At 41.4% G+C, this 69,959-nt stretch overlaps 6 protein-coding genes across 17 annotated transcripts in view; 3 read left to right on the top strand and 3 right to left on the bottom strand.

Moving 5' to 3' along the window:
- Positions 1–9,064: 9,064 nt before the first annotated feature.
- zc3h12ab (zinc finger CCCH-type containing 12Ab) lies at positions 9,065–23,321 on the bottom strand. 3 transcript variants are annotated; one of them, XM_048229132.1, is made up of 6 exons: positions 23,071–23,321; positions 19,181–19,710; positions 17,279–17,418; positions 14,689–14,923; positions 11,005–11,105; positions 9,065–10,871 (listed from the first exon to the last, which is right to left on the bottom strand). In XM_048229132.1, the coding sequence occupies exons 2-6, from the start codon at positions 19,687–19,689 to the stop codon at positions 9,832–9,834; spliced, it is 2,025 nt and encodes a 674-aa protein (XP_048085089.1). In that variant the 5' UTR covers positions 19,690–19,710; positions 23,071–23,321; the 3' UTR covers positions 9,065–9,831. The 3 variants fall into 3 exon arrangements, with proteins under 3 accessions (XP_048085089.1, XP_048085090.1, XP_048085088.1); XM_048229133.1 differs by having other exon boundaries at positions 22,315–23,321; XM_048229131.1 differs by lacking the exon at positions 23,071–23,321 and having other exon boundaries at positions 19,181–19,855.
- A 97-nt stretch (positions 23,322–23,418) lies between these two features.
- oscp1a (organic solute carrier partner 1a) lies at positions 23,419–46,791 on the top strand. Of its 8 annotated transcripts, none has more exons than XM_048229136.1 (14): positions 23,419–23,502; positions 23,637–23,796; positions 24,403–24,436; positions 25,447–25,558; positions 26,687–26,763; positions 40,440–41,089; positions 41,516–41,683; positions 41,954–42,034; positions 42,314–42,417; positions 42,975–43,103; positions 43,304–43,367; positions 44,954–45,099; positions 45,601–45,658; positions 46,074–46,791. In XM_048229136.1, the coding sequence occupies exons 6-14, from the start codon at positions 40,907–40,909 to the stop codon at positions 46,191–46,193; spliced, it is 1,053 nt and encodes a 350-aa protein (XP_048085093.1). In that variant the 5' UTR covers positions 23,419–23,502; positions 23,637–23,796; positions 24,403–24,436; positions 25,447–25,558; positions 26,687–26,763; positions 40,440–40,906; the 3' UTR covers positions 46,194–46,791. The 8 variants fall into 8 exon arrangements, with proteins under 8 accessions (XP_048085093.1, XP_048085096.1, XP_048085092.1 ...); XM_048229139.1 differs by lacking the exon at positions 25,447–25,558 and having other exon boundaries at positions 40,440–40,472; positions 40,935–41,089; XM_048229135.1 differs by lacking the exon at positions 25,447–25,558.
- LOC125284964 (uncharacterized protein DDB_G0290685-like) lies at positions 27,215–33,603 on the bottom strand. Its single transcript, XM_048229130.1, has one exon. It carries the CDS (start codon positions 33,396–33,398, stop codon positions 27,393–27,395), a length of 6,006 nt encoding a protein of 2,001 aa, XP_048085087.1. The 5' UTR covers positions 33,399–33,603; the 3' UTR covers positions 27,215–27,392.
- A 1,315-nt stretch (positions 46,792–48,106) lies between the features above and the next one.
- On the top strand, positions 48,107–51,068 carry lsm10 (LSM10, U7 small nuclear RNA associated). Of its 3 annotated transcripts, none has more exons than XM_048229145.1 (2): positions 48,107–48,199; positions 50,239–51,068. In XM_048229145.1, the coding sequence occupies exon 2, from the start codon at positions 50,244–50,246 to the stop codon at positions 50,616–50,618; it is 375 nt and encodes a 124-aa protein (XP_048085102.1). In that variant the 5' UTR covers positions 48,107–48,199; positions 50,239–50,243; the 3' UTR covers positions 50,619–51,068. The 3 variants fall into 3 exon arrangements, with proteins under 3 accessions (XP_048085102.1, XP_048085101.1, XP_048085100.1); XM_048229144.1 differs by lacking the exon at positions 48,107–48,199 and adding an exon at positions 49,238–49,501 and having other exon boundaries at positions 50,222–51,068; XM_048229143.1 differs by lacking the exon at positions 48,107–48,199 and adding an exon at positions 49,239–49,501.
- Positions 51,069–55,580: 4,512 nt separating this feature from the next.
- eva1bb (eva-1 homolog Bb (C. elegans)) lies at positions 55,581–61,434 on the top strand. Its single transcript, XM_048228949.1, has 3 exons — positions 55,581–55,870; positions 59,247–59,393; positions 59,995–61,434. The coding sequence occupies exons 2-3, from the start codon at positions 59,318–59,320 to the stop codon at positions 60,423–60,425; spliced, it is 507 nt and encodes a 168-aa protein (XP_048084906.1). The 5' UTR covers positions 55,581–55,870; positions 59,247–59,317; the 3' UTR covers positions 60,426–61,434.
- A 213-nt stretch (positions 61,435–61,647) lies between these two features.
- thrap3b (thyroid hormone receptor associated protein 3b) overlaps positions 61,648–69,959 on the bottom strand; it is a 17,607-nt gene continuing 9,295 nt past the window's right edge. Inside the window, 12 exon segments of the mRNA XM_048230213.1 lie at positions 61,648–63,441; positions 63,658–63,810; positions 64,321–64,588; positions 65,005–65,174; positions 66,473–66,548; positions 66,799–66,910; positions 67,812–67,990; positions 68,324–68,911; positions 69,128–69,131; positions 69,303–69,442; positions 69,572–69,822; positions 69,824–69,959. The exon segment at positions 69,824–69,959 is cut by the window's right edge and continues 26 nt beyond it. Coding sequence (XP_048086170.1) covers positions 63,205–63,441; positions 63,658–63,810; positions 64,321–64,588; positions 65,005–65,174; positions 66,473–66,548; positions 66,799–66,910; positions 67,812–67,990; positions 68,324–68,911; positions 69,128–69,131; positions 69,303–69,442; positions 69,572–69,822; positions 69,824–69,959 — 2,314 coding nt within the window. The 3' untranslated portion in view covers positions 61,648–63,204.

Below are 69,959 nucleotides of genomic sequence, written 5' to 3' on the forward strand. Positions count from 1 at the left end.
TAGCTCTGTTAGTTGGATCTGGGTGATGCTGTTATTTGTGTAACGGGCCCTTTTTCTGTATTTCCTAGTGCCACAAGATGATTGGCAGCAAGAGACACCCAATGATGAAGGGATGTGCTCTCCTGAATGTAAGTTAATTAACACGCAGACACAGAACAGAGTCTGTAAAGCAACTTTGTAAGCAATTAAAGCTGTCACACACAGACACTCAGTGCGGTTACATGACCTGTCCAGTCTAGTCTAGTCATCTAGTCTGTTCTCCTGCAATCAGACTAGCTGTCTTAGTCTAAAACTACATACAGTCAAGTTAGTTTGACCCGAGAGCATGGTGGCTAGCTAGTAGGTATCTTTAGAGAGTGCAAAAAGGCTGCCCTCATTCATACGTCTTCTGACTGAATCCAATATGATCTGACACTGATTACCTGAAAGAATCATTAATCTTCGTTTTAACCATTTTAATCTTTGTGTTTCAAGTGTCCCATCTATCCCGAACAGACCTTCCACACAGGATCCCTCAAACTAGTAAGACATATTTTAATGTATGATGTGTTTTATGTGTCTATACGTTTTACTCTGTGTTATGGTAGGCTAGAGGTTGAGACATAGTAGTCATTAGAGTAGCTGGCTGCCTGTTTCGGTTTAATTTGGGTAGGAAGAAATGTCTCTCTTTCTATCTCAGTTGATGGCGGTTCTTTGGTGTAGGCTAGGCTGTGCAGAGTGCAAAAAGGCTGCCCTCATTCATACGGTCATTCTGACTGAATCCAATATGATCTGACACTGATTACCTGAAAGAATCATTAATCTTCATTTTAACCTTTTTAATTTTTGTGTTTCAAGTGTCCCCTCTATCGCGTCCAGACCTTCCACACAGGATCCCTCAAACTAGTAAGACATATTTTATTGTATGATGTGTTTTATGTGTCTATACTTTTTACTCTGTGTTATGGTAGGCTAGAGGCTGAGACAGAGTAGTCACTGCTGGCTGCCTGTTTCGGTTTTAATTTGGGTAGGAAGTCTCTCTGTCTCTCTCTCTCACACACAGTTTTATAAAAAAAAAAAACAAGACACATTTCATACATTGTATTTTTGTTAACACCTATATTATTTCTGTTTTCCAAGATTTCCCAAATCAGCTCCTGCTGGATGCACAGGTATTTTGGACAGGTTCTCTCTGCTGTTGTCAGTACAGTACTGTATTATGAGCATTGCTTGTTAATTGTTTTTTTTGTAAAATGTTGTATATTTCCTTCCTGTACTTTCCCCAGCTGTTGAAAGGCTCCTTTTGGAGCAGGTCGGAGAACTGCAGCTGAAAATGGATTACGTAATTAAATTACTCCAAAAAAATAATTCTGTTCCACACGACGACTTTAATTTGAACATGCTCCCACTACGTACACTGCAAGATCTGGAAACTTTTGATGCCAAACTTAGGACTGATAGCACCTTTAGGATTTCTGATAGCACCTTTTATCTCTAAAGCACACACGCCCTGATTTATCGTCAGATAAGACACCTATATATAAAGTATAGATCAGGGGTCTCAAACACTAATCCGGCCCTTGAGACTTTTTACAACGAAACTGATTAAAATAGACGATAGTTCCAAGTACGGTGACAAATCTCATTTGTACTCTGCTCCACGATGTGCTAGACATCCAGAGCTTCATTCAAACCCAAAAAGTTTTCAGGAAATACTTGACGCGAGAATACGCGAGAAACACAAAGACGTGCATTTGTAATGACGCGGAAGCGATGCAGGCCATAGTGTTGCATAAATTGAAGCAGAAATAGGCCTACACCAAATGTTGAAAAACGTTTACGTGTGATGAAGTCTTAGGTAGGCTATGTTATTCACCTATTTTAAATCTGAAGGAGAATATCCTTTTGGAGATTATGATCGATCGTCTATTGAATGGAGGTGCGTCTGCGGGTATAATGACGGTGTCCACTAAGCATACCATGCTTATTTTGACCCTCTGCCCAACATAGCTTGGAGGTTGCAGTGGTAATCATTGATGATAGTGTCCGTAATGGACGTGGTACAGACAGCAGGGCTAGTAGAAATAGGGCTCTAAACTACAAAGTCACCCGCAATATGATGCGAACTTCTGGGTACTCAGATTACCCGCGATAGGAACTGATTTGACCAGAATACTTTATTGTAGGCCTTGTGGTTTAGAAACCATATACATCTTAGGTGTTGGTATACATCTTAGGTGTTTTCCTGTTAATTTGTTATGTGGGTAATATGAAAAAAGGAAAGTAAACCTGCTCAAATATGTTCATCCAGTATTTACTGAAAGGTGCATAATTTGAGGTGCTTGCCATCCAGTGGCAAATTAGATGGGTAAATTTACCACCTTCATAAACTTTTGTTTTACTCAAAGATTTTTACATTTACAGTAGGGCTTTATCTCTGACCACTTGAAATTGAAAGTGCCACAAGTGCAATTTGTTAATCTCTGAAAAAAATCTCTGAAATTTTGATATAAAAATCCAATGGTGTTGCTTTCTTAACCCTGACGCCTATAGTTTGCCAGGTTTAAAAAAGTTATGAGAGGAAAATATTTTTATTTGGTATGAAACACACACATACCTGTTTTTATGCTTTTCATTTGTTTTATAATTTGTATTAATATTTATTTTATCACTATTTTATTTATAAGCTAAGGTTGCTAGCACAGGTGTCTAAAACTAGATAAAAACACTTGCACTTTCTGTTTGCAGTTTTGTGTGGTATTTGAAAAAAAGAACATTGCATTTTCAGAAATAGCCGGCCCTCCAATCAGATGACGTTGGCAGAATTGGCCCCCAGCTCATTTGAGTTTGAGACCCCTGGTATAGATACTCTTTTGATCCTGTGAGGGAAATTTGGTCTGTATTTATCCCATCCGTGATTAGTGAAACTCACAGAGCACACAGTGAACACACAGTGAGGTGAAGCACACACTAACCCACAGCAGTGAGCTGCCTGCTACAGTGGCACTTGGAAAGCAGTGAGAGGTTAGGTGCCTTGCTCGAGGGCACTTCAGCCATGGATGTGGGCATGGGAGAGCAGTGCTTCAAAGACAATGTAATACAGCAGGTTGTGAAATGAAATCAAATTTATCTTTTACTTTACAGATAACTAAACTGTCATTGTCTGGTGGCAAAACCTTGAAGGAAACAGTCTGGAGAATCTGTACAAAGATCTTTCATTAAGATCTATCAACCCAGCTCAACTGGTGCGGTAGGGGAGAGAAGACAGGCCTTAAATCCAGGCCTATTCATCAGGTACTCCTGAGTAAGTTCTACAATGTGTTGAAGCAACATTCTGTCACTATTCAACACATATGTGGTGTCTGTATTTATATCAGTTGTTCTTGATATTTATATACTGTCCTCACACTATTCTCTACCAAATGTCAAATGTTTTTGTTTTTTTTGTAAAATGCTCTGACTTTTCTGAATTGTACTTATAGAAACAATCAAACGAAGATATAGACTTTTGTGCTACTGTCTTTTTTTTTCCCCGTTGCTTTATTTTTTTGTTTGTTTAGGTGCTGTGTTAAAAAATCCTGCTCAACAAAATTCCACTGAGGCTGATGCCGAAACTGGCTGCGGCTGAGCAGGGACAGGAATGGGTGGCGGCAAAGGCGGGGCGAGCAAGCATCAATGAACTGTTCAACTTTGTAAATGTATTTGTTCAACTTTATGAAGCAGAATCACCACTGCTACTTGGAACATAACACATTTTTGTTGGCAGGAGAGAGAATGACAGCGATTAACAAATTGCACTTGTGGCTGGTTACCAATAAATAGGGCCCATACTATATATTTTTTTGCAAACAACAAAAACAGAAAGGATGGAGACAGCAAAGCTAGAGATGGGCAGGAACAAGGTCAATTGGTAGAAGTGCTTGTCAAAACGTAGGAGCTGGATGTGTGGATGAATACAATATGCTTTATGTTAAGCATGCACACTGTTTAAAGTTAGGCTACACGGTAAACTACAAGTAAACCAAATTTAAATTTAGCTTTTTTAGGGCTGGATAAAGTTGACCAAATGGATATAGGCTGTTAGGCGTTAGACTACTTTGTTGCTCCAACCCTTCCAACGTTAATGGGGACGAATGTTGACATTTTGCGTGAGAAACCCGGGAAATCTCCCTTATTTTCATTGTTAAATGTTGACAGAGCTATGGAACGAAAGAGAACGTTATATGGCGACAGAAATCAACAATCAAACAAGCCACTTTGATTTTTTGCCGTTTTCATTAATACAAAAGATGGGTGACCCCCAGACAAAAAAAAAGTTAGGTGACCCTCCCCTCAAAGAATAAAAAGACACGTTTATAAATAACGAACAGTCCCTAAGCAGTTTTTGCAGTGAAGGCACTCTGAATGTATAAAATGAAGGTCAGACGAAGCTTTGCTTAGACCAGGGGTCGGCAACCAGCGGCTCCGGAGCCGCACGCGGCTCTTTGATCCATCTGATGCGGCTCAGCTTTTGAAAATAATGATGAGTAGGCTAAGCCTATTTAATTAAAATGTATTTTATTTTAGTTCGTAGGCCTAGGTCTATCTGAGAAATTGATATAAGTTCCATCCTCACTTGACTGCACAACCGTAGCCTGCTTGTTACATTCGCGGTTCGTTGACATGTCAATATCAAACAAAATCACCATTTCAGTCAACGAGAACACTTGTCTTTAATTGTTATTGTTGATGTAGCCTATGCGCCTGCTGTAGGCTAGATAAGGAAAATGTCAAAAAGGAAACGTCAGCGGCCACAGCTTGCGAGCGAAGACTGATTCTGAAAACGCGAAATGAACTCCCGTTATATATCCAGACATCCCAAGTATCCCAAAATCTACATATTTTATTTTCACAATTTCTATCTATAGGCCTTCGTTATTTGTTGTACTGACATTATTGTATAGGCTAAAGTTTTTTTTTTTTTTGGGCGGGGGTGCTTCGTGATGCCTCCCTGAAATGACTTTTTGCAAGTTGGGATGTCTATATCGCACTGCAACGAGTTAGTATTGCTGTGTTAACCCTATTCCACTTGCATGTGTGAAAAATATAAAGACAAACCTGCGCTCACGTTTAAGGGCAATTCCACGCAAAACTGTCACATCCATAACGCCAACACAATGCCATGGTAGGCGTATTAGCCGGCTATAAAGGACACTGGGAAAATAGGGGGTGGTGTTTAGCCTACACGGGAAGCCTAAGGTCTATACTTCTGTCATTCCACTTTACATTTCAAGTTACTTGCACATTACTTTTAAAACTAGTAGAAAAGGTATTAAAAAATCCTCTGTTGAATGAAAGTAACTGGATAGATAGATAGATAGATACTTTATTGATCCCCAGGGGAAATTCAAGGTCACAGTAGCATACAGACAACACACACACACACACATTCACTAACAGCAGAACGTAATTAAAAGTATATAATATAAAAAAACACAACTAAGCAATAAGGACAGTAGAATATAAATATATACTAAAATACAAATTATACTAAATAACACAATTAAAAAAAAAAAAACAGTATCCACATAGTGGGTGATTAATCAAACAAGATGCGCTTGCAATGACTGAGGCAGGGACTGAGCCTGTTATTCTCTGTGCATAAGGTAAGGTAAGGTAAGCTCTGTGGGAATGAGATGGTGCAAATGAGTAAGTCAAACAGTGCAAGAATAAAGTCTATATATATCTATATATATATAACTATATTAAGGAAGGTATAAGTGTGGTCACAGTTCGGCTGTGGCATGGAGGGAGGGGTTGTGCATGTGCTAACATAGCACGCAAACAGTGAGGCAGAAGACAGTGGTAAAAAGTGGCTAGTGGACAGACAGTTCAAGACATGGAGGTGGTGAAGAGGCAGACAGACTATGCGGAGAAGTCTATTTCTCCTCTTCCCCTAAGTGAAGCATTGAACAGTTCAATGGCCCTGGGGACGAATGACTTCCTCAGTCTGTGTTGTGCAAGGCAGTGAGCGAAGTCTCCAACTGATCAAGCTCTTCTGCTTAACAATAGTGTTGTGGAGTGGATGACACTTAAATATCCAAACTTTTTCTTGTAAACGTCTTTATGTGGCTATTCTGAGATTAAACAAAAATAAATTTGGTAAAAGTGGCTCTCCAGGCAAAAAAGGTTGCCGACCCCTGGCCTAGAATCAGAGTGATACTACTGCACTTATGTGGGCATGTTTTGACAACTATGTAGTTGCTGTTGTTGTTTTTTTTTAAAGTCACAAAAAGAAAATTGTTTTTTTAAACTCCAGCATAAATGTGACAGCCTCTTACAATTTATGATTTATTGGTTTATAAGTTTGCACGCCAAAGAGAGATCAAGACTTGGAGGACAGTGAACAGAGGCTCTGTGCTCTGTTCATTTGCATATTGCTAGTCAGTAGAGCAGAGGTCAATTGTTCCATACATCTGTGACAACATTCCATTCAATACTAGCCTAGAAATAGACGCATCCTAGCGGCAGCAAATTACATTTACAATTACATTTGCTGCCAGGGCTAGTCTAGCATCTCCCCGTTGGCTTGTGAGCTCGAAAAATTAAACTTCTATCAGGCCAATCAAATTGTGTATAGTCGTTAGGTGGGCTTAACATAATGATTGATGGCATAGTTGCAGCGGTTTGGCTTGAATTCCCTGCTACTTGAAAACAAATAAGATAATGTTGCTGTTGGCGAACAGTGTGACACAAGTTAAGCTTTTATTAGTCAACTAGCTCCGCTGGTGGGAAACGCATGGGACTAGCGCTGTCCTATTGCGTGTAGAGGGAATTTGAAAGACAACCGATTATCCCGCACCTCGGACTGAGTACTGCGAACGGTGAGTGCGAGGACCCTACATTTTAATGTGGGTCTGGCTCGTCAGGCTAATTCAATACCTCAACAGCAGAGGGAAGTCAACTTTTAAATCAATGGCATTCCTCCATTTTCAACTCCACCGGTTGAGGTTATGCAATTTCTGGACCCCAGGTAGACTTTAATGCCTTCTATTTGGGATCTGAACAATAAGCAACAGAAGTTTGGAGCTAAGAATTCAGAATAGGACAGAAAGAGATTGATGGGCTAGTATGGATTCTTCTACTAATGCTTGTGCACTGAAGGAAAAATAAGAAATATGTCCTGAAGCAAAAAATAAATAATATGCACTAAAGCAAACATCAGCTTCCATGAGTACACTGTCAGGTATGCACTCTGCACCAGCTCCGCCCCTTTCTACTGCTGTCTGTCTGTGTTGTAGCTGGGTGGCTGGAAATTCGCAGGTGTGTGCAGAGTTAACCGATTGGCCGACTTGGCTTCATGGGGCAGGCGGACTCCCTCTCCGCTCCTCTCTCGGTGTTTCGCTTTGATTCATACCCCTAGACATACATTTGCACAACATTTTGCTTTTCTACTCATTATACTGACATTTCTCTATACTTTAAAGGTACTCTAAGCGATGGTGGGCAACGTCACTTCTGTTGACTTTCAAACAAAACAGAGAGCTAGCTCGCTACTTCCTCTCCCTCCCTCCCGTGCTGCTCCTGTGCAATTGAAACTCTCCTAAACGCGCATCTCGTCTGTGATTTGCTGGAACAGTTTGTTATGTTTTCATGGGCTAGGTTTGCCCAGGTTGGTTTTTTTTTTGCCGTTTTTTTGGAGCCTGGGCTGTCCACAGAGATTGCGTTTTTTTACAGTGTATTCAGGACAGACAGCAGCGGTTGCGGGATGTGTCATTTTTAGTCCCGCTCCCACCCGCATCTGTAACATGATGTCCCGCTCCCGCCCGCTAAAGCCCGCATGCAGGAGGGATAGCCTATTCAGCTTTTCTTTCTGTCTCACGAAAGGAGCACACAGACCTGAGAATGACTCCTGATGTCAGTTTCTTGGTTCTGAATGTAAGCTAACAACTGAAGTAGGCCTAGCCTTGTGCCCTCTTCCTCTGTCATGCTTTCGATTTTGAGTTTTGACAATGAGCAGCATGAACAAATTGAACCCACGTAAACAACAATATAGGCTATATAGGCCTGCTATCCGTCAGTTATGCTTAAACCCCGTTTTTAATGCTGCCTAACAGAACATCCAGCTAAACTATAGTTATGAACACTACTTTAATCGTTTCCATATTTAATTTTACGCACATATTTAATTTGCGGGAGTGCAGTGAATCATTTTTGTCCCGCACCCGCGAACGCACCTCTCTCATCCCGCCAGCTCCCGCAAAGAGCTTTCAAAAGTTGTCCCGCGCCGCACTCTTTTGCGTCGGGACCCGCGGGTCTACTGCGGGAGTGCAGACCTCTAACGTGTGGACCTCCCTTATGTTCTCATGTTTCGAGCCCGAGCCAAGCATTTGTAACAACACCAACAGATAGTCAAATAGTTGAATTGTCTATTTATTTAGTTTGTTCAACAATATCAAAGGGCACTGTTACAATAGTATCAAAGTAATACAACATAGAGTCTGTGCAGACAAAGTCAATAATAACAGTAGCCAACAGTGATATTTAAATCAATTTCCAGACATTACAACTGTGTAGTTTATTAAGTTAAAAGAAGAAAAAAAACAGCTGACATGTTAACAATTGTTTATTAAACTGCACCAAAGAGGCCAGGACCCGCAGGACAAATACTTGTCTACCTGTTCATGTTAATGACTGTTGACTCAACAAATAAACGTTTTCTGGTAGGCTACAAAGCGAACATATACCAGTTTTGTTTTCAAATTTCTTACGCAATAACAGTAGGAGGAAAGGTTCCTACAAAAAATAAAAGCATTGACGAAAACAAGTTTATGGACTAGTTTTAAAGGAGAACTTGGCAACTATTTCAACGTAATAAACCCGTTTAGAAATCATTTGGATGGTTAAATGACCTGTTCCGGTGAAAATGGTGACTTTCACCGCTGCGCCTAGCGTCCCCAGGCGGAAAACCAACCTTGCAACATTGAGACTACCGTCCCGGAAAGAGAAGTGAGGAACAATAAACTCGTTTTAAATCGTGTTTCTTACCTTGTAACATCCACATAGTTATGCCAAACGTATGCTAGCCGTTCGCTAGCTTGTGAACAAATCCATGTGCTTTATCATTACCTTTTCCCACAGTTTAAAATAGCATAATGCACAATTTCTCCAGCAGAGGGGGAAATCCTGCCAAGTTTCCCTTTAAAGGCAAGCTGAGGCTGAGAAATTCTGATCACATTGAATGCAGACCTTACTGCAAAATGTGTGAATGTGTTCAACCAAAACAAGGACCGAATACCAAACCCCTTAAGTTTAATGACACAATTTGTGTCAACAGGTCGTTGCTTTATCTGCATGTGTTTTTCAGAAGCAATGGTTCTACTATTAGACCAGTCAGTAAATGACGGATACATCTTGTGAAGTCTAAAGTCTTTTGCATGTGGAAACAAGAAATAGTTAATCACCATGCTGGAATATTTCTTGAGACCTCTTCATGATTAAAAAGAGAATAATTTTTGTCTCACGAAAGCTCTTTGAATGTATCAACGGATTAGAATAAAAATGACAATCTGAAACCATTACCATTCCAAATTCAGTTGAAGATTACTCCAAAATTAGTTTCCTATGAAAATATACCTTTAAAAGTGGCAAAGTGTTGCATAATGTTATCTGACTTCACTTATCCTCCCTTCCATCATTTGCACAGGCACAACTAAACCTGTTAACTGAAGACAAATCCTCCAAAAGTAATTTCTGACCCTGGCCTGACCACAGTTAGGGCATCGTTGCCACATGTCCGCCTTCCTTGCACGTGAAAAACTACTTCCAGAGAAAGTCACTCTTGACCATAAGGATGGCAACGTCATCCCCTACTCACAAGATCCCTTCCTGAGATTGTAGAGTCAGGATCTCTGCTGCCAATCTCTGGGGGTCAAGCAGTTGAGGGAACATGTCCATAGCACGGTCCACTAAATGACCATTAAAGATGGCCATCAGCTTCTTACGCACTTCCTCTCGGGTTCCCGATCCGGGGGGGTTAGAGCGTATTGGGGGGGCTATGGGGCTCCCCCAGGGATGGTGCTGAGTTGGCTCCCTGTGAACGGATTGGGTGTACCCCTGGGGGTACGGGGCAGACCACTGGCCATGATGGTGCACAAAAGAGTGCCCGGGCTGCTGAGAACCATAGGTAGCCATGTTGTGTTGTGGCAGGCTGGCAGTGTGCTGCTGGTTAGTATACGGAGGGTAGCAAGGCTGTGGGAAATAGGACATGTCCAAGCCGTGAGAGCCAACCGAGCCTGGGACGTGGTTGGGGTACCGCAGGTTAGCCTGGGGCTGGGTGGGGGCAGGAGGCATGGGGGGAGGTAGGTGGGGGAAACAGGGGCAGGACTGACTGCTGTTGCAGGGGGGAGGTGGGTAGTACTGCCCCCTGTTCTGAAGGGACCTGGCCTTCATGGGATCTCCAGGGTTGTGGTGCTCAGGGTGGCCCTCGTAGGAGCCCAGACCCGAGTCCAGACACTCATGGGAACCGCTGGCGAAAGAGTCCATACCGGCTGATGAAAGACTGTAGTTGGGGTGAATGTGGCTGTGGCGGTCTTTTTTCTGACACTGTTTTCTGCTTTTTTCTGTTTTCTGCTGAGGTCCCACCAACACCAGCATGTTCTCGCTGGCCTGGGCTCTCCACTGAGGGGCTGGTGCCCCTGGCGGGTCCAGGTGCAGTTTATTCTCCAGGATCTCCTCCAAAGGCGAGCTGTGGCCGGCTCTGACACTCGCTGGAGAGGAGTGTTTGTGAGGAGTTGCCGACGAGGCGGGCTGCTTGGCCTTCTCACGTAGCTCGTCTGCCAGGGCGCGGTTAGACTGCTTTGGCCTATCTGGGTGACTGAACTTACATTTGATTCCAAATGTACATTTCTTACCTAAAGTGTGAATGAAAGAAAGAGGCAAGAGGTTGTCAGACTTTTTTTGTGGGGAGAAAAAAAGGTGGCTAAATAAGGCATAACAAGGCAATGGTAGAAACCCTAACATTTCAAATGGAAGACGTGCCCTCACCATAAGGACATGGATGTCGCTTGATAACTCGTGGGGTTTTCCGTAGGAAGTTCTCTAGTGTTGGACCACGCCGTCCCAAAGGGTCATCCGGAACCATGAACCTGTAAGGACAATAACACAAGGTAAGTATTTCGATTAATACAGAAATAACTCAGTAAAATCTTTTGCTGACAATGGTAATAACACAGGTCTATTTGTTTGGAAAAAATCAAGGGGATGGTTTACATCAGGGGTCACCAAATGGCGGACTGCGGTCTGAGTCCGGACCCTGACGTGATCCTATCCGGACCATAATAGCATAATTTAGATTTTCACGTAAGATTTCAAAGCTGCGCTAAATGTTTCGTTGGTTAGGATAACAGCATTTACTTCAGAAGCTTCAGGAACCATCATTTTGCTTGATGCTACTCAGCCAGTGAAATCTGTGAATTCTGATAAAGTCGAGTCAGTGAGTAGGCTAAAGTAGCCTATTATGGGAAAGAGACTCACTGAAACGAGCGAGGAGACAGGACAAGAAATAATCAGATGGATATCTAAGTTAACGATAAGTAAGTTATTTTCAAATCATCGATTGCTCAAAGAGGAGAAAGCTAGACAGCGAGAACAGAGCTATATATAACGATACTGGGACAATAACACGCAAAACTGTCACGTCCGTAACGCCAACTAAATATGGATGTGACAGTTTTGCGCGGAATTGCCCTGGACCTCTTCTACATATTCTGAGACAGGCGATTTTTAAAACAAATTTGAACCAATTTGAAGCACCTCCACCAGACAAAGCATATATTTTGAGTAAGCATAGAGTAGGCTAGGCCCATTCAACAGTGAACTTAGACCACAGAATATTTTACGATTTAAGAAGGCAATATGATTGATCCACCACAATTGAGTTAAGCCTACATGCATTCACTGGCCAACAACGTGATGTTCCTGGGTTTCCAGGATTTAAACTTGCTGATTAATGGGTTCAAGGAACCAGCTGTGGAATATCCATCCTTGTCTCAGCTCAAATTTTATTTTAAGTTCACTTTAAGATCTTAAAAATAGGCATACATACATAGCCTAAACACACACGTTAAATATTTTGATGCTCTGGACCTTTGCTTGAGGAAATTTTCCGTAACTGGACCTCGCTGAAGATTAATTGAATACCCCTAGTTTACATAGTCTGTTGACTAGGGTATGAAAATATATATTTAAAATTATCATTAAAGGACCAGAATGTAGGAAATAATGGAAAATAAATTGTAACCATTCCAAAAATTATCACCATATGTCGTCAGAGAGTAAGGAAACACAATGAATTGAATGGCTTATTTGACAACATTACTATAACCCGTAAAACCCCGTAAAACCCATAAACAAAATGAGTTACGGGGCGGAATCTCTTGGAATTTTCGTTTATGTTTTGAACGATTTAATTCTAGAATAGCGTATTAATAATGGGGTTGATTAGCAAAGGCCAACTGTCAATAGCTGTCAGTTGTAGTCATCGACGAGTAGCCTACGAGAAGCTGGCAAATTTCCAAAATTAAAACAAGAAACCAATTAAGTGGACATCGGAGGAGCCTTCCTGAGATGGCGACATCTTCGGCAAACAAAGAATATCAAGTCTGACGCAGACATAGACATAGCCTAGGCTAAACATCTGCATCACTAACTTCAGCTAAATATGTTATGTTGGTTAGAGAGGTATTTTTTGTTTTCACTGTTTCCGTAATGTGTAGCTGGGTCATGGTTGGAGAAATGTTAAAGCAGCTGCAGGTCAACCAACGTTAGCTAAGTCTTCATTACATCTGGCAACCCAGAAGAGGCTTGCGTCTAGGTAGCCTTGAGAACGTTCACCAGTGTTTTGATTTTGACCTACAGAACGTTCGGTAACAATCCTACAAACCGCTCCTTTAATGGTAGATGGACAATTATGTGGGGACCAACCGGCAGGCCAACCAGCAACCAGTAGATGTGGCTAAGTGTGATGATGTCATTATGTACTTATAACAGTGTCAGAGTGGTAGAGCCGGACAAAACTAAAATCAAAGATCCTTTATAACAGGGGTCTCCAACAGGTAGCTCGCAAGCTACCAGTAGCTCCCCATCTGTTTCTAAGTAGCTCTCCAAAAGGTTTGAGGAAGATGTTCATAAATCTGATAACCTAATCACTTGGGAAACATGTCAAGATTCCTATGAACTCAAATTCACAGTCTACAAAGAGAAAAGGTAAAAGAGTTGAAAGGAACCTTTAAAATGCACACAAATCTTATTCAGCGGTTTTGGGTAGAGGTCAGCGATGTGAATACGTGGCATCATACTACTAACATAAAAGCTCTCGGCCATGTCCATTTTGTCAAAGTAGCTCTCGGAGGAAAAAAGGTTGGAGACCCCTGCTTTAGAACAACCATCTCTGGCTAAATCTTAGTAGCAACGCCAGCAAACATAAAAAAAGTTGAAGCCAGAGCAGGAGGAATGTGTAAATGTTTTAGTCATAGTAAAGACATTATATCCTTACTATCAAAGGGAATTGGAAAAATTCCAATATTATTAGGTTACGTTGGTATAAGACTGGTCCAATCGTTTCCGAATTAAACTGAGATCTACGCTCATTAACATGCAAGGGCTGGAAACAGTCCCTAATGGAACATGGAGCATGAATAGGGTCTGGTTATACCAGGATACAATTTCCCTTTTCCAGTAAAAAATAACCAATGCACTTATACAAAAAGCACAAAAAAATTGAGGATTTCATGTAACATGTATAAATAAATCACAAGCCACTTGATTGATTAATTGAAATTATTCATTGACGTTTCTGTACAAACGATGTTTCTTATAAAAATAAATAAATAAATAAAATGTCTGTATATTATCGGTCAAAAGGATAAACACAATAAAACCACAGTACGGAAAGGCTCAGTATCACATAATTATGTGAAAAGTTTCTTGTTATAACAATATCTTTTTCACGTTTTAACAATATATTTATCACATTATTACATGAAAATATCATGTTATTTCAAGATATGATATCATGAATTATTTTATAATTAATTAGGGGCAGCCGTGGCCCACTGGTTAGCACTCTGGACTTGTCACCGGAGGGTTGCCGGTTCGAGCCCCGACCAGTGGGCTGCGGCTGAAGTGCCCTTGAGCAAGGCACCTAACCCCTCACTGCTCCCCGCCGCGCCATTGTAGCAGGCAGCTCACTGCGCCGGGGATTAGTGTGTGCTTCACCTCACTGTGTGTACACTGTGTGCTGTTTGTGTTTCACTAATTCACCGATTGGGTTAAATGCAGAGACCAAATTTCCCTCACGGGATCAAAAAAGTATATATACTTATACTTACTTATACTTAATTATAATGTGAAAATATCATGTTATTTCAAGATATGATATTTTCACGTTTTTACAAGATATCATGAGAAGTGATTTGTCCCCACTTAGCAAATAATGACAAACTTCCAGTGAACTTCTGGTGACAAACCTGATTTGCCAACCTGCGTATGACATTGATGCAAATTTGCTGCAACATTGGCAAAAGTTAACCGCAACTGTTTGCCAGAAATTTAATTTGCATGTGAAAATACTGTATGGCCTTGCCGCAAATTGAAATCTTTGTAAGGGAAACCTGAAACCATTGTAAGGGAAAGCATTAATGTGGTTATAACACAACTGAGGTGACTAACCTGTCATTAACGAACGAGTACATGAGGAGTCTGCCCTCGATGAAGAGCTTCCACTCTGGTTTCTCACCCTGCAGGTCACGGTATGTGTCGTTGGAGACGATGATGCCATCAGACTCGTATGCCAGCTTGACAATGAAGCGATCATCGTAGCACACAACGCGTTTGCCCGCTACGCGCCGTGATGGCGTGAACACCAGGATCTTTCTCTTCTCCAGCTCCCGCAAAATATGCTGATCTGCAGAAAGGTGGAAATGGTGTCAATAAAACAGCAAAAACAAATAGACTGATTAAATAAACTGATGAATATGACAGTTCAACATTATATTGTAATTAAATGGTCTTGCTCATATATAATTTATGGCAGGAAAAAGACTGCCGCTTCAGCCTCAATTTGTGTGCACACAGGCCTGCAGTTTATGCTCTTTTTCTCAAGAGCAAGCCCCCAAAAGCAATTACAACAGAATGCTACAACAACTGATCAATAGTTCATATACATAAAAATATATAACATTCTGGAAACTCAGGCATATGTATGTTATCCACATACAGTAGAAGTCATTTTTGCATATGCTTTTATGCTTTGAGCTGAATGTGAATTGAGCTTGGCTTTGCTTATATACACCAACTGACCTGCCTGACTGACTGACAACTGATATAAAATAAATCCTAAAATCTACAAATATGTCAGTGGCAGATATATTTTTGTGAGAGTAAGATAGCTTTTGAAAGAAGCTCTCCCAATTAGGACAAACATGTCGGTTTAATAGAATCCTGAGATATCATTCATTGACCTTTAAGGAAACCATGGTCATAAGACATGTTCAGATTGCTGATAGCCTTCTTCGTGCTTAAAGCTCTTTGCCGGGTTGGGACTAGCCTATTTTCATTTATCAACTCAAGCAGATAATTTATATAGATGTATTCAGTTTAGCACTTTTTCCCCTGAACAAATTACACTAGAGGTGTCTGTCTGTTCCTTAAAGGTGTCTCTGTGTAACGACTGGGGCAACATAGCTAGTCTTAAAAATGCACTTTTTATTGATTAATAAGTTACTCTATCCCTTAACAATGGTTGTTTCATCACAGCTTCATTATCAGGGAGTGCACCCTTGATAAAGAGAATGGATTATCAGTAAGTGTGAGTACCGGTACTCTTGCAACCCAGATGCAAAATCACTTTATGTCTGGAACAAATTACCAAAGTACCCACAACTCAGATAACACAGCTGTGATGTGAACACTTACAGGATTACAGATGCACTATTCTGTGAAATGAACTGGTGTGACAGGAATGAGTGACACTAAAGTGATCACAGGTTCCCTTCAAATCTTGCTGTGCAGTGTTGATGTTGCTACCATGCAGGATTATAACCAGGTTATAACACTACCAAGTTCATTGGCTCAAAAGAGTTTTCACTTCAAGTCACTTGGATAAAAGTCACAAGTTGATAAAAGGAATGGAATCGATTCCCTTGTAAAATACTGTAGAAGCATTGAAGGCTTTTCTGTTAGAAAACTTCTCAAGCTACAAAAAATTGTGCATAAACATAACAGTATCCCTTATCCCTTCCGTCTGCAAAATCAATGAACAGAAACGTTTAGTACCTCCTCTCCTAACACCTCTGACCACCCTAACACACCTACCGAGCACTTACCATTTACTTCTCTTCTATCTCTATCTCCTTCGACACAAGTATATATACTCTTTTGATCCTGTGAGGGAAATTTGATCTCTGCATTTATCCCAATCCATGAATTAATAAAACACTCAGCACACAGTGAATACACAGTGAGGTGAAGCACTCACTAATCCGGACGCAGTGAGCTGCCTGCTACAGCGGCGCACAGGGAGCAGTGAGGGGTTAGGTGCCTTGCTCAAAGGCACTTCATCCGTGGATGTAGGCATTGGAGAGCTGTGCTCAACCACTACCCCCGCCCACATTTTTCCTACTGGTCAGGGATCGAACCGACAAACCCTTCGGTTACAAGCCCAAAGCCCTTCCCAGTAGACCACGGCTGCCCCACGACTTTCACTACCCATACAGAAATGTTCAGGTTTCTGCCGAACAATTGACGCAAATATGCAGCGTCATATTTTCACATGCAAATTCGTTTTCTGGCAAACAGTTGCAGTAAACCTTTGGCAATGTGTTTGCAAAATTTGAACATTTGCAGCAATGTTATATGCAAATTAGGTTTGTCACCAGAAGTTCACTGGAAGTTTGTTCTCTAAGTTTGTTCTTGTTCTCTAGTGGACAACATTGCCAAACTTCCGGCAATATTTCTAGTGAACTAATTTGTTGCCATAAATCACCCACAAGTTTACTGCAAATCTACTGCAAACATTTAATTATAAGTGTAGAACTTAAACGTCTGCCCTATCATCCTCTGGTAGTTGTACTTATTGTTGTCATATTAATCAGGTCTCCTCTGCAATGTAACTTGAATGCTATTCTTCATTTTTGTAAGTCACTTTGGATAAAAGCATCTGCTGGACACAAAAAATGTAAATATAAACATAAACTCCCTGTTTACATTAACGTTTTCAAAAGTAAAATCTACAAAAGTGTCTTTTGCACAAGAAACTCACCAGTGATGGGTACGTCGGGTCTGGGCTGCTCTCTTCTCCACAGGGGGACAAACACGGTGATATCAGTGTGACCTCTGTCCAGAAAGAAGTTCACAGCCAGCTGGATTCCCAGACAGGAGAACACTTCCTTGTTGCCATGACTGTAAAGAGAGACGAAGACAGGAACAAAAAGTGATGCTTCCCTCTTGAACGTCTGTCATCTTACCAAACACAATGTTAATCATCACAATACACTAATAAGAGAATATACCTACACACTTGGTAAAAAAATATTTCTCTCTCCAGTTGCAGCTGCTACTGCTTTTGCACCTTTTGCTGTAGCATTTGAGATCATTGGAAAAAAATATTGACATAAAAAGCCCAGTTACAGTGTGCACACATAAAAAGATTTTATCAAGTTGTATCAAGTATCATGACCTTCAAACAACTGCCAAATAACTGTCAATCAATATCCCTGGAAAGAATACTCTGATTTGCATGTTCTAAAATTTTCATACTGAGTCAAGAAGGCACACCTTCCATAAAAGTAGGGCATGATCAGGTTTGTGTCAGACTGCAAAGGTTAGTGTAAGCCAAAGGCGGAAAAAGAAAAAAAAACAACCGCCAAACCCCCTCAACACTCTAAGAATATGTCACTATATGAATCTCTTTTGCAAAAGGAGCATCTAAAAACAAGGGTCACCAAAAACCCCGGAAACAATCATAATGTGTAGACGCAGGCGGTGAGGGGATGCAGGGGATTTATCCCTTGGAACTTTGACAGCAATCATCCCCCTCAGTTTTAATTAGTTAAAAAATAGCCTCTATTCTAAATGAAAATTAACCGCATCGCATGTAAAGAGATGACAATTTTTGCTCTGCCAGATAACATTTGGTCCCTCTCTGAAAAGAGTAAAAGTTACTCTTTTGATAAAGGTGTTTTTCCAGAGTCAAGTTGGGGTTATATTTCCCAGAATGCCACTGTCCATAGTATTCTTCACATTATCACATTTTAATCTTGACTGAAATTTAATCTTAAAAATACAATATGTAATTGAAATTTAAGGCTATGCATACTATACCTGTCAAGCTATTGTGTGATTTACGTTGATGCCACACACCATCAAGCAGATTACTATCCACAACACACTTGGTTAAGATTGAAGTCTCAGTTGTTGCAGTCTCAGATGTAATTGACCATATGTCATGATGGACAGTGCTGATATGTTGCTTTTAGGGCTCATGTTTCACAATTACTACCATTCTAAAATCCTGTTCATGTCATTTAAGTTCAAATCTAAACTAAAAAACTAAAATCAGGTAGGCTATGCATGAGGTTTACAGAGGTTTACATACCACGGAAGAGTAGTAGGGCCACATGAAGAGAAAATATTTTTGAAAATTCAGAGAAAAAATCTCAGAATGTTTGAGATTAAAGCCACAAAATGTTTTTTGCAAAATTCTGATTTTAGTCTCAGAAATTATTTCCGACTTTGTTTCTCGAAAATGTCTGACTTTTATTTCTACAATTTTGACTTTTTTTCTCAGAAATTCTGACTTTAATCTAGAAATATTTTTTTCTCTGAATTTTCAAAATATTTTGTCTTCATGTGGCCCTACTGGGGTGGGACCAAATGTTTTCTGGCAGAGTAAAATTTTACCCAGGCAAATTTCCTGTTTTAACACATTGAATCATTCATTTATACTTCTCCTGATTCAATTATTCCACTCACATTCATTTTAAGAAACAATCAATGATATTATCTTAATAGTCAGGAAAGTTTAAAATGGGATGGTGGTCCGAAGTCTGGACATCTGATATTGCTATCTGGGCTTTTGCCCCTTCCAACACATACACTCTTAGCCTACACATACACACACACACACACACACTTTGAAAATGTCTCGCGCATGTGTACCCACCTCATGGCAACATTACTCCCATCGATAATGATCGGTTTCAAAGCATCACCATCCATCCACTCATCCTGCTGCGTGGAAGCGCAGGCAACTGGTACACGGGGTAAACTGCCAGGCGGTTTGTGTGAAGGAACGCGAGGAACCAAGCCAGAACAGTTTCTCTCCTCCTGCTCTACGCCCGCCAGCACGAGCTCCCCCAGGACGGTGTTCGTGTCCGAGTTGAGTCCCAGTTTAAGGCGCGCCGCGTGCACCTGCGATGCGGAAAAACCAAGTTTGCGGAACAAGTCCAGCTGCATCTGGGACTCCTCATGGTCCGAGGTTATCTCTGGTTCAAGGCTAGAACTGGCGCTGTCGGATTTCATTCCTTCAGAGGCAGGACAGGGGTCCATCAGTGGAAGCGGGGTCGCCAGCATCCATGTGTCTGAATCACTGTTGTCTGAAGTTTCGTTGACCGTACGGTGGTTGCTGGACCACAGAAAAGCTTTTGTATTACTTTGGTATGGGGCCAGCATGAGTGAGTCTTTTGGAAACACCTTTGGAAACATGATTTTCACTTTAGACACAACAATACCTCACCGCTTAGGCTATGAATAACACTTCAACAAATATATAGGAACTGACATATTACCAACCGTCACGTATGTCCTCTTACGTCTATGTGTCACTTAATATTTATTTCTATACAAACCAAGACGGCAGATTCCTAAAGAAACGCAAGCACCCACACTAAATTAGCTATGTACCAAATTATCTAAATTAGCTATGTACCAAAAATTACATTTTATCATGACTCGAAGAGCTGTAAACAGTGTTGTAAGGCTGCGTGTACAAATCCGCTTGGAGCTCCAGTGGAATTGTGAATTGCTGACGAGAATTCTCGGGCTAACCGTTTATGTGCCTGAGAAAGGTTGGGAATAAGCACCCACCAGCCCAGCACTAAACTCCGAGCGTGGTAAACAAAATCGGATATTTCAGGCGGTGAAACCCCCGGTAAGAACCAAACTAGATTTTGTTCAAATCTACACACCTATGGCTACTGAAAAATGTAAGGTTAATTTAGCAAATGTTATTTTGAAGTATTAAAAAACATTGTTGTTTTAGAATTTTCGAACGAAATGGTTGGTAATTAGCATGTTTACGATATAGGATAGGCTTCATTTGTCATCTAGACTAGGCTAGGCTACTGACAACACACTCAGGAATTAACAAGGAATAACATACCAATACCAAATCGTCAATTTGTAATTGTAGCTGTAGCCTAATAGATAGGCTAGTCTTTCTCACCAAAACTTGATGGGACCCCACGCCGGTTTTACCAGATATGCAGTGTTGCGAGAGAAAGTCTTGAGAGAAAAATAAGCAACCGGGTCTCTGAAAACAAGCCCAAAACAAGCGACCCAAACCACCCCCCCACCAAAAAAAAAAAAAGAGTACGAGCCTCAGGTTATGTATGCATTATCATCCGACTAACCGTAGTTTCATTTAGAAGAGCAACTGGCAGTCAGCTTTGCGCATCCAGTATCACGCTGTCCTAGAGTGAGTTAATTTGCCAGCAATGTTAGCCTATGTAAGTTAATTTACTTTCTTTAACTTTCAAAATAGCCTACGAGCGCATCCGGTTGACTTATTCTAAGCTATTCTTTGAAGGTTTTGTGAGGTCTTTACTGTACATCTGAGCTAACCCCATCGCTCTGACTTGGCAAAGAGAAACTTCTGAATTCTACACAGATCCTATGCAGCATAAGGAAAGCATGGGTAAAGGCAAGGGAGAGTCAGCAGATACAAAGAAAGCCCAAAAGAAGCTACCGCACAAAAAAAACAAGCCCAAAAAACCGCAACCTGCAACTACTAATATTTTCAAGCGACTTTGCAAAAACACAAGCCCAAAGTCGCTTATAACAAGCGGACTTGGCAACTATGCAGATATGGTTTCTGAGATTCTGAGTTTAAATGGGTGGGGTCGGGTGGAGTTTAGCGTGAATATTTATTTACGCCTGGAGAGCATTTAATGAAGCGTGACTCAAATGGAACTGAAAATGTTGGTAAAGAAGCTAGAAGACTAGGCCTAAAGCAATTTTAATACGTTTTTGAATGTTTAAATGGGTTATTGTGGAAAAACGTGAGAATTTCGACGACCACTGGTGGTCGAGTAAGTGTAGGCCTACGATTATGCAATTTGGCGTCTATGTTTTGATCTTGTGTAGCCTAGACAGGCTAGCCTACAGCCTATCAAATTGTCATTACTTTCATTTAGCCCTGTTTAAATGGGCTATTTAGCACTTAAAGTCGGTATGTCAGTGGGACATCATGGTAGATGTCTTTAAAGTGTCAGTACATCATCTGTTTTTTTTTTGTGCGTGATGTCCAATGAGTTTCGAGGTTTGGTCATGCATGCTTGCCTACACAAACATGTTTGACAAACTTGTGCTGCATTACAATGCCCAGCTACCTCTGTTGCCAAAATAGATCATTAAGGCATGCTTTATTGGACATTCTGATATCTTGGAGTCTTGTGAAATAATAAAACTTGTTTTATACAATAATGTTGTTATTGTATCATTAGGGAAGCAGGGCATCAATATGGGCCATGCACTTACAGTATATTGGTTATGTTTATCCATAAAGGTTATAACTACATTAAGTCAATATGCTTTATTAGGCCTACCTTACAAACACTGTCTAGCTTTACATGGATGATGCCTATTTACAGAAGTCCTTCAGATACACAAGATGAATGGGTTAATGTTATTAGCCCTTAAAGGTGTAGGTTTTTGAACATTCTAAGTTCCGCAACAATTGAAGGTTCTAAAATTCTATGTTGAATTCAATGAACCCAGATATTCTTTAGAATGTTCATTTCTCAACATTCCTTTAAGTAAGTACTCCTTTAAGGGTTAAGGGTTAAGCTAATGTATGGTCATATAGAATCTTTATATTCAAAAGGTAATGGTTACAAATGCAATTAAGTAGTAGGCCTACTTTACAAGAACCTATGTGCTCAATGAGGATGATGGGGGGACTATAACGTAAAGTTCATCAGATTGAGGTGAATGACTATATGGGCTAGGTATAATCTGGCCCTTCAAACCCCAAATAAGTCATGTGTAATGCATAAAGGACCCCTGAAGAGTTTTTACCTTAAAATAACGTTTCCAACATCATTTTGAAAGCCCATAAACTCTTAATAGAGTTAATGGCATTTTGAGCAGGTCTTATCGCTTTGAAAGTTTACTGTTCAGGTAGGAACAGAGAAACAGACAGAATGTTGCTTTCTTATTGTAGTGTATCATATTATCAAGATGACAAGTTAGGCTACTTGTTGCCTGCTGTGATGAAAATATGTTCACCAGCACCAAAACACACCACTTCACTCGTGTATTTGATGCCAGACAGGCTCATAATCATGCTGTTCTATGCCTATGAATTTACATTTTCGTCCAAATCTGCTGTTATGTTCTATTCCCTAAGAATATTAGGCTAACTTGGCCAGACTCCCTCTTTTATCCGAATAGTCTGTAAAATGTTTTTTTTTTTTTTTTTTGCACATGTCCGTCTCATTCATCATAGCCGACATTTGGCGAATCTATAGCCAACCTTATAAGTCCTTACGAGCGCTTGCCATGATTCAATTTGGTCAAAAGTTCATTGCGCAGTAGGGATAGCCTATGACATGCCATCCGGTTCATCCAAAACTATTACGAAAAAATAGAATCTAAATTCGGGACTCTAGTGTCATCTGACTAACAAAAACATAAAAACATACAGTCTAACGTTACGCCTACATGTCGCAGTGGTCTTGGGAAACGGTCAGAAACAGAAGTCTCAGTTGAAGCCATCGCTAAAACGACGAAACTTTTCGTCAAATCCAAGTAATTGTTCCTGACTCTACTCACCTTTAATGTAACAGTCTTCGTCCTCCCCACCTAAGTGACTGGTCAGACAAAGAAGTTTCTCGACCATGAAAAATTGTATAATAACACCTATGTAATCCCGACAAAGTAAGATGACAACACCCAGGTACACGTTGCCACACCTGTATACGGGAAGTAGGCCTATATCTATACACACCTACTTCAGGTCCTCAAAAGACTAACGGCAGGCAAACACACCTCACCTTGTTTATTAGCCTACTTTTAGAATTAAACAACTATTTCATGTTTTTAGTTCAATCAAAACAAAAGGATACGAGCCAACGACTACAGGAACAAGATAGCAGTGATGATGCCTTCACATGGACTGAGGTTTTCGAGAGCGGATGAAGCAGTAGTCACTGAAATATGAGGAAGCCAGTCATTTGGGAATCCCCATAATTTCTGCATGTGTAGGTGAGAATTTTCTTTTCCACAGACACAGACATAGGCACACTGATGCCCCCTGGTGTATGCATGTGTCTCTCCTGTTGGATTGATACATGCTCTGGCATAGAGGGCCCCTTGTCCACCCTTCTGTCTGTGTGCAGGATTGAGGGGAAAAACCTATAAACCCAGTTTCCATGAAAACTGGTGGAAAGGTGTAACATGGTCGAAGGAGGAACCTCTCAAACCATTCTGAAGCAGATTCCACACTCCCAACTGCGCAATTGTGATAAAAATGGATGATCACCTTTACAGAAATTTCAGGTTTGTGGCAAAGTTGCTCCACATTTTTCACATGCAAATTAGGTTTCTGGCAAACAGTTGCGGATAACTTTTGGTAATGTTGCAGCAAATTTGCAGCAATGCAAATTAGGTTTGTCACCAGAAGTTCACTGGAAGTTTACCATTATCGGCTAAGTGATGGCAAATCACTGGCGAACACATTTGCCACTAGCAAACTTCTCATTGTTGCCAGAATTTTGCTGGAAGTTTGCCTGTAGCAGCCAACACTGACACACTTCTGTCAATATTTTCTAGTGAACTCATTTGTTTCCCACAAATCACCCACAAGTTTGCTGCAAATCTGCCGCAAACATTTAATTTTTGTAAGGGCAACCAATCAGTTGAGGCTATAGTTAAACTCTGATTAGCCAGCACTGAAAAGGGAAGTCAACTTCCCACCAGTCAAATCATTGCATTTTATCAATGTCAATCTTGTTTTGTGTTGAGTTCATTAGCAGTGAAATTATGCACTGACACTTAAAGACCCACCCCTGCGGTTTATTAAACCCATTAAACTCTCTCTTTCTCTCTCTGTTCCTCTAAAGCAAACTCTCAAACTTGTTCTGTCATTCCCCACTTTTTCTCCAGTTTTCAAGCCCCACCTACATCACCCAGCAAAATGGTAACGTTAAAATATTTTTTTCGCATTTCGGTGCATGTTAAATTTCCCGTCTCAGTCCCCTGGATCTGATGGTGCTTTAATTTTAATTTAATTTATATGTAGGCCTGTTTATGACGCCTATTTGTATGTGTGGCTGTTTTGTTTTCAATGTATGAAGTCAAATGTAAAATTCCATGACTTTTCCCTGACTTTCCCTGTCAAAAAACCTGAATTTCCATGACATACTATATAATGAATATACACTAGTACCAATGATTTCAGAGCACCTACGCAGTGTTCAAGAATCTTTGACTTTTTTTAGAGCGTGAGATGAATAAATGGGCATTGAATAAGCACAGTTGGCACACTCAAGCAAGCAGTAAAGCTAATAACTAGATATACACCAATTCTGCATTAAAATATATTTGTATTAATGTATTTTGGCAATTTAAACTGCTACAACAAAATTCCATGACTTGTCCCAAAAATGGTAAAATTCCCTGACTTTCCATCTCTGGAATAGACTTTGTAAAATTCCATGATATTCCAGAAATTCAATGACCCGTGGGAACCCTGTACAAAAAAGACACATTTCCTCCTGTTTGTGGCGCCCCACCTGTCATGTCCCCATTCCCCACTATTGGGGCCCATCCCACAATTTGAGAACCACTGCTCTAAAGTATTTGCTTAGAAAATTTTCAGGGGGAAAAAACCCTCATATCACACCCTTATAATAGCTTAAATGCAGTGATGGGCAAGCTACTTAGAAAATGTAGTGAGCTAAGCTACCAGTTACTCTATGCTAAATAAAGCTTAACTACACAAAAGCTACCTCAAGACAAAATGTAGCAATCTAAGTTACATACATTTTGCAAAAGTAGTTTATTACATCAGTAGCTACTTCACATGAAAAATCACATGAACCAATAAAGTAAACCACCAAGTCAGTGCTATTCCATTGACCTAGCCAACTTAACTCAGTCATAACAGATACAGTAGGCTAACAAGTTCACCTTGATTTACACATGTAGGCTATCTCTTGGAGCCCATACAGTGTGCAGACCATCTCCTCTCTGTGACACATTTTGTCTGGCACCTGTTACAACATATTTTGGATGTGCGCACCCGTCTCTACAAACACATGTAGGTTATAACATATGTACTGTTCATAAATGATAGCCAAAATAAAATCAATTTGAGAAAAAAAGGCTCCACACAATAGCGAAGGCAGGTAGGGCCTACTGAGAGTGTGCATAATGTAGCCCAATTTAGATTTGGGCATTTCTTAAAGCAACACCAAAGAGTTTTTTGTACCTTAAAATAATCTTTCCAAAATCGTTTCAGTGGTACATCAACTCGTAACAGGGTGAACGGCACTTCTGCATTCGCTTCGCGGCCTTCTATTGGCTATAACCGCACTATGCAAGTTTGCCAGATCGGGTAGCGGATGAGACATAAGAAACTACAAATTTGACTTGCTTCTGATGTTACAATACATCATACTTTCATAAAATCATGCAACATACTCTACATTGTCTGTGAACATCATTGTTTCCAAAGTCGGTGCTGGATAAACAAATAGCTTGTGTGCGACAGAGGATAGGTGCTTTGGTGTTGCTTTAAGTTTGCAGGATAAACTACAAGCTAACTTTTTGCTCTAACTCAAGCTCTTAACTATATTCGAAGTACAGTAGCAAAGGCATACACAATGTAGCAATGTTGGAGCTACATTTAAAAGTACAATTGCCCAGTCAGTTTACCTTTACCATGTGCAAGTTACAAATACAAATGTTTTTATACACATTGCTCAATAAAACCACGCAGTATACTCAATTCTGATTGGTTATTTTAAGTGTCAAGGAGGCAAAGAAGTTTTCATCATTCTTTGCCTCCATTGATGGCTGAGTAGATCTCACATAGTAGCCTAAACCTGCCTACTACAAAGCTTGAGCAATGTTGCTGGGGAATGTTCCTCATTATTGTGGTTCTGGCTTGTACCCGTTTATATTGGGCAGCAATTTATTTTCTGGAGAATGTATTCATCAGTAAGCAAATCGTCATGATCATCCAATCTGAATAAATGGAACTGGTTATGTGGTTGCCCAGTAACATTGTTTAAAAAGTTGCCCCCGTTTCATCACTTTAAGACACAGTACACTGTAACAGAACAAAATTACTACATTTTCTTTGAATAAATACATAGAGAATATGAAATATTGAATTGTAGTTTAATGTCATCACATTGGCTACAATTGCTCTCTCTAAATTTAGAGGAAGCCACGCCTCCCTTGCCTCCTTATAAGGAGGCACTACTTGACTGAAAGTCTGAAGTAAATTGGATGAGTATGGTAAGTTATGCAAGTGGACATGCTCACACAGACTGACAGACAGATAAAACTAAGTATAAATCCTTCCCATTCATATCATGGGCAAGATAGAGTTGTCCTACAAGAACCATTTAATCAATTTCTCTTTCAACCCATTGTAGTAATTTATTTGGATATATTTAACAATAAATTTGAGTAACAAACTTGTTATCAACCTGATGTCATTGTTGGATTTTAACTATCATGTATTATTACATTTCCTTCACTAGTTTAAGAAATGGTTACATTGAACACACCTTTATGACAAGGTCAAGAAGTAGCCTACTAACTATTTTCCATTTTAAGAAATACTAACTATATTTCATTTTAATTATTTTTCAGACAAACGTGTCTGCCAAATACCGTAACCATAATCTATTAATATATATCATAATCAAATGGCTGAAACAGAAATTAATTGAGTAAATGAAATCTTAATAATTATTTTGCATTGTGCCTGACCTTGGGTGTCATTCAACCATTCAGGGTGGATGATAACACTTTCAGTGGGTGGTCTTGGTGGGATGTTCTTGGTGTCATTAAGGTTGGAATATTAGAACTATTGCACCTTTTCAGAAATCATGCCTGTCCTTGTGCATCTGTGCACCTCCTTATACATCTGTCTTTTCATTTTTTGATGATGACTTTGTTGCTCCTTTTAAATTAAAAGCAATAATTTTCTTGATGATCTGTTGATCTGGAAAATCCATAGCAATCACTCCAAGACAAGATGGACTATTTGAGTCATGTAAAAGCATCTCTAGATGGTGATCTATCACTGTGTTGAATTTCTTTGCTACTTTTTCCGGCATATCAAATATATTTGTAGAGCTGGTATCTGTGATAACCAAGTTACCAACACAATACTTTCCAGCTTGGCTGAGGTTTTCTGGTAGTTGTTCTTCCTTTGGTTTTCCATTATGAAAACTAAATGTGACGCCACTGGCAATCCCTAGATGAAAGGTTGAGCTTTGAAGCAAGACTATCTTGCCCCTTACCTGAGAAACTGAAGGTATGTTTGGTTCCTTCCACACATTTATGTCTTCACTAAACAGGTTGTTTACTAGGTGAACAGCATTTGTGTCAGGAGTAAGTCGTAAAAGCAAGGTTTCTAACTTCTGATAACTTAAAAATACTTTAAAAGTATTCAGAACATCTATGAACTTGACATATTTGAAGATATTTCCGATCTTGACATAAAGGGTGGTTTTATCAATAATCCCTGTCTTCAACTCCATATCAAAGAATCTCACACCAGCACTAAGCTGAGTTTGTAAATCAAGTTCCTGGCACCTGTAAAGGAGTAGCCCATCATAAGTGAGACTTTCATGTGTGCCTGGGATTGTAATGGAGTAGAGCCTCTTGTCATCAGCTAAGGATGCCATCCAGTTTATAGGATTCAGTGTTGGTGCTATCACTTTTTCAGGATTTTCATTATTATTTTGGTCTCCTTGTCCTTCTTCAGGCTTTGGTTCTTTATTCTCATCTAGTTGTTGTCCTTCTTCAACCCCATGTTCTTTTCTCTCATCTGGCTGTTGTCCCTCTTCAGTTTCTGGTTCGTTATTCTCATCGGGTTGTTGTCCTTCGTCGTCTTGTTCTTTTCTCTCATCTAGTTGTTGGCCTTCACTCTCTAGCTCTTTTCCCTCTTCTGTTTGTCCTTCTTCGGTCTCTGGTTCTTCATGGGGTTGTTGTCCTTCTTCAGTGTCCAGTTCTTTATTCTCATCTGTTTCTTGTGCTTCACCATCTGGTTCTTTATTCTCATCTGGTTCTTGTCCTTCTTCAAAGTCCGGTTCTTTATTCTCATCTGGTTCTTGTCCTTCTTCAGTGTCCGGTTCTTTATTCTCATCTGTTTCTTGTGCTTCTCTGTCCGCTTCTTTATTCTCAACTGGTTCGTGTCCTTCTTCAGAGTCTGGTTCTTTATTCTCATCTGGTTCTTGTTCTTGTCCTTCTTCAGTGTCCGGTTCTTTATTCTCATCTGGTTCTTGTCCTTTTTCAGAGTCCGGTTCTATATTCTCATCTGGTTCTTGTCCTTCTTCAGCATTTGGTTCTTTATTCTCACCTGTTTCTTGTGCTTCATCGTCTGGTTCTTTATTCTCATCTGTTTTTTGTGCTTCACTGTCTGGTTCTTTATTCGCATCTTGGTCTTGTTCTTCTTCAGAGTCCAGTTCTTTATTCTCATCTGGTTCTTGTCCTACTCCAGGTTCCGGTTCTATATTCTCATCTGGTTGTTGTCCTTCTTCAGCGTCTGGTTCTTTATTCTCATCTGTTTCTTGTGCTTCACCGTCTGGTTCTTTATTCTCTTCTTTGTCTTGTCCTTCTTCAGAGTCTGGTTCTTTATTCTCATCTGGTTGTTGTCCTTCTTCAGTGTCCGGTTCTTTATTATCATCTGTTTCTTGTGCTTCTCCGTCCGGTTCTTTATTCTCATCTGGTTCTTGTCCTTCTTCAGAGTCTGGTTCTTTATTCTCATCTGGTTCTTGTTCTTCTTCAGCATCCGGTTCTTTATTCTCATTTTGTTCTTGTCCTTCTTCAGAGCCTGGTTCTTTATTCTCCTCTGGTTCTTGTCTTTCTTCAGAGTCCAGTTCTTTATTCTCATCTGTTTCTTGTGCTTTACCATCCAGTTCTTTATTCTCATCTGGTTCTTGTCCTTCTTCAGCATCCGGTTCTTTATTCTCATCTTGTTCTTGTCCTTTTTCAGAGTCCGGTTCTTTATTCTCATCTGTTCCTTCTACTTCTGTGTCCGGTTCTTTATTCTCAACTGGTTCGTGTCCTTCTTCAGAGTCCAGTTCTTTATTCTCATCTGGTTCTTGTTCTTGTCCTTCTTCAGTGTCCGGTTCTTTATTCTCATCTGGTTCTTGTCCTTTTTCAGAGTCCGGTTCTATATTCTCATCTGGTTCTTGTCCTTCTTCAGCATTTGGTTCTTTATTCTCACCTGTTTCTTGTGCTTCATCGTCTGGTTCTTTATTCTCATCTGTTTTTTGTGCTTCACTGTCTGGTTCTTTATTCGCATCTTGGTCTTGTTCTTCTTCAGAGTCCAGTTCTTTATTCTCATCTGGTTCTTGTCCTACTCCAGGTTCCGGTTCTATATTCTCATCTGGTTGTTGTCCTTCTTCAGCGTCCGGTTCTTTATTCTCATCTGTTCCTTCTACTTCTGTGTCCGGTTCTTTATTCTCAACTGGTTCTTGTCCTTCTTCTGTGTCTGGTTCTTTATTCTCATCTGGTTGTTGTCCTTCTTCAGTGTCCGGTTCTTTATTATCATCTGTTTCTTGTGCTTCTCCGTCCGGTTCTTTATTCTCATCTGGTTCTTGTCCTTCTTCAGAGTCTGGTTCTTTATTCTCATCTGGTTCTTGTTCTTCTTCAGCATCCGGTTCTTTATTCTCATTTTGTTCTTGTCCTTCTTCAGAGCCTGGTTCTTTATTCTCCTCTGGTTCTTGTCTTTCTTCAGAGTCCAGTTCTTTATTCTCATCTGTTTCTTGTGCTTTACCATCCAGTTCTTTATTCTCATCTGGTTCTTGTCCTTCTTCAGCATCCAGTTCTTTATTCTCATCTTGTTCTTGTCCTTTTTCAGAGTCCGGTTCTTTATTCTCATCTGTTCCTTCTACTTCTGTGTCCGGTTCTTTATTCTCAACTGGTTCTTGTCCTTCTTTAGAGTCTGGTTCTTTATTCTCATCTGGTTCTTGTCCTTCTTCTGTGTCTGGTTCTTTATTCTCATCTGGTTCTTGTCCTTCTTCAGAGTCCGGTTCTATATTCTCATCTGGTTGTTGTCCTTCTTCAGTGTCCGGTTCTTTATTATCATCTGTTTCTTGTGCTTCTCTGTCCGGTTCTTTATTCTCATCTGGTTCTTGTCCTTCTTTAGAGTCCGGTTCTTTATTCTCATCTGGTTCTTGTTCTTCTTCAGCATCCGGTTCTATATTCTCATCTGTTTCTTGTGCTTCTCCGTCCGGTTCTTTATTCTCAACTGGTTGTTGTCCTTCTTCAGTGTCCGGTTCTTTATTCTCATCTGGTTCTTGTCCTTCTTCAGAGTCTGGTTCTATATTCTCATCTGGTTGTTGTCCTACTCCAGGTTCCGGTTCTTTATTCTCATCTGGTTCTTGTGTTTCACCGTCCGGTTCTTTATTCTCAACTGGTTCTTGTCCTTCTTCAGAGTCTGGTTCTTTATTCTCATCTGGTTCTTGTTCTTCTTCAGCATCCGGTTCTTTATTCTCATTTTGTTCTTGTCCTTCTTCAGAGCCTGGTTCTTTATTCTCCTCTGGTTCTTGTCTTTCTTCAGAGTCCAGTTCTTTATTCTCATCTGTTCCTTCTACTTCTGTGTCCGGTTCTTTATTCTCAACTGGTTCTTGTCCTTCTTTAGAGTCTGGCTCTTTATTCTCATCTGGTTCTTGTCCTTCTTCTGTGTCTGGTTCTTTATTCTCATCTGGTTCTTGTCCTTCTTCAGAGTCCGGTTCTATATTCTCATCTGGTTGTTGTCCTTCTTCAGTGTCCAGTTCTTTATTATCATCTGTTTCTTGTGCTTCTCCGTCCGGTGCTTTATTCTCATCTGGTTCTTGTCCTTCTTCAGAGTCCGGTTCTTTATTCTCATCTGGTTCTTGTGCTTCTCCGTCCGGTTCTTTATTTTCAACTGGTTCTTGTCCTTCTTCAGAGTCCAGTTCTTTATTCTCATCTGGTTCTTGTCCTTCTTCAGTGTCCGGTTCTTTATTCTCATCTGGTTCTTGTCCTTCTTCAGTGTCCGGTTCTTTATTCTCATCTGGTTGTTGTCCTTCTTCAGCATTCGGTTCTATATTCTCATCTGTTTCTTGTGCTTCTCCGTCCGGTTCTTTATTTTCAACTGGTTCTTGTCCTTCTTCAGAGTCCAGTTCTATATTCTCATCTGTTTCTTGTGCTTCTCCGTCCGGTTCTTTATTTTCAACTGGTTCTTGTCCTTCTTCAGAGTCCAGTTCTTTATTCTCATCTGGTTCTTGTCCTTCTTCAGTGTCCGGTTCTTTATTCTCATCTGGTTCTTGTCCTTCTTCAGTGTCCGGTTCTTTATTCTCATCTGGTTGTTGTCCTTCTTCAGCATTCGGTTCTTTATTCTCATCTGTTTCTTGTGCTTCACTGTCTGGTTCTTTATTCGCATCTTGGTCTTGTCCTTCTTCAGAGTCCAGTTCTATATTCTCATCTGGTTCTTGTCCTACTCCAGGTTCCGGTTCTTTATTCTCATCTGGTTCTCGTGTTTCACCGTCCGGTTCTTTATTCTCAACCGGTTCTTGTCCTTCTTCAGAGTCCAGTTCTTTATTCTCATCTGGTTCTTGTCCTTCTTCACCGTCTGGTTCTTTATTCTCATCTGTTTCTTGTGCTTCACTGTCTGGTTCTTTATTCTCAACTGGTTCTTGTCCTTCTTCAGAGTCCGGTTCTTTATTCTCATCTGGTTCTTGTCCTTCTTCAGCATTCGGTTCTTTATTCTCATCTGTTTCTTGTGCTTCACCGTCTGGTTCTTTATTCTCATCTGTTCCTTCTACTTCTGTGTCCGGTTCTTTATTCTCAACTGGTTCTTGTCCTTCTTTAGAGTCTGGTTCTTTATTCTCATCTGGTTCTTGTCCTTCTTCTGTGTCTGGTTCTTTATTCTCATTTGGTTCTTGTCCTTCTTCAGAGTCTGGTTCTTTATTCTCATCTTGTTCTTGTCCTTCTTCAGCATCTGGTTCTTTATTCTCAACTTGTTCATGTCCTTCTTCAGAGTCCGGTTCTTTATTCTCATCTGGTTCTTGTCCTTCTTCAGCATCTGGTTCTTTATTCTCATCTTTTTCTTGTGCTTCACCGTCTGGTTCTTTATTCTCATCTTGCTCTTGTCCTTCTTCAGAGTCCAGTTCTTTATTCTTAACTGGTTCTTGTCCTTCAGAGTCCGGTTCTTTATTGTCATCTGGTTGTTGTCCTTCTTCAGCATCCGGTTCTTCATTCTCATCTTGTTCTTGTCCTTCTTCAGAGTCTGGTTCTTTATTCTCCTCTGGCTCTTGTCCTTCTTCAGAGTCCAGTTCTTTATTCTCATCTGGTTCTTGTCGTTCTTCTGTGTCCGGTTCTTTATTCTCATCTGTATCTTGTGCTTCACCATCTGGTTCTTTATTCTCAACTTGTTCATGTCCTTCTTCACCGTCTGGTTCTTTATTCTCATCTGGTTGTTGTGCTTCACTGTCTGGTTCTTTATTCTCCTCTGGCTCTTGTCCTTCTTCAGAGTCCAGTTCTTTATTCTCATCTGGTTCTTGTCGTTCTTCTGTGTCCGGTTCTTTATTCTCATCTGTATCTTGTGCTTCACCGTCTGGTTCTTTATTCTCATCTGGTTCTTTTCCTTCTTCAGAGTCTGGTTCTTTATTCTCCTCTGGTTCTTGTCCTTCTTCAGAATCCAGTTCTTTATTGTCATCTGGTTGTTGTCCTTCAGTGTCTGGATCTTTTTTCTCATCTGGTTGTTGTCCTCCTTCATTCTCTTCTTTATTCTCATTTGGTTGATGTCCTTCTCCAGGGTCTGGTTCTTTCTCATCTGGTTCCTGTTTTTCATCAGCCTCCTGTTCTTTACCGTCATCAGATGGTTCTTCGTCTTCAGTGTCTGGTTGTTTATCTTTATCAGGTTTATCATATTCTTCCACTTCATTCATAGATGTTACTGCCGTACCCTCTTCTTTTTCTTGTTCTTCTTCTGTTTGAGTATCTTGCTCAGTATATTCTGCCTCATCACTTTCAGCTATTCCTGTATTTTTGCAATTAAGATCAATGAGGGCTTTGATGAGTTCAGGCCCAGGAAAGTCCACTGCAACAATCCCCAAACAAACTGGATTGTATGTGTCTAAGAGCTTATCCAGCAGCCGGAACAGCAGTTTATTCATTTCTGCAGCTTCTTGTTCAGGAATTTGAAATCTATTCATAATTGTTATTTCTGTGTATACGAAATGATTGGGGCAAAACCTTTCAGCTTTTTTAAGGTTCTCTGGTAGTTGCTCCTCTTTTGGCTTACCTTCATTGAAGGTGAACGTGACTCCACTTGCAATACCCAGATTAAACATTGAGCTTTGTACTAAGACAATTTTCTCCCTGACCTGTCCCATTGAAGGGATATTTGGCACTTTCCATACATCTGGATCTTGATTGAAAAGGTCTATTACCATGTGAACAGCAGACATCTCAGGTGTAACTCGCAGAAGCACTGTCTCTGACCTGTGGACACTTAGAAATTCCTTCAAAGTCTCCAAGACATCTGTAAATTCTATTAAATGGACACCTCCAGTTTTGACATACAGGGTTCCTTTTTTGATCAAGCCCTTCTTAACTTGTACATCAAAATATCTCACACCAGCTATAAGCTGGTTTTCTAAGCTCCATGCCTGGTGCTGGTACCAGATGATTCCTCTTTCAGTCAGGCTTTCGTGAGTTCCTGGGATGGTCATAGACGATAAGCTTAGGTTATTAGGAAGGGCAGCCATCCAGTCTGTCCGTATAATTAAAGGATCAAGCTCAGAGCGCTTATTGAAAGGTAGAGCATCACAGTTGAAAATGGATACCCTATGAGTGAAAACGAAAATGGTCCTTTTTAATAAATATGATATACAGACTTACATGCATGCATTTGCAGAGAGCCAGCATTGGAATTCATGCAGAAAAAAACATAATGTAACAGAATTGTATTGCAGGAGTTACATCATAAAAATGTATTTTCCTGGCTGTTTTGTCAATACTTATAAAGTCTAATGTACTATGTAAACACAATATATCCCCATAGTTGCCACGCTTGTAGCAGCCAATAACATTATAACAGACAATATTGTAATAACTGCCAAGCATAATAATTTTGGCCATTTTTAATGTAATTAAGTCCCACTTGCCAATAATGTAATAAAATGTCTGAACCAATAATGTAATAACTTTTTTTCCAATAATGTGATAAGTTATTACGTACTGAATGTACTAATAAAATATACTAATACCACTCTATTTATTGGATATGTCACACTTTCATGGTACACTTACACTTACATTTGTCTCTTTTAAATACCTGGGGGTTTAAGACCTGACCATACACTTACAAACACAATCTCCCTCTTCCTTAGGACTGTATTTATTAGGGCCCAAACAACGCAGGTACTTTAAATTTCGCTCCTGTGTACAGGGGGTCGTAACAATGTCAAATTAGGTATACCTGATGTCAAGATGTTTCTGATTTTAAATTGTGACAGGAATGTTGAGAAATGAACGTTCTAAAGAATATCTGGGTTCATTGAATTCAACATAGAATTTTAGAACCTTCAATTGTTGCGGAACTTAGAACGTTCAAAAACCTAGTCCTTTAAGGGTTAAGAGAAGAGAATGACTGCTCCATTAGCGTTCCAACAGTGGTCTCAGCAGACATATAAAAGAGTTATTTAGTAAAGACCACCAATGGATTCTGGATTCTGCTCAGTCTTGTAGCCTCTGGGCAAAGTTAAGGACATCTACTGGAAGAAGTAATGAGAGAATGTATGTAGGTGTGTTTGTGTGTGTGTGTGGTCAGGTCAGCTCATATTTTGAAAGACCCAATAGTAAGACTAAGTGCCAGGGGAAGTCTGACACTTTATATCCAACTAGGCATACCATAGCGGCACATGGTATGACCATCGCACAATGATGCAACCTGCTGCACACAGCAAAAAAGCACACTTCTCAAGTTCTCTCACGTTTTGAATGACAAATTAAATTGATATGGCATTAAGGATATTGCCCTGAGCTGGTTTTCAAATTACTTAAAAAACAGAGAACAATATGTATCAGTTAATGGTTATAATTCTACCAAGTCCAGAATTATTCATGGGGTGCCACAGGGATCTATTCTGGGCCCGTTATTGTTTCTGATCTATATAAATGACCTAGCCATGACCTGTGAACAGCTTCTTCCTGTATTATTTGCTGATGATACTAATCTTATAGCAACTCATAATGATTTTTTTTTTGATTGACAGTGTAAATGATGAATTATCTGTTATTTCTAAATGGTTTCAACTTAATAAGTTAACGTTAAATGTGAAGAAATGTAACTTTGTGATCTTTTGCAGTACAAATAAGTCGTACCCCAAAGAGTTAGCTCTTTGGGGTACGAAGAAGGATGTATTTGCCGTTTTGCCGACCGGATACGGATATGGTCGTAGCGCTGGCCTATTGCATGCCTAGGCAGTTTGAAAGACAATTCTCTGCCCGCCCCTTGGATTAAGCGAGGTGAATGGTTCGATACCAGACTATACATTTCAATTATATAGGATGGCACGCCAGGCTAGCAAATACATCCTTCTTCGAAAGGAATAACTTAAGTGCATTGTGTTGCTCAACTTTCAAAGAAAAGCACAAGTCCAACTCCAAAGTTGACGCCAACGCCGATTCAAACAACCGCTCTTCGTTCGCCATAGCCACCTTCCCTGTTGTTCACCGTCGTAGGACTGTTGTCATCCTTTTAAGCCCGCCTTAAGACTCTCTAACAAAATAAAGCGCTGTGATTGGATGACGTCCACGGCATCAGCCAATAGAAATTCCTATGGTTTGCTACTAGACGTACAGGCTGAGCAAATTAATTTGCCGCCGCTAAGTTGCATCTAGATTTCTAGGCTACCCGAAAACGCCATCGCTGTCTAAATGAAAGGCACATCTATAAAATATTTTGTTGTTTTCACCTGCGAGCATTGTTGTGTAAACAGAGCCTGACTTCGAAGCTGTTAATTTAAGGTACAAAATGTGCATAGTGCTGCTTTAAATGTTCTCCTTGATAACTCAAACAGTGTTTAACAATGCAAAATAACAACACAGTCTGAACAGTTTGAACATCAGCTTCAAGCGTGTTTTTGTGTGTGTGTTTGTATGAGTGTGGGCCTGTGTGTATATGTGTATGTCTGTAATAACAATATACCTCTCTCTCTTTCTCTCTATTGCTCTCTGTGTGTGTGTGTGTGTGTGTGTGTGTGTGTGTGTGTGTGTGTGTGTGTGCGTGTGCGTGCATGCGTGCGTGCATGTGTGCGTGTTTTTATGTGCCAGTGTATGTGTGTGTGTGTCTGTGCCTGTGTGTGTGTGTGTGTATGTGTGTATGAGCATCTGTATGCATGTGTCTGTGTGAGTGTGTATGTAGGTTAATGTGTGTGCATGCATATTTGTGCCAATGTGTGTGTGTGTGTGTGTGTGTGTGTGGTGTAGACGTGGTCCCTAGGGAACAATAGCTTACTTTCCTCATCAGATAGTGGGACCTACATGCCCACCAAGTTTCTAGCTAGCATTTAGTTAAAAAAATGAACCCAATCTCTAACATTTCTATGTTCTGGTGTTTGTGTGGTCAGGTCTTAAAGCAGGTATTTAATTAAAAAATACAATAGTAAAGGTGTGCCGTGTAAGTGTGACACTTTATCAAATAAACTTTATCTTTATCTTTAACTTTATCAAATAAATAGAATGATATTAGTATATTATTATGACCGCCGCGCAGCGAAGAAGCGTTAAAAATTAAAAAGCAAAACATTAGGTGTTTTCATCACAATATCTCTGGCTGACATGGTCAAAACTGCACGAAATTGAAAGTGTAGGATCATTATGACACCCTCCGAATGCATGCCAAGTTTTGTGAATTTTCGTTCATGGGGGGCCTTACAATAAAATAATTTATGTGTACATTTAGTGACCGTACACCAACAAGGATTCCCGGGACACTGAAAGACCAGGGTACACGAAACTTGGTGGGCATGTAACCCCACGTGGATAGCATGGAACCATCGTTTTTCGTTTTGATCTGTAGCCCCCCCCCCGCTGTACTGGACCCCCCGAAAGGAGGGTAGGGCAGACACAGTTTTCTGTGAATATCTTGAGAACCGTAGGGCCTAGGATGACCAATTTTTTCCGTATATTTGCCTCCAGGGGTCATTTTAACCACATGTGCATAAACAGATACACACGCACACATATACATTCACAGTAATCATACGTATGACACATACTCACACAGTAGACATATGTACGCATGCATGCACATGCACAAACACACATACCAGGCAAACACACAAGCACGCACACACACACACACACACCCACACACATAAACGTGTACACGCACACATGCACACAATTCAAGAATTTCTCAGAATTATGAACAGGCAAGATGGGGGTGGGGTTGTATAAAATTAATTTTACCTGTGAAATCTATGAACTAATCATGTTTTGGTACTTGTTGTGTAGCAGATACCAGTGAGAATTGAGTGTGGATAATGCAATTTAGTGAGACAGTTAGAATCATATAGGCCTTTCAGCGTGATTTATTTTTGTGGAAAAAATGTGCTGGACTGGGCGGCGGTCATATTTTGTACCGCTCTGCAGTACATCTAGTTATTTACACAAACGTATTACATTATCGGTAAAAAGTTATTATATTATTGGTTCAGACATTTTATTACTTTATTGGCCGCCATTATGTTATTGGCTGCTTGACACGCTGCACTGTTCTGACGCTTCTTGTTAACACACATGGAAAAGCTCAAATATGTAAATTTGCACTGATACCTACATGAATAAAATAAAGGACCACTTGTAGAATGCCATTGCACTTGTTTCCTTAAATGTGTCCAAAGCTGGAAGTCTGTGCAACAATAAAACATATGATTATTATAGCTGTTATAATAAATGTATATTAATAATGCATGTATGTAGGTACTGTACATAGGCCTATGTATACAGATATGTATAAGGGTTTACTTTAGGCAACCCAATCATAGTCTGGAATAATTTTCCATCAGTAATATAATTTGTTTCAATGAATCTATACATTTGGATACAGAACAAGTGTCTGAAGTAGTCATCAACAACATTAACACACTTAAATGAATCATTCATCACATTATGGATATCTGTTTCATATTATGTCATGATGAAATGACAATCAATGTAAACTTACAGTTTTCAGTTTTCACCAACTGTAGTAAATATTTGCAGAGTTCACTCTTACAAACCTACAATTGAACAATTAATAATGCATTTAGTGACAAACCAGCTGTCAATAGAGACTACTTATGTAACCTATTGCACACTCCTTGGAAAGTAGTGGCTTGTCTTTTTATCAATCAGCTAGCAACGATATATTCCAAAAGTAAATGTTAACTTGTTACTTCCTTGTTAATTGTCACTTGTTTATTTGATATGCGGTCACATATCTAACATATGGCATAAGGCTTCCTATTTCATATTTTTCTTGACAATATGGCAATTCAACATGGTGACCAAGATTTCAATGTCCAATCAATGTGCTAGATCCAAATTGATCATTTAAGTGTAAATCAAATAAAATATTAAGTTTAAATCTAATAAAATACTCACTTGATAACTTGTAGTCATCTCTTGTATGACTCTCATTAAGAGGAGATAGTTTAATGCTCCGTGCTCACATCACTCTCTGTGCTCATGTCCCTCTCTCCGTTCACACTCTTTCCATTCACACACACACACACATACACACACACTAAATTATTCTTATGAAGTGGCAGTTGAAACATTTGCATTGAGAGTTATATCATCTTAATCAACCCAGTCGGAAGGTCCAGCAATGTTGACCTATGAAAATACCATAGTGAAGGCTAACCTCAATTGCTAGGCTTGTGAAGAGAATAATGTTTTCACCTGTAAATAGTCTAGACTACTGACAATAAATTGTAGTCTGATTGGCATTTCTGTTCTTTCATACGCTCAGCCAGACATTTAAGTTGTATAATTAAAGCAAATGAGGTCAACGTGTGTGGGCTGAGGAGCCTTCCATGCCCAACAGACCTCGAGACTCGGTAACAGGCTTTAGACATGTGAGAAGGCGATTCAGTGCGATGCTTATTCTTGCTGCTCAGCAGATAACGGTCTTAACAGGACTACCGGTGGCGATGGGCACTTCGAGAGCAGCACAGTGTTGCGCTTCTCTTCGCAAGACTCTATAAAACTCAGGTTCTGGTTGAAATGGCACCATGTTAACGGATAATCTTAGTTAATTGCAAAACCTTTCATTTTATCACGCCAACTTGAAATTCTACAGGTCGCTAAAATGTCTTTAAAGACGTTGCCATTGCTGGTTATGAACCTCGGAGGGGAAATGCTTTACGTTTTGGATCAACGTCTTCAAGCTCCGAATATCCCAGAGGATAAATCGCAAAAGGGTAAAGACATAGGATTTTGTTTTGAGAATTATGCCACTTTGAAGTAAAATCGACGTTCTAGATGGCCGGTTCAGTTAATCCCTGAAAGTACTACATGTAGCATGTTTGTAAGTGTAGCGTCCCTTCTTGAACCTCACGACATCCCAATTTCTCACTCAGGAAATATCTTGGAAGTAGGTAATTGGTGACGGAGTCATAGCATCAATTAAACTCAAAATCAGTGTTTGCTCGTGAATAACGGTAGGTGGCCAACTGAAATACCCCGCACACGCTCAGAGCAGTAGATAATCCCAGTTGCTCAGTGCGTCTAGCTGCTGCAGAGCTGCTAAGAGAAGTGATCAAGTGACGTGGCTGTAGTGTCGTTTGGAGTTCCCACAGCGTCCTTGGTTTGCGTCAGAGCGCAGGCTAGGCCTATCAGAAAGATAGCATTCACACTCGTTTTAATTCAGTGTCTCACCCCAATATATTTGCATTGAATGAATTATGTTTATTCAATCTTTGCTTATTTTGCAGCGGGTATTTGGTCAGAGGATGACAGAAAAAGAGGTACATAGGTCGTCCCACTGTCCATGTAGCTTGTTACCATCTTGATAGTTTGTGAGAATCCCATGGTGTTATACCCAGATGAACAGTGTATTAGATAAGCGAATGTATTTTACATTAGAGGATAGTCCTGCAGAAATGTAATTTCCCCAAATCAAAAGCATCCCAGATTATTATCCCAGTTAGTGTATTCTAGTGTTTCAAATCCTTTAACTGTCAAATGTAATAGTAAATATGTAGCTTAGTTGAAATTAGAACTATGTAATTATATTACGGATGTCCTCTCTGTCGTTTATGTAGATACGGTATTAGCAGATTTCTCTATGCCAGTTGACACCATTGAAACTACTGAGTTGCAGTATTCTGTTCATGTAGTTCACTTCATAATTAACTATTTAGGTTTGCCAAAAAGCTATCATTAACACACCTACTGAGACATGTTGTCATTATTGGCTCTGCCTGCAGTGATGAGTGATATCATTAGTACCATGTTCAACAAGCCCTTTATGGAGGAACTGTTGAGGCCCCAGGATATTTACTCTCATAGGGCAATGAGGACTCTTTTGACACGCATAGCGCACGCATCAATCATGAGGCTCAACCCTGCCAGCATGGATAAGGTATGTATGTCTGTCCGATACCTCTACATCTGCTCTATCAGTAATATCACAACTTTGAGGTCAAATGTCTATGACGTCTAATGACAGACACAGGTATACAGACAGAAAGAAGAGACCTATAAAATTATATTTTTGTTGCACGAATATCAAGTGTCAAATGCAAGATAGTTGACAGTGTTTTATATAAGATTGTGCATGCATGCTTACATGATTTTGTCATTTTGAAGCAACCAAAGGAGAAGTTTACTACAACCTACTCGTTTGAACCCAACTATATAGTACATGTAAAGTCTATGGTTTTGTACTATATGCTGTAAACTTAGTCCAAAAGTTAACCCTCTTTTGCACCTATTGTCCATTACAAAACATTCACTGCTGCAAACTAATAATTTTACTGTTTCTTCACTGTTTATTTAACCCATTCAGTTGTATGACCTGATGATCATGGCATTCAAATATCAAGTGCAACTCTGTCCAAGGCCCCGTGATTTACTGCTAGTGACACTTAATCACATTGACACTATTAAGAGTTTTGTAAGACACAACCCCAGGCTCTCCAACCAGATAGATGAGGCGCAACGACAATTAATTGAGGTACTTGTGAAATCTGTCAAATCTCTGTCATTTCACTATGAGCTCACACATATAGACTTGCCGATAAGACTGAAACAACCTAATAATATGGTTCAGGATGTCTTTTTCTCTATTCAAGGTTGAAATGGAGGACTTTAAAGAGATAACAATATTGTACCGCCATGTCGTAATTATATAAAATTACTGTCGAAGGGCTAAAATGTCATGTCTACTGTAGAGGAGTATTATGTCATTACAAATTTGATTCAAGTTTCATGCTCCTCTTTGTAGATGTATAAACCTTTGACTGATGGGGAGTTTCATCTTATCAGACAAACCCTACTAATCTTTCTGCAAGACATGCATGTTAGGGTAAGTTTTATGTCATATGGCCAAACGATTTTTTTGGTTTATGGACAATGTTTAACTGAGACATTGAGACACTGAGAAAGTGACTGTCAGCAGGTACATCTCTGCACAGATAATGACAAGAATATACTGTAAGCACTGTGAAGTTGTGTTTTTGTATATTGCATATCTGTATTGCATTCTGATTCTGAAGCTCAGAAAAAAAAGTAATTTTGAGGTCAGATACTGTTAATCAAGACTGCTTATACACCTACATTTCCACATGTTTTGATCTGCTTTAAGGTGTCAGTGTTTCTCAGAGAGAAGCTGCAGAATGCCAATGGCCACTTTGTGCTGAGCACCTCCGGGCCTGTACCTCAAGGCTCAGATGTTCCCGGCCTAATCAGGTAATCTCAGATTGGCTTGGGGGAAGGAAGTGACTGAGTTTATGAAGCTGGCATATATCTGACACAGTAAACTCTCTGGCGTCACGGTAACAAGTGCACGGCGTTCTCGATCTGCAGATTAGTCAATGGCCAATGTATTATTCAACATTTAACCTTTATAGGGAAGGTTTTACTTTTTGAGCAATGTTGATAGGCAACCCCATAACCAGTTCCATGTATGTAGGAATAATCATGCAAAAACAAATAAATTCAAATAGTAAAATTAAGTCAAAGTCAATCAATAGGAATGTGTCAAAACCACAATGGTCAGGAACATTGGGCAACAACATTGCGTCAGAAAAAAAGGGACCGCACTTTGCATATATGTGTTTTATATAAAACACATATATGCAAAGTGCGGTCCCTTTTTTTCTGAGTTAACATTTAAGTTTGGCCAAGCACTCTCAAACTGAGTGAAGCCTGCTCCTACCATATACTTTATCAACAACATTGCTTAACAAAGTTGCTTTGTCTTTTATCAGCTTCACAGTCATGTAATAGCTTTTTTCTCTGCACAGGTTATTTAACAATCAGGGTAAAGAGGTGAAACGATGTGAGTTCCCCAGTGGTGGGACCTACACCAGCCCTGTACGTGAGGGCTCCTTCGATATGGCTGGGGACCGAGTCACTCGACTGGGCACCAACATGTACATAAATGCTCATTTTCAACTTTGTTTCTATCTGACATCAATGTTTATTGTTTGAAGAGTATTCTATTGGGCCATTTAAAATACCTTAACACCTTGAGATATTTGTTGGACGTTTGAAAAATGCCTGTTGTGTGTAATGTGACTCAAGAACCCTTTTTTATTTGTTTGTTTGTTGTGATACTATTCATTATGAGCAGGTACAGTGAGTCAGCAGAAAATACACAGACCTCAGGATCTCCCAAATTCAAGCAGAACTCCCAGGTACATAGACAGTTTTCTGGAGTCACTAACCACTCCCTGACCTAATCTATCCAATTCAATTGAATTGGTCTATAGCAGGGCTTTTTCACTACTAACTGTGACCCAGGGTTCACCATTCTGAGTAACAGGAAAACCTGTTGTAGGGTGGGAGGTTTAAAAAATTGTGATTCCTGCAGTGAAACTACATTACTGAATGCATGGTCAGGGACCACCTGCAATGCACAGACCACCAGGGGCATACAGACCACTAGTTGAAAACCCCTGGAGTATCAAAGGTCTTCACAGAGTTCAAGGCCTAGTCACTGTCGAAACACTAACCTGTCCAACCTGTTGCATGGATTGGAGTGTGTATAAGGTGTATACTACACTATATTCCATTTAAGCAGTGGTGGAGGAAGTACTGAAACTCAGTACCACAATGCCAACCCTACTTAAGTAAAAGTAAAAAGTACCTGCTTTTAAATGTACTTAAAGTATTAAAAGTAAAAGTACTTGCATAATGATTTATTATCTTAATATCTATAGGCTTATTAAAATAAAAATAAATCAGTAGCCTATGAGCTGTGGCATTTTAATATAGCTAGTTTTAGGTTATACTAGATAGTTTTAAGCTGATGTAATTGTGCTTACCATCCATGGCCCCGTTTACATTCTGACTTACAATTCTGGAGACTATTCTGGTTATCTACTAGGGTGATTTTCTGAGTTAAATATCATTCAGCAAAACACAAGAGTCTGAAGTTTAACGGGGTAGACAAGGGAAACGTCTGGTGGATCGTAATGCCAATTCTGCTGGTCCAGATTGAACAGAAAAGTTGTTGAGAAATGTGTCTTTATGATAAAGTCCAGTTTCACTTGCGCAGACGCGCATAGACATTGAATGAGCGCTCACATTACTACCCCCCAATTGTAGGCTATGCCTCTTTATTTGATCACACAATTAAGAAATATTTTAATCTGGAACATGTAGGTTTTTTTTCAGACAGCAGTTCAATAATAGTCTACCATTCATTTGTGCCCCAAATGATCAGACGTGTGATAGGGCATAGCCTGTAACTTCGCTGCTCCGCGGACTAGCAATCTCATCGGAGAGGAGGCCCTAACACTGCAGATAATAGACAGAGAAAGGCAAGCGTATGCTCAGGGCACAGAACACAGTTGCAAGTCCAGTGTAGCCATGGGTCTGGTGAATATAGCCTACCGAATACAGATGGCTACAAACTCACGCTTTGCCTGGTCTAGACTAGAAGCCTATGTTTAAAAGATTTAGAAGCGGGGCAAGTAGCACTCTATCTTTGGTAGCAACCCAGCCCCCTGGTAAAACAAACGTGTTTGTCAAAGAGAGAAAAAAAAATGATCATAAAATGTAACGTAAAAAGGAACAATGGTGTTGTAGAAATGTAGCGGAGTAAAAGTACAGATAATTGCTGCAAAATGTAACGAAGTAAAAGTCAAAAGTATGCACTATAGATTCTACTTAAGTAAAGTACAAATATATTTAAGTACAGCAACAAAGTATTTGTACTTGGTTACATTCCACCACTGCATTTAAGAAATGTCTATCCATTTATCTATTTATCTATCAGGCTGACACAACCCCCAACCCTTTGGCTAAAGAAGAACTGAACCTGCTGGCTAAGCTGATGGGAGGTATGGAGGTACAGGACAGTCCCAGTGGGAACTCAGCCTTCCGCGTCAACCTCTTCACCACAGACCAGGAGGAAGAGGAGGCGTGAGTGGCGTGATCAGTAGATGGTTGGGAGTAATGTTACCAGAATTTCAGTGTCCAAGCTTGTGGTGACATTATGTCACTGTGTGTGTGTGTGTGTGTGTGTGTGTGTGTGTGTGTGTGTGTGTGTGTAAACCATTCAGACACTTCAAAAGTTAGATTTGCATTTACAACTCATGGCGCTGGGCATTTTATCTTAGGTGACTCATGAGTAAGGTACAATGCAATCAAACAGCTGTTAAATAATATACTAGAAAGAAAAGCTTCTTAAAGCCATGTTTCAGTTTTACCACATACAAATGCCACATAGATGCAGATGAAGTGCATAAACATTTCAGAAAAATTCAGGATTCACAAATTCAGTGTGATTACCCATGCATTAGCCTTCATAGATATTCAGTGTGAACATAAGGCTATTATTCAGAATTAATATTTTATCCTGCCATTTTACCCAGTTTCATCCACTTATAATAAGAGTTGTTCAATCTGTGGAATCTTCTTTAGGGGAACCGCAAGTGAGACACACGGAATGTTCAGTGTCATAAATATCCAAGCAACAAAGGTAAATACTTCACTGACACCTTAAGTTCAGTTATTTTATTTACCGTTGGAACAGTACCTGGCTTTGTGAAGTACTAAATCATCAGTGAAATGTTTGACAGCTGATATAAGTTGCAAACAAAACCATGTACTCATCATCGCAGTATATGAAAACTGCATGTGAGGGAAACTAGAATCGCAAAGCTTCTTCCAATGAAGAACTCAACAATGTTTGTTTTACTTGGTGGGAAGCCAGATACTTTGCATACAATTTGCTAATCCAACAATGCCCTCAGGTCATGCCCTAAGGCATCAGTTTAACTTCCTGAAAATCTGCCTTAAGAACCCTTTAAGCCCCTTACCCACCTGACCTCACTGCTACAGCAAGGACCAAATCATTCAGTAAACCACTTTATTTTCTTGATGTTTTCTCTGAGGATCACCGTGCCAATTCTGAACTGGCCAGGATTGCTGGTGAGTTCACCGATCATGAGGAGAATTCGGACGCTCCCAGCAGCAAAGGGGACCACCTGCTGTCACTGATGGATGACCTGTGAAGATGAGCTACGAAACGAGAAAGACCTTATAAGACAAACAGGAATGGTGCTACGCATTAACTCTGAATTTAAACTACAAGAACTGACGCTTGTGGTTTGGTCACGTTTCATGTTTAGTCTTGTCACATGGCTCTGCAGGTAGAAAAAGAAAGAGCAGACGCCAACTGGCACTGCTGGAAAGAGGAGAGGAATACTCTAGCCAGTAGGACTCATTGGAGGCATTCTGTGGAGGCGGTGCGTGCCACGAGGCACGAGGAGTTCATGTAGTCACACGTTTGTGTGTGTGGTAATTTTTTTCATTAAAATTGTGTTGGAGGTCACATAGCGTCCCTAGCGTTTTTGCTGTTAGTGCTCTGGTTTCTGTGGTTTTGAGATAAACAATATGCTTTATTTACTTTTAATTATTATTATTATTATTTGCAATCTGTCTATTGAAGTGCAATACAACATAATGGAACTAAATTGTCTGGACATAATGTGATGGCATGATAAGTGTTAAATGCAGACACTGAATTTCTGAAATTTCCATATAATGTAATATTTACAAAGCACAAAAAAATGATATTCATGTCCACTAATAAACATATGTTTTAAGTTATTAGTTTTTTACAACTGTTTACACACATTTTCAAAACTCTGTGTCTATTTTTCAAAACTCTACACACAAACCCCACAATTCCTCACACAAAATGCAAAATGCCTCAAATCTCCAGCAAAATGACACACAACATTAAAAATGTCATAAACACATCTCTAAAGCAAACATTCGCCCCACATTATAAACACTTTTGTTATAATACAACATTTTGTAAACATAATGTACACACTGTTGCTCAAAACCTAAAGCTCTTCTGTCTTTCATCTTCGATGTATATTTCCATACAAGAGTGAAAGTCATCTACAGAGAGCAGGGCAGTTGGGCATGTATATTCATACGATAGACCCTTTCAGGCCCCAGCCGTGGCGCAACGGGCTGGGCCGGCGACCCCGGCCTTCGATTCCCGCCCCTTTGTCCTCGCCCCTTTGACTCTCTCCCACTCACTTCCTGTCACTCTCATAGACAGTAAAAGAAATGGACGAACAGACTCCGTCGTTTTCAATGGGAGGGCACTGAGTCAAATAGGACGATTTTTCAGTTGGTCCCCCCAGTACTGCGCAGACTCACACTTAACTTCGTGACGTTAGCCATCGAACTGAGTCTTGTAACTCGTATGATAGATACACAGAAATTCTTCTCACACTTCCTTCGCCTTCAAAGTCATCAAAGTTAAACATTTATTTATGTATTATTATTAATATCATCCTCACCAAGTCGTGTTAATGTTGAAGCTACCACACATGATCATCTTCAAAAACAGTCATGCTAAAACAAAACAAAAAAGTTATGGCCTTGAAGCTAATCTTCTTTCCACTTTTTCCGAATTCCACGGTCAATCCATCGAAAACCATTGAAATGATTAGTGCCGCTTTTTTTAAAAATTAGGTTTACTTTTTTTATTATTATAAGCCTCTGTGTAATGCTTTACCTTAACATAGGGTCGTGTATGCTAGGTTTTGCTTATGAGTTACCGTCATAGACAGTTAGGTGGACTGAGCTTCTTATCCAAACAATACGGTTATCTCCCTACGGCGCGAAAGAGAGATTACGTCAAAGCTAGCTTCCCTCCAACCGAACAAGCTAACCATTCTTCTTACGGGTAACCAACGTTACGGACGAGGTAGTGGAGTCTGTTTTGCCTTTGTAGTGTTTATGTGGATTACACAGAAGCTACAATATCGGCACAGGATATATGTTATATGAAGTTATGGTATTTCAAAGAAATCCTAGAATGAATGGACTTCTATGGGAGTTAGCAGAGAGATGGTCCCTCCAGCCTACGTCGATTCTTCTACTTCCGGGAATTCGCCTGCCCCCTTGGTCACTCTCCACTATCCTGTCGCATTAAAGGCATAAAAAAAAGCCCCTCCCCAAAAAAGGATCGACCCTTTCAACTGCAGAAACAAAGGTGCGTTCCTAAGGCATTTTCGGAGGCACACTTAACAACATTGAGCTACTGGTAACTTGGAGACAGAAGACAAGTTTTACATAAAGTCAACTTTTTGTAGAACATTACATTACATATTAAAGTCCAATTCATTTTCATTTCGAAGTATCGGTTCTGAACAAGTATTGGTTCTGAACTGGAAATGAACTGAATCTGGAAATCCTCTAGGAACAGATTGAAAGGGTACCCTTACAAAAATGAAATGTTTTGCGGCAGATCTGCAGCAAACTTGTGGGTGATGTGTAGGAGACAAATGAGTTCACTATAAAATATCGCCAGAAGTTTGCCAGTGTTGACTGCTAGAGGCAAAGTTCTGGCAACAATAAGAAGTACAGCAAAGTTCTAGCAACAATAAGACGTTTGCCACTAGTGTTCGCCAGTGGTTTGCCACCACACTTAGCCAATAATGGCAAACTTCCAGTGAACTTCTGGTGACAAACCTACCTGCATAATGACATTGCTGCAAATTTGTTGCATCTTCGCCAGAAACCTAATTTGCATGTGAAAATATTACACTTTGCCAGAAACCTGACATTTCTGTAAGGGTAGGTATTAGATAGGCCTACCTTTATATAGAGTATACAGTATATATAGAGAGAGTATCTACCTTTATATAGAGTATATCTATTCATAAGGCAATGATCTGATGGTGTTTAGTAAAGTAATGAGTGTTTGTACATAGAAGACTGAGTGTGAATAAGTGGTGTATAAGTGTGGCATTTTGCAAAATGTGTTTTAGGAAATTGAAAACTGAGTCAAACACTGATAATTAGTGTATGGTTTTGCAGATTTGGTGTGGAGTTATGGTGTTTTAAAGACATGTTTAGAAAATTGTGTGACAAGCGAAACATTTGTGTGTAAGCAGTTGAAAAAAAAAAAAAAAAAAAACTATTACCTCTGCTGATGTTTTTACTGCAGTGTTTATATCCTTTAGTCACTAGAGGGAGTAGTTATCCTGATAGTTTTCTGGTTTGATGACGTCTTAAAAAGGAAATTACGTAATCATCATCATAAACCACCGGCGCCAGTCTACGCAAAGCTTTCCTCACTAAAGTTAAAGTTTCTTACTGTCTATATTTCTGGTCTACGTTAGTGGCTAGATCTCTGAGCGGCACCCACTAGCATAAGGATACACAGGATCTAAAAGAAAGATTAAAGAGGACCCCAAACTGTGAACGTTTGATTACTGGTCTCTGGAATCTTAATAGTCTGAAAGGTTTGCTTGCTTGAGACTTGCCTCCAGCGTTTGCAACAGCGGCACAGGTACTGACGTTTGTGGTAGCTGTTTTCTTCGCTCTTCAGAGTTTTTAAGTTTAGACTTTATCCAGTGCAGCGGAGATCTGTCTGAATGTGATGTTTGCTGGACTTAACACAATGCATTAAGTCAGAGAAGTTCCGTAAATGGGCTCTGACGAGGTTCAGCATGCATCACATTCAGACAGATCTACGCAGCTTATTTGAGCAGACGTGAGTGTAATGTCTCCACATACAAAATCGGCCTTTATAAGAACTTGTAATGTCGTCCCTACCTTACCGAAGCTTCTGCTTAAGAACACCACTTTGGAAAATTAGGAGTGCACTAGCTCACTCAATGTCAACCAGACTAATAGGCCTATAACATAGATAACGCTAACGTTACGAGTAGCAGGCCAGTCAAACCGAGGAAAGCCTGTCGTATACATCTCCTCTCCTTTTGGTGAAAAATGGCATGTAGCTTTCTCATACTAGATTGTATTCTCCCTCCTCTTCAATGCAGTTAGTGTTTACAAGTTGGTATGCCTATGTCTTCCCATAATAGCCTATCATATCACCTTTATGATATGAATGGTGTAGTGAGATGAACGTTACTGTCAGTTCAGTGTCTGCAAGATCGTCATGCCTGCGTTTAAAACTTGCACTCATTAAGATATTCTGGATATGTATTTTTGGAAAACAATATGATCTATGTTTCTATATTCCCTGATATATCTGTGTTCTCATTAGTGTACTGTATCCGGCAGGGCCTATGGAGGTGTCGCACTCAATCAGGGAGCGCACAATCGCAGAGAACAGTCTGGTTGTCCTACTGCAGGGTCTGCAAGGCCAGGTGACCACAGTGGACCTGCGGGACGAGAGCAAAGCCAGAGGCCGCGTGGTCAACGTGGATGCTTTCATGAACGTGCGTCTGGAAGAGGTGCTCTACCAGGACCGCAAGGGACGTCTCACTAAGCTGGCGGACCTGTTCATCACTGGACGCAACGTTCGCTATGTACACATTCCGGATCACATGGACATCGTGGAGACCATCAAAACCCAGTTGGCCAGGATTCACAGAGTTCGAGATTTCTCTGGGAAACAGGCCGGCAGGAAGGAGTACTCAACCAAGAAAGGGAAAAAATGACACCCTTTTTTAAAAGGCAGTCATCAGATAAAACAGTGCCTTTTGAACAGGTCCTGGCATACTGACGATAAAACTTGAGCCTTGGAGAGTTAAAAAAAAAAAAAACCTTTGGAAGAATGGGTCCCAGGCCCTCATGTCATGGTTCTTACTTAGGCCCCTTTATGTCAAGCCTCAGTCTTCAACAAATTGTTTCAGATTCAGTGTGGCCTTTGCGCACCCCTGAGTCTGACTTTATGTAGCCACATGGATGGTTTGTTGTTGTTTTTTGATTTAAAGTATTGTGTTCAGATTTAAAGTATTTTCAGATTTAAAGTATTGTGTTTTCAGATTTAAAGTATTGTGTACGTGTCACTCGTTTTTTGCTCTAAACAAGATGTTATGTGTGGAGTTAGAGATAATACATTACGTTTAGGATCTTTTTGGTTTTGTTTGTTTTCTTGGCTAGTCAAGGGTATAAGGCCCTAACGATTAGGTTATGAATAGTCACAATCGCAATATAATGCAGATCCTTCTGCTAAAGAAGAACTAAATACGCATGGTGTCAGATTGGTTATGGAGGTGATACTTTCATTGTTCAGATGAAGACTCACAACAAATAAAACTCTTGCAAGAATAAGAATATAATGAATTAATTACATAATCACCCTTTGAAGTTATTTGTGTTGGTGAAAGTGAAAGGCCGTTTTATTCTGTGTGGTAACACTATACACTCTTTCTTCCCCCTTACCTCACTTGTGAGGTATACCATCACCAGTCATCAGCCATCCGTGTTTGGCCCTCATCTCACCTGAAGTCCCATCCCTACGACTGCCCTTTCATTGCCTCTTACTGTCCCCCCTGCCCGGATTCCTGGCCTGTACAGCCTAGCGACCCACCACTTTCCCTATGACAACTCTGCCCGGATTCCTCGCCCGTACAGGCTAGAGACCCACCACTTGCCCTATGACAACTCGACCCACCACTTTCCCTATGACAACTCTGCCCGGATTCCTGGCCTGTACAGCCTAGCGACCCACCACTTTCCCTATGACAACTCTGCCCGGATTCCTGGCCTGTACAGCCTAGCGACCCACCACTTTCCCTATGACAACTCTGCCCGGATTCCTGGCCTGTACAGCCTAGCGACCCACCACTTTCCCTATGACAACTCTGCCCGGATTCCTGGCCTGTACAGCCTAGCGACCCACCACTTTCCCTATGACAACTCTGCCCGGATTCCTGGCCTGTACAGCCTAGCGACCCACCACTTTCCCTATGACAACTCTGCCCGGATTCCTGGCCTGTACAGCCTAGCGACCCACCACTTTCCCTATGACAACTCTGCCCGGATTCCTGGCCTGTACAGCCTAGCGACCCACCACTTTCCCTATGACAACTCTGCCCGGATTCCTGGCCTGTACAGCCTAGCGACCCACCACTTTCCCTATGACAACTCTGCCCGGATTCCTGGCCTGTACAGCCTAGCGACCCACCACTTTCCCTATGACAACTCTGCCCGGATTCCTGGCCTGTACAGCCTAGCGACCCACCACTTTCCCTATGACAACTCTGCCCGGATTCCTGGCCTGTACAGCCTAGCGACCCACCACTTTCCCTATGACAACTCTGCCCGGATTCCTGGCCTGTACAGCCTAGCGACCCACCACTTTCCCTATGACAACTCTGCCCGGATTCCTGGCCTGTACAGCCTAGCGACCCACCACTTTCCCTATGACAACTCTGCCCGGATTCCTGGCCTGTACAGCCTAGCGACCCACCACTTTCCCTATGACAACTCTGCCCGGATTCCTGGCCTGTACAGCCTAGCGACCCACCACTTTCCCTATGACAACTCTGCCCGGATTCCTGGCCTGTACAGCCTAGCGACCCACCACTTTCCCTATGACAACTCTGCCCGGATTCCTGGCCTGTACAGCCTAGCGACCCACCACTTTCCCTATGACAGCCTAATTATTAAATAGTGCATTGAGAAGTGTATATTGTTTTTAACGGAGAAGCCAGAATTGTTGTCTGAGATTTTTTCTTCTCCATTCATCTAGCAGATCTTCACATTGCTGATGCCTTTAACATTAGAGCTTAACTATAATATAAGAGTGAGGAAAGGCCAGTCCAGTCATCGCTGACGCGGGCATAACTGACACTGTCGTATTGAAGCTCGTATCAGGGTCTCGTGCTTGTCTAGTGTATCAACTCCAAGATAACTTGTTTTTCACAATTCTTGAAAGTGGCTTCATGTTCTTGGTTTGCCTTTTAGTTCAACAAACAAACTATCTGTCTTTCCTCTGAATGCTGTTATACTGTATGGGAGTTTAGCTAACATTACATAAAAACAAGCCCTTATTGTCATGTACACTGTGCATCAACAGAGGGGATCTTGTGTATACACTAACTATTAGCCATAGTAGTAATGGTTAAAAATGAGAAAAGAGCATATGCTGTAAAATAAGTCAAGGGTGGAGCACCATTTGTCGATCATCATATGACTAGTTCAATAATATTAGTTACATAATGTCGATGTGTGAAGTGTCAATAGCAGCTCTTGGTAGCAACAAGGTACAGTGTGAATGCAAGTTAAGACTACTAAAAAGTCTGGTTGATTCTGATTTGTGTTCAAACTGTGTTTTCCAAAAATATGTATTTGATATTGATATTGTATTGAGGCAATCATCTACAAAACACCTTTTGACAGAGGGGCATGTGTCAATTATCAACATGAATTATCAACAAACAGAATGCATTAATTATCAGAAACACATGCAGTTGGTGACGTATATACAATATAAAGAGGATGTTTTGAATGTAGTTTGAGGGTGAGATTTAGTGCCTCATGCTTTGACATTCAATGACAGTATGACAGATCACATGAAAATTGCCCTGCCCCTATTAAATTGGATTTCATTGTTGTTTGCACTGGCTGAAGTACCCAGGGGCGTTTTGACGCTGGCACTTGGCTCTCATGCTGGTCCTTAATGTTACACCACTAAGGGGAATTGTTGCTAACAATTCATCATAGTGGCTTGGAACGTCAACATAAACAAGACATGATTTCCAGGGTCTTGATGTGACTTTTCAAACAACAAAACAAACTTTATCATGCCCCCCCTCCCCTGGATGCTGTTATTCTCACTGATTAGTGGATACTTAATTGAGAAAGCTGTCTCTAACTGGTGAAGTTTAAATGAGCAAGCATGAAGAGTGAGGCCTCTTTTCCTACATTTGGGTTCTAATGTTTACATTACTGTACTCTGTGTTTGTGAATAAAAAGAGTATGTATGTGTTGAAGAATTCAAGGAATTTGTATAAGGGGAGGGTGTTATCAGAAACAGTCTCGGCTGATGGAACACATGCACGGAACATAAATGGAAACCATTTCTGGCCTCGGAACTGTGTTGATCAACTGCAGGGGAGGCAAAGCCAAGCATTTTTTTGTTGTTGTTTGTTTTTAAAAAAACACAATAATCACATCAAAGCTTGAGGTGTTTCATAACACTGAAAAAATTGCCCTGAGGATAGTGTCACCTATAACAGAGAATCTTGTTGTGCTCAGTGTTTAAATATTTCCTCACATTACAGTCTTTCATTGTCATCTGTTGGTTTGTTTCTTTCAATATAGGAACAGGTGGCTTTTTTGTCCATAGACACGTCTGTGCCTCATTCTTGACTTCTGAGTCCTCGTCGGTTTGTGACCTAATGTTCGGGTCGTTGTGGGAGCGTTTCTGTGTCACAGTGCTATTGTCAGAGTCTGTGGTTTGGACTTGCATGGTGGTTTTGATGTTTCCCCATTCTCATTCTTCTCAGAAACAAACAGCCATCCTAGCAGGACCCACCGTGGCTATGAGCAAGACGAGCCTCTCAACGATGGCAACCACATAATGAGGGCCTCTGCTGTACACTGTTAAAGAAATGCACACAGAACTTAACCCACTGGGATGATGAAGTCAAAATTCCCACCACAAGATAAATGATATTTAATGTGTAAAACAAACACACACACACACACACAGAAAATAGCCTTTTTTTAAATAACCAGATTCCGTTCCCAGCATGCACCTGTATGTAAGGTATTTTATGCGCTCACTGATTCCATAGCCACCCCAGTGCCAGCGACGTAAGCACCCCAAACCATCGTGTCCCTCTGACTGAAAACACAAAGATCTCATTTAATCCCGTGGCCCGAAGGAGCAGGCCTTGTGCCCGGCTGCCAAAACTCAACAGCTATTTCCTGTTACACCCTCTTGACTTAACGCTGAACAGACCTTTCATTGGCACGTCTGGGACTGACAAAACGAGGGTGGGGGTTGGAGGGGTGCTGGGTGGTTTACAATCTTATTTACGCCACGCCTGGGTCCATCTCTTCGGTCAGATGAGCAGCACTTGACACACAGGCCCCTCCTGGGTTGTGAGTTTGTGTGGTAGGCCTATCTGATGTGGCTGCTTGTTTACAGTGGTGAGACTGTTGGGTTGAATCACTAGCAGTTAAACATGACACAAGGGTGCATGGATTTGTATTCTCATGAGTAATGCCAATTGCCTGCCTCTCTTTCCCGCAACCCCCCCTCCTCTCTCTCTCTCTTCAGCTCATTTTCCATTCTCTCTCTCACTCCTTGTCTCTCTCAATGTTCCCTTTTTCTCTCCTATCCACTTTTCTCTGTCTCTCACTAACTTTCTCCCCCTCTCTCTCTCTATCCCTCTCTCTCACTCTCACTCAAGCACTCTTGCTCTTGTGTTCTCTTCTGCCTCTCTTTGACTCCTTCTCTCTCTCTCCCTCTCTCTCTATCCCTCTCTCTCTGCTGGAAACACTCCCCCTTTTCCCTGACTCAGCCCTCCCTGGCGGCTCCTCTATGTGCTCACTCCCTCGTGTGTGTGTGTGTGTGTGTGTGTGTGTGTATGTGTGTAAGAGAGAGCACAGAGAGCTCATATTGTGCCTAGGCCGGCCTAGTGCCGGTACAGAAAGGGAGGGGGGGGGCACGTGTGCACACTATGCTGTGAGTGCTGCCTCTCTCCTCTCTCTCCCACTCCACATCCACGCACGCCAGAGTAGACAAGCGCCTCCCTCGGCTGACTCCAACTCCCTTTCCATCCTCTCCCCTTCCTCACAGACACAACGACACAACACTGAGAGCTGGAGCTGTTCCGGGATTAATTACCCCACTTCACTTATCCCCCCTGCTGATGTTTATTGAACACCTGTGGGACAATTTCAGAGGCTTCCTAAGTCGCCAGTCCATTTGCGATGTCACAGGTGAATTAAGGTGAGTGAGAGCTTAGATAGGAGCTGTGTCTTGTTCATGTGTGGGTGTACTGTCGGTCTGTATTTTTAATTTTGTACTATATAGGTCTGTCTAGGGAATAATTCAGCGTTGTGTTTGGAACATCCAGTCATTCACTACGTAGTGCACTGTATAGTGAGAAACAATGGTGGTTATTCACTAAAGCTCTATGTGAATGTGGATTTTTTCCTGAACTCAGGGCAGGTGTTGTCTAGGTTCGTAAATGTAAAAATTCTGTGATATGTTGGAAAAGGACTAATGGGAAAAGATCCATGGGGATGTGCAGTGGATCAGTGTTAGATATGCTCCAGAGAGAGAGAGAAAGTGAGAGATAGATAGATAGGTAGATCGAAACTTTAATAATCCCAAAAGGAAATTCAAACTTTCAGTCACTCAGTACCACTATGCTACATATAACACTAGGAAAGCACATCAGAAGATAGAATATTTAAAAGAAATATATATATAAAAGCACCATTTTGAAGGGCAGCCTACCTCAGATGATCAGGCGTCACTGACTCACCTGATTATAGTGATTTTCAGAGGATGTTGGGGAGAAGAAGTAAAAATATACACTCTCCACCTCTGCTGTTTGCTACTTTGAGAAAGGTGTGGTGTGGCATTGAGTGGGGTTTGGCTTGAGTTGGTATCTTGGCATCCTTTCCACTTGGAGAAAAAAATGATTGGAAGTTTGTTGGAACTTTTTACTCTCCTCATGATATGTGTGTGTGGGTGTGTGTGTATGTGGAGTGGGCAACATCTGTTCAGTTGGCTGTGTAAACATTATCACTACTTCAGACCCATGCGGGTCTTAGCCCAGCTACTGGTTCTGGAAACTGCTTGGCCCGCTCGGAAGTGGTTTGTGTGTAAAATATGTTTTCCTTTGCATTTACGAATAGCTGGCATGTAAAAAAGCCATCGGTTCACCCCACTGGAATGCTGTTTCGTTTTTTTTTTTTTGAAAGTAAAAAAGATATTTTGAGACGTTGTTGTGGCTAAGTGTCTACACAAACTCCCCTGTCTGGCGGTGACAAATGTTTATGGTCTCTTGGTTGGTACTGCTACAGCGGATCTGGAATGTGTTGTGTAGTTTGGGCACATGGGCGTCAAAGGGCTTTGTTGAGTTTCATGACTTGTATTTGGACAACTGTTTTTTTACGCGTCCACTTGCTGAGACTGACAAGGGTGGAGATGGCCAAGACCTTAAAATAGACTCAACTGTTAAATATCAGAGTGGGAAAACACAGTGTGACTAATTATGAAAAAGATTAAATAATACAATGAAAGCAATAAAACTCTTAAAAGAATTGATCAAGCTGTTCATGTTGCCTCAAACTATACAGATTTTCTGTTTTCAGGACCACCACCTGATCCAAATTCCTTGGTCCCCTCTGTCGTCTCCAAGCAGATATTTTCACACAGAAAAGAACAGGGAGTCCACAAATTGCTCATGCTCAGAAAAATCTGAAGCTCCTGTTCTGCCAAAGAATCTCTGGCTGAGGATATAGCCGCGGTGAAGTGTACGTAACTGGCCATTTGGAACTGGTTGATGCTGGCTCTGCGCGTCTGGAAGTCAGTAGTCAGTCCCATCCCAGCGAGGCAGCCTTAGATGGCAGACAGCAGCAGAGACTGCTGCAGAGACTGCTGAAATATCCTAAGGCCATACTCTTCACTCCATCTTATTTAACACAGAACACAGTTAACTGAGTTCGAAGACCAGTGGCCTGACTCAAGGTTTGGCCACGAACCTAAAGTGAAGTAGTATTTTGTTAATCATAACACGTGTCAGAAAACATAAGGACCCATGAAAAAGTGGACAAAACTGAACACAGTGAAGAAAACAGTTTAGGTTAGCAGCACCTAATCACTGAACCTTTGGGAGTTTCTCAGTTACAGTAAAGTGGAGTGAAGCCCTTATCTGCACCTAACCTGTGTTGGCCATCTTGGCAGGGTGACCCGGTGACTGCCGGGCAAAGCTGTGGGTAGATAGGGATCGGGGTGGGAAGAAAACAGAGTCTTGATGAAGTAGATTAAAACTAGAGGTAATTATGGGCTCCCAAGAGAAAGAGAGCCAAGGAAAGCAGACAAAACAGTACACTTTCATTTCTAAGCAAAGCGGGACCAGCCATCATTAGGGCTAGTTATCACATAGAGGGGGCCTCTGCGTCACCTGATATTATGACTGTTTGGACAGCTTTTGCTCATTCTGACCTGGGGGTGACCATAAGGTTACGTCTGGGTATCAGTGGGCCTTTAATCATCTGCATATGCATCAATCATCACATTACGTAACACTGAACAGAAATCTGAGTGTGTGGAGGGCAGGCACCAAATGGAAAGTTCTTCCAGGAACTGTTTTCCCTTCTCTTTCTCTCTCTTTCTCTCTCCCTCTCTCCAGTCATCTCTCTTCTCCTTTGAGTGAGTGACACGTGTTGGCCCCCTGCCAGTTTCCCAGCGACGAGTGAGTGTGTGTGTCGGCAGAGTCTCTGTGTAGGGTGGACCAGGGGAGCGGGGGTTGGGAGTGGAAGCCTGGAGCAGGCATGTGAAAGCCGACATGCGGGGCTTCCTGTGGGAAACACGGAACCCCGGGGACTCTGAGAAAAAGCAGAGAGGAGGCAGGGTCACAACATCATAAACAACACTGCACATGAGAGAGGGAGGGAGAGAGAGAGAGAGAGAGAGGCAAAGATAAGAAAAGAGGGAGAGAGAGAAAGAGACAGTGATGCAGAGAGAGGGATGAATTAAAGGAGAGAAAGACAGGGAGAGAGACAGAAAGAGAAGTGGGTGGTTAGGAGAACAGGAGAGCACAGAAGACAGAAAAAAACAAGAGAGAGGCCGAGCAAGAGAAAGCCACCCAGCTTCACATGCTGTGCAAAAGAACAGGGAAACCTCATGTTTGCTGCAAGCAAGATTATAGGTCCTGCCATCAAGATCTAACCTTGTTCCATTATTCTCTGATGGGCAGATCTCAATATGCCTCCAGTACATACAACAGACAACAGTGGAGATAAGGGAGTCAGAGGGAGAGCGAGATCTGCAATCTGTGTGTGTATGTGTGTGTGTTTGTGTGTGCATATGTGTGGGAGTGAATGTGTGTGAGTGTGTGTTTGTGTGCATGAGTGAGTGTATGTGTGTGTGTGTCTGTGTGTGTATGAGGATAATATCCCCCTGGCATATTTGTACATTGGTAGCTTGAAAGTAGCCTGTCTCCGCCCTCCTACGTACTTCTGCTCAATTTTCATTTAGGACCAGGCTAGCTTGAAAGCACTGATGGCTCATAAATATTCTGACCAGCTTGTAAAAATGCCCCATGGCACAGAACTGTTTTTATCAATATGCTCCCCTTTCTTTTATCCAGATATGGTGAGGAAGACCCATCACAAACAGATTATAACGGCAATGTAGACATCCTGAGAAGCAGACGGGCTGATGTTTAAAATGAATGACACACAAGCAGAAATGGAGCTTTTGAGCAACAGCATGGCAACATATGCCCACCTCAAAGGTAAAAGTATCTTATTTTGTTTCACATTTTTGTGCTTTTAAGGAAAAGACTAAGTTTCACCCTTCTTTGACAGAGGCCAGGGGAGGGTGGTTATTGGAAAGCAGAGAGGTATTGTGGGTATAGCCAAGGTTCAGGCCATCCCGAATTACAATTTCCTGCCTAAAATCTGCTGCGGGAGGATCCACAGCCAGTTGAGTGAGCAGCAAATCATTCCTGAGACTTAACTGTTCTGTTTGACTTGGCTTTACACATCAAGCCCATGAAAATGTCCTCAAAAAAGGTCCCTGTGTTTTCTCCCCCTCAGTGTGTAGGTTTTGAATGTAACTGGTTGATTTTAGGTTTTCTCCTCCACATGTAGCACAAAGCTACAGTCATAGAGGATGCATTTGCAAGTGTAAAATATTTTATTTTTGGTTGGTTTAAATCTTAAACACTTACATTGTAAGCCATAGGCCTATGTGAGGGTTTCAAATGTGCTCTGGAACTAGGCCAAGGGCAGTGACTTTGTCCACAATCTCAATTTCTCATTAAGACAAAAATAGTATATTTCTCAGATCTGTTAAAAGTGTCTTTCTTTCTATTGTTTTTTCTTCCATTTTAGAAAACGTGGAGAGTTTTGCCCTGTTCTTCATGTTAGGCGTGTGTTCCGGCTTGCTCGTGGCCTTGTGCTTGCTGGTGTTAGGTCTCGCGTGCCGGCCGCGCGCTAAACAAGCTCCTCGCTCACCTGACAAGCGGCAGCTGAGAGAGTCGAGCGAGGAAGATGAGGACGATGAGGAAGACGGCGATGAGCCAAGCCAGGTGAAAGATGACGAAGAAGCGGAGATTCCTCGAGTGACGGTGGCGCCCATGAGCGATCTCAGCCAGTCCAACGGAACCTTGCGAAGTGTAAACGTCTTCACTTCAGCTGAGGAGCTGGAGAAAGCGCGAAGATTGGAGGAGCGGGAGCGCATCGTCAGGGAGATCTGGAGAAACGGACAGCCAGACATACTGGCGACGGGCACAGGCACTCTTGGACGGGTACACTACCACTGACCACCTCAGATTGAGCATTGACTTGCTGGTCAGTCAAGTAGCAACTCATTGACCTACCGCTGCCTATGCAGTTTTTAGGCTATAATTTACGTAACACACACATCTTCTGGAAAAAAAAAAGTGATAGGCTAAAATTATTTTTTGTCCGTGGAAGCTTGTTTATGCTTGGATAGCCTATCTGGGTGTGATTGTTTTCCTATCACTAAGCTTCTCCCTTGGGGCCTTAGAGTTCCTTAAGCGTAAATTCAATCTGCTAGGCTACTGTCAGTCCTCAGAGTAGGCTATCATGAATTACAGGATAACTTGGCCTTCTAAAACCACTGTGAATAGATGGCATGGCAGCAATGTTTAGTAATTCGTGCTCCCTGCTATGTAGTAGCCTAGGCCCAAATATTGTTTATGAATTGGCTTACCCATTTGGCTTTGATTTGGCTTCTACAGTTAAGTCTCCTTAGGTGTGGCTGTGAGAGTTACCAAATGCTAGACACTTTTACACTTAATGACAAATTTAGTGTCACAACTACCAGAACCTTGGTCTGACAATTGTAAGAATCCCTTGTAGCCTACTCGTATGTTTAACTCTATTCTTCAACTTTAATCTGTGCCAATGAAATTCACATCCAAGTTAAGGTACAGTTTATTACCCACTTGAACACAAGCTACTTTGTAGTTTAACTGGGGGAAACTGTGTAACCTCGTCACTCTTCAGCTCCTTCCTGTCTCTCCCTATCCAAGAATAACACCCTGCCGTCTTCAGGTCTGTACCAGGGACATGCTCTGCAGTCCCGAACACTGAAAAGCATTGTGCCAACCAGGAAGTGCCTCTATCAAAAGAACTGGACTGTTATGAAATGAATATGCTTTTTTATATGCATTTTTACATGCACAATTCAAATGTTTCTGTATTGACAATTTAGTGTACGGTATTTTTTTGCCATTGCATGTAGCCTGTTGCCATTGTTGTATGATGTAATGGTTGAAGTTTACCTATCAAAGGTCCAAGACACAACCCATTGCATAGCTGCTTTTAACCTTATCAGGAGATATAGAGCACAGTTTAGTCCGGTTCAGTGCCCTGGCTCATGCACAGGGCAAAAGGGCCAATGGATGACAGATGTGCCGCATATAGAAAGAATGCCATTCCAAAAAACCTTAGGCCAAGACCAGAACACAGCACAGCTCACTCTGGTCGTTCACAAGACACAAGATAAATAACAAAACCTGAAGTTTACATAAACTGATTTATTGGAAAAAAAAAAATCACTGGAGGGACGTTTCTACAAGCACCGGGGGAAAAGAGGTTCATTCACATAGCTATAAATCAATAGATATGCAAAGGGAAAAGAAATAAGAGTCACAGTTCTACAGAAAGTAGAGTACAATAGCTAACACAAAAGCACGACCAGCGGAGACGGCCCTACACACAGTACAATCTGTTTTGCACACGAGGAGGCGCAGGACTGTGCATCCAGTTTCCCTTCACATCAACACATCTCTTGAGTCGGGGTTGGGTGGGAGTTATGGGGGCAAGAAAAAGCTCAAGCTCTTATTTGACATTTCTTTGAACTATAACAGACAAAACTGCATAGGCCCACTGTTCACTTTCAACACTATTCATACAAAGGCCACAATAACTCTGTAATACAAGCATCTATATCAATGTTTGACGTCGTTTATGTAAATAAACTATATACACTTGGAGGGTATATTATCTGTTATAATATGACTGGGATCACAGGATTATTTTTTAACTGGAAGAAAAAGAAAATAGATATATATATATATAGATATATATAATGACACGTCAGTCACTCCACACTATGAGTTCTTCAATATTCAGTTAGTTTTCACTGCTGAAACTGTTTCAGACTAAAATAACAGCATTAAATGTAATTATAAACATAAAAAGACTGTGGATATCATTATGAATGAACACAAGAATGAACCTGTACAGTTTAATGGGGGTTTGTTTGAATGACACTGACAGGGGGTGGAGCTCCTTCAGGCAGCTCACAGTGTATTGGTCCCAGAGCAGAAGGGGCAGGGCTAAAATCGCCACACCCCCAGACACGACACATATTCCCAAACAAACAGACAAAAAGAAAAAAAAAGAAAAAACCCTATCAAAATAACCTTTAAGAAATACATTAGTAGAGGTACGTATACAAAACTGAGATACGTACAGCATGTATGGTTGTCATCTCTAAGGCACAGATACTTTATCCCCTCTGCCTACTTAGAAAACACAAAACAAAAACAGTGAGTGTGCTTTAAATGATAAAAGAAACAAAAATGTTTTGAATTAATATTTGTCAATCACAAGCTGTATCAAAATACAACTGTTTATTATGATCCATAGCTTTTTAAACAGCTGAGAAAAAAGGAAAAAAAAGTATATACCAAGTATTGCATAAATCTAAACGACAACAACAGCAAAGATCTCTGATAAAAGGCAAAGAAGTTACAAGGTCTTTTGCTCTACATTTAAACCAATAATAACCCTCCCTCCATTAAAATCTCCACAGTCAGTGGCACTATAGTCCACAGGACAGTTACATTCTTCTGATGCGTTAACTACACCGGCTGAATCACATGCGAGTCTATTTGTGCTGCAATGGCTACACATTTAGAAGTAAAAAAAAATACAACAAAACAAAATAACACAAAAAAATACAAATACAATCTTAAAACAAATCTGAAAATTCCAAAAGAAGAGGGGGGTGGGGTGGGGATAGTAAGGGACTGGGGGGACTGTGGTGGACAGCATGTCGCGTCGAAGTTACATCTTTGACATGGCGGCGTCTCCGGCTTTATCCTCTTCCTTGTGGTTGACGTCAGAACCGTTGCTGTCGCCCAGCTCGCCCTCTTCCGAGCCCTGGAACATGTCGTGGGTCCACTTGGGGCTGCCACCGCCGGTACCCTTACGAAACACAAAGCCTCGCCCACGGGGGTAAGGGCCGCCACGGCCGCGTCCTCGCATGTCCACCCACTTGTTCTCCCCGTCACGGTCATCATGCTGAAACAGGAAGAGAGAAAGACAGATGTTCAATTACTTATTTGTGGCACTAAAGCATTGTTTCTGGTCTTATTTGAGAGAGAGAGAGAGAGAGAGAGAGAGAGAGAGAGAGAGAGAGAAAAAAAAAAAAAACACAGGAAGACAAGGACGAACACAGAAATGGAGACCAAGAGAGCACCGAGAACTCTGAAGTGTTGTTGCTGGTTTGTCACTCACCAAGTAGTACTTCCTGCTCTTGGGGGTGTACTCCGGGTCCCACTCCTCCTCAGGGGGACGCACTGGCGGGCCCCCCATCTGCTGCGGGTTTCCATTGTTATTGTTGCCAGGGTAATTACCTCTTCCCCATCCTCTGCCTCTTATCCTTGGTTGCTGTGGGCAAACAAACACAGTAGGGTTTCACACAGGAAGTAACAGTGACAAACATTTACTAAACATTATGTGCTCTCTTTAATCATGGGTGTATGATAACCAAGTACCTAGTGCTGAGCAACGTACCAGATGAGCCGGTATACCATCTTTAATTTACCATTCAGGTATGCCGTTTTCATGTACCGCCATACCATTACACAACTGTACCTATGTGCAGTATATACAGGATATGTAGAGCTGTTTAAGGCCTTCATTTAGTTAGTTAAAAAAGCCTCTGGGTCAAAAGGAGATGAAAGCCAATATGAAGAGATGAACTCTCCTTAATCCCTCCCAAAGCCAATATGAAGAGATGAACTCTCCTTAATCCCTCCCAAAGCCTTAGAAATTCATCCCTGTATATGAGACTCTCCATGTAAACACATCGGAAGATTCTACATTACATCAACTTACAAAAGCCTGATTTAGCATATGAATGAATTAAGACTGAGATGACCGAGATGTGTTACTTACAAATCCCCCCCACCCGCCCGTCAGAACCCCCCGGCCGTCCGTGCCGCCCACGGCCCACGCCCCTGTCGCCCGTGGGGTTCTCGTGGGGTCGCGGGGACCCCGGTCCATAGGGTAATCTCGGGGCCCCCCCATGCGCATCTTGCCGTACCCCCCCTCCTCCATATGCTCCATCTCCTCCCCCATGTACTCCTTACCCCTGAAGGAGGGGGAGGGGGAGGAAGAGGAGGAGGATGAGGAGGGAGACCTCTCTCGCTTTTTCTTGCTCTTCCTGCAAAAAGGAGAACGCAGATGTGAACCAAGCAGCAATATCTAGGGTAATAGTTCGGAATTCAATAGTTGGGAGGGTGAGACTGATTAACATACAAATCATGGATAATTGAGAGAACTGTCAAATAAAAGACATCAAGGAATCAAATACAACTGATTTCCGAGAAGAAATAAGTGGCTGTATTCCGATTGAAATGATTCTGAACTGTCAGAACTTTTTCCACTGATATGATTTCAAGATTTCATTACATGATCCCTGTTTGGAAAAAGAATGAATCATAATTATCATTTCAGTGTGTGCTAATGAAAGAAAAGTGTGCATGCTTGTGTGGGCATTAAGAAGCATAAAAGGGAGGATATAGTATTTACGTGTGTGTGTGTGTGTGTGTGTGTGTGTGTGTGTGTGCGCAGACATACTTGGACTTTTTGTGGTGTTTGGAGGATTTTTCGGGGGAGCGCTCTCTGCTGGGACCCTGGGAGCCCCCTGAACCCTTGCCCCCTTCCCGCTTGTGCTCGCGGTCCTTAGGGGGGTACTTTTTACGCCTCTCAATGTCCAGACGCAGGTCGCCCTCATATTTTTTACCCTCCTGAGGACACAGAACAACCAGGGAGGTCTAGTTAGCTAAGCACACAAGGATTACAGCTGGAAATATATACACATACATAGATATTTAAATGCAAATGGGTTAGATCATTAGGACAACGCAGGACAGTCGAGTGTTAATTGTGCAACTGCCCCATCTAGTGGTGGGATGAAGCAACTACAGAGTGGTTCCAAAGGTGCTATTTGCCACTGGCAGTGTGCCGCTCTGTATAGGTATGCTTCACAGAATTTCACGCAATTCTGTTCCAGGTTACAATTTGTTTTGTGTGGGCTACTATGAATAAAGCAGATCTGGGAATACCACAGAATTCTGGGATGTACTGAAAATGACTGGCAACCAACAAATGAACATAATATGGAACCGATTTAAAGTGCCCCTGGTTCTTGGCCCAGTCTTTGCACAGCCTTACCCAGCTGATGTACTGGGTGTTCACCCATCCCCCCAAAGGGGAATAGATATCCTCGATACTGTTTGGACGAACCAGAAATATTTTTGTTGTGTTGCTGAAACATTTTACAAGGTGTGCTGTTTTGTGCTAAACATATTGTACTCCGTGCATAACCCTTTCAACCACACAACCACACGCACACTAGTAAACAGAAACGATGAACCTTGTACCAGCGCAGCCCAGTCAACTCACACACAGGTATTACAACGTTAAAAGTACAACATACGGGCTGGTGAAATGACAGGATGCCGTCAACACTTAGCAAACCCAACATCTACACAAAAGCTATCTAAACGCCACCACAATCTACAGGACAGACAGGGGAGAAGCAGCATGCTCCAAAATGCTTTCCCGACAACAAGTTAGGTCAAGTTAAATTAGGCAAAAGAACAAATGTCATACATTTCTCTTTTTTTCCTTTAAAGAACAGATGATTGTCGAGGAGAAATACTTACTATTGGCACTGCTTAGTAGTCCAGTGAAAGGCTTTTTTTGGACACTTTTTGGGCATCAATAGTCACTTCCCGCTTTTGTTTAGCCTTTTTGCATTGGGGCATGTATGTACCAACCCGTCTAACCATATCGCAAAGGCCAGTGGGTACCACTCAGTAATAACACACAGAATTGGCTGAATTAGATTTATGCACCTCCTTTAAAAAGAAAAGCAAAAGCTCAATATTGTTGTTTTTTTTCTCTCAAGTTTCAGCTTCTTTTCTTTCTTTCTTTTTTCCTGATTGTATTTTTTTTCCTGTTTGTTTGATTGGAATGATTTGCTGCTTACTCTTTTCCAAAAAGAGAGACACTATTTCAGATGGTCAAAACGGTCGGTCACCTTGTAGCTGCTCTCCTCGAAATCCTCAAACAGGTGAGCGTGCCTCTTAAAAGCACTGGGAGACACATCAATTCTCCTGTAAGAAAAAAAAAACAAACACACACGTGTGAGACTTAAAATTACTTTTATGCAAATCTGAATCGAGTCCAAGTCCAGTGATGGTTGTCTGTCTGTCTGTCTGTCTGTGTGTGTGTGAGTGTGTGTGTGTGTGAGTGCGTGTGTGCGTAGTCAGCAGGTGTGCACGTGTGCGTATGCACCCAGTTGTATGGTTCTATATAGGACCAAAAGTGAGTGTGAGTGTGTGTGTGTACCCCTGCCATACATACCTGTGGATCTCTGGGCTTTTCTTTGGCTTCAGCATTTCCATCTCAGTGGCCCGTCTTTGGTACATGGCAAAGCGCTCATTTAGAGTCATTCCAGACGAGCGGAAATGTTGCGCTGCAGGGAAACACATCGACAACATCAAATCACCCATAACAACCAACTGCTCAATCAATCGATCGACGGATCAATAGACTTATCAAACTCATAAAGCCTTCCTGCAAAGACAGCAATCTAAGGAGGTTCTGTCACACAGGATGTGGTCAGAATGTGGTCATAATAAAATGCAATAAACATTGTGTTAAACACTCAGGGACCCTCACAAAGGCACCACTTAGTGAGGTGAATTGCTGGACTCCAATTGGAGGTCCGCAGTTCTTTTTCCAAGACATGCTGCTAACCTACACCACCTGTCAAGCTGTACTCACTAACAGAGACTATTTTTATCTTAACACATCACAGAGCCTTGTTGTCAACGACTCAAGACTTGGTTAGCAACATGTGGGAGCAGCTGGTGACCTGGAAAGCCAACACATAATTATCCGGAGGGGAAAGAACACCAGTTATTTACGAACAGCCACTTAGTCGACTCCGTTTAATCCTCAACAACATCCGTTACATACAGGCATCTTGCCATACAGAAATGCCAATGGCAACATCAGTGTAATGACACATGCACAACTGCATATGGATACTTGTAAGAGATGGATGGCAACTGGTACCATGACGATGAATTTAGATCAGGATCTAGTTCAGCATTAACAATATGCTATTTTATTTACCATAATTACACATCAAAAGGAATTTAATTAAGTTACTGACATAAATTGTAAGTCTTCAGTACCAACGCTACAAGGGTGCTACCAATGGCTTTTTAAAACGCTTTCAGCTGACACCTGTCCTGAATCCTTTTCAAGAGTTAAACATCAGTTCAGTTTGTGTCTGTGCATGTGTGTGTGTGTGTGTGTGAGCGCGTGCGCATGTGTGTGTGCGCATGTGTGTGTGTGTGCTGGCATACCTTTGATGTGGTGTACGATGGTGACAATGTGCTGAGCGTAGAGCTCAGAGGGACTCCGGCGCAGCTGCGCGGCCTGAATGTGCTGGAAGATGGAGCGGAACTCCTGGTCTTTCTTACTCGGGTGGACCAGGTCACGAGACAAACGTCGCTCTTTAGCCATCGAGCCTGACGTGCTACCACTGACAGGGAAGTGGAACAAGAAGCAGTTAAGAGTGGTGGCATGTGGAGGAGTTATACAAAGACAGAGAGAGGAGAGAGAGAGAGAGAAAGAGAGGAGAGGAGAGAGAGAGAGAAATCACACAGAGTGCAAGACACACACATACATCTTAAAATGGACAACAGATGTCTATGATGATAAAAATAGAAGACAAATAAACAGTAATCTATAATAATCTATCTAGATTCTCTAGTAATCTATTCATATTCTGTCATTTTTTTAATTAACAAATCAGGGGAACATTTAGGGGAAGATCTTTGGGGACAGGGACAGGGAGATCTTTGTAGTAACTTACCCTTCTCCCTCGTCCTGGTAAGGTTTGATGGTAAAGTTGGCAAATTCCTCCTCCCTCTTCCCTGTTCTGGACGGGGGCGAGTCGTCTCTCCCTACGGGGAAAAGTGGACGCGTGCGGCCCTCCGCGGCAGGGGCACCCCTGGCGGCCGGCGTAGGAGAGGTGGGGCTCACCCGGTTCTTCTTCTTCTCCTTCTTCTTAGCGCTGCGCTCCTCCTTGCCCCGGGCCTGCTTGCGGCTGAGGTACATCTCCTCCTCCATGTGCTGAAGCTCTTCCTCCACGTCCTCCGGAGGCTCCTTGTTGGTGGAGGGGTAGTCGGAGTCGTCCCACTTGCCGAAGCGCTCCTCGGCGAGGTCGCGGGCCGTCAGCGAGGACGGCGGCTTGACCTCGCTCTTCCGCTCCTGACTGAACTCCAGGTCCAAGTCCTCGTCCAGGAAGGGCAGGCTCTTGTCGGATTTGGTGGCGCTGTAGCCTGGGCTCGGGTCGTACGAGGCTTTGGCCCCTCCGCTCTCTGCGTCGGCCGTGGATGTGGGCTCACCTTCACGCCCGTTCTCACGTTCCTCGGTTTTTTTGCCTTGCTCTGCTAAAAACCTGCCGGACAAAGACATTAACCCATCAAGACACCAGTGTATGTATCAAGAGCTGTAGTAGGATTTTTAGACATCATGAGTCTGCCAGAGAAGAAAAAAAAAAAGTTAATTACACTACACATTGATCAATTCATTGTAGATCAAATAATCATTCATTATACATGATAAAAATTACACATAAAACCATGAAGTTATACCATTTTTTTAACAATAAAACTGGGCTAGAACAATTAATTTGTTGTGATAACTTTCCCGTTGTTATCTTGACAACAAAAAAAAAAAAGAAGAATCATTGACATTGGCACCACAGAAGCATATGAGTGAGTCACCTGGGTTGAGGCTGATCATACTTACAGCTGCTTAACTCATCACCTCCTAAATTATGGGATTGCAAACAACTTCCACTTTAACGCATAGCACCGGCAAGTTTTGGGAGTTTTGTAATTTTGCTTTTGAAATGAGCAGTGTGTTTCTTTCTACGGCTTCCATTTTAACCTGAATTCTTCCAAGGCTCTTTGTAGCTGCACACAGACTAGACAGATTTGAAAGAATGATTATAAATCACATTTTACCGTGAAAAGGAGAGAGAGAGAAACAAACAATTACAGAAGACAAAAAAAAGTCAAGAAAGAGCGAGCAGATGAATGAAATTGGGACATACTTCTTGAAAGCTGTTGAGATCGGGTTCTTGTCTCCGGGACGCTCTCCTTTGGAAAAGAAACCGAAGCCAGTTGTGGCTGATGATGCCCCGCCGGAGCCTGCGGACGATTTGGGAGGGCTCTGGTCAGGCGGATTGACCTGGCCGATGGTCCTCCAGAGCCCAGTGGGGTTCTTCGTGTCGGAACCGGCTGAGGCGCCCATGGAGGCTCCGGGCCTGGCTCCGATGCCGGTCAGTTTGGGGCTGGTTTCGTACTCAGTCAGGCCCTTCCACTTGCTGCGGTCCAGCGAGCTGCTGCTGCCGCCGGGGGGTTCGTTGGGTAAGGTGGACGCTGCTGCAGCTGATGATGATGATGCCCTGCTCCTCCTGCGGCTTCATCTTTGCTGGCTCT

Source organism: Alosa alosa, chromosome 20 (genome assembly GCF_017589495.1).
Source record: "Alosa alosa isolate M-15738 ecotype Scorff River chromosome 20, AALO_Geno_1.1, whole genome shotgun sequence".
Taxonomy (NCBI): domain Eukaryota; kingdom Metazoa; phylum Chordata; class Actinopteri; order Clupeiformes; family Clupeidae; genus Alosa; species Alosa alosa.

Excerpts from the sequence above, each read along its gene's own strand:
- zc3h12ab (XM_048229131.1), bottom strand. The coding sequence starts at position 19,722 with ATGTTTCCAAAGGTGTTTCCAAAAGACTCACTCATGCTGGCCCCATAC. Across the intron at positions 17,419-19,180 it reads GGGAGTAATGTTGCCATGAG|TCATGGCAACAAGGAAGTGT; the intron begins GTGGGTACACAT and ends CTCTCTTTACAG. Across the intron at positions 10,872-11,004 it reads GCGACATCCATGTCCTTATG|GTAAGAAATGTACATTTGGA; the intron begins GTGAGGGCACGT and ends TTCACACTTTAG.
- LOC125284964 (XM_048229130.1), bottom strand. The coding sequence starts at position 33,398 with ATGAATGAAGTGGAAGAATATGATAAACCTGATAAAGATAAACAACCA.
- oscp1a (XM_048229134.1), top strand. The coding sequence starts at position 39,815 with ATGTCTTTAAAGACGTTGCCATTGCTGGTTATGAACCTCGGAGGGGAA. Across the intron at positions 43,368-44,953 it reads AATTCAAGCAGAACTCCCAG|GCTGACACAACCCCCAACCC; the intron begins GTACATAGACAG and ends TTTATCTATCAG. Across the intron at positions 45,659-46,073 it reads TAAATATCCAAGCAACAAAG|GATCACCGTGCCAATTCTGA; the intron begins GTAAATACTTCA and ends GTTTTCTCTGAG.
- lsm10 (XM_048229145.1), top strand. The coding sequence starts at position 50,244 with ATGGAGGTGTCGCACTCAATCAGGGAGCGCACAATCGCAGAGAACAGT.
- eva1bb (XM_048228949.1), top strand. The coding sequence starts at position 59,318 with ATGTTTAAAATGAATGACACACAAGCAGAAATGGAGCTTTTGAGCAAC. Across the intron at positions 59,394-59,994 it reads AACATATGCCCACCTCAAAG|AAAACGTGGAGAGTTTTGCC; the intron begins GTAAAAGTATCT and ends CTTCCATTTTAG.